Raw genomic sequence first — 54,694 nt, 5'->3', positions numbered from 1 at the left:
TAGTTATGGCAGATAGCAACACAGAGCTTATAATATGCAATATAGCATGATAATAGCTATCAAAGCACTGTATAAATGTTATCTCACTTGATCCTCTCAACAGCTCTTTGAACAGACAGAGAATAAATGACTTGGTCAGTCACACAAGTTAATAGAGAATTGTCAAATTGTTGGATGCAGTCTGCAGGAGAAGATCATTATTGACTGAGGGGGCTCAAGGAAGTCTCCCTTAATCAGGAGAAAGATATTTGAATTAGACATTAAGAGGTAGGCAAAAATTCAATAGACCAAAAACAGATATAGTGAACAATTTCATCAAAGTTACAAAAATGTGAGATACTAGAGTATGTTTGGAGGGCTGAGTTGTCCAATTTGGCAGAAGTATGGAATGCATGAAGGAAGTGATATAAAATAGTTTAGGAAAAGTTGATGGTGCAGTGGAGAGAGCACTGGCCATGAAGTCAAGAGGATCCGAATTCAAATCCAACCTCTGACATTTATTACTTCTGTGACCCTGGGCAAGTCAATTAACTCCAAATGCCTTGTCAAAAATAAAATGGGTTGGAAAGGTAGGATAGAGATCCTTAAATATTAACAACCATTTTGAAAATAATTCAGTAAGCCAGTGAAGATTTTTTTTAAGCAGAGGAGTAACAAAATCAAATCTATATATAAGAAAGATTATTCTCTAAGTATTATGAAGACAATATTTGGAATGGAAAAGGAGAGAGGATAAAGATGGGGAGATGTATAAGAAAATTCTTGCAATAATTTTAGATGGGTGAAAATGAGGGATCATACTACAATCTTTGTGTCTGGAACAGAGAGGAAGGAGACAGGTTTAAAAGAGATTGCTGAATAAAATCAACAGGACTTAGTAATCGATTGCATGCACATGAAAAATGGAACAAGAGAGCAAAGGGAAGATTGGATGAATGATGGCCCCACAGAAAAAAAGGAAAGCCAGAAAGAAGAGCTTTAGGAAGGAAAGAAAAGGTGGTCTGTTTGAACACATTGAATTTGAAGTGCAGGTGGTCCCAAAGTTCAGAGATCCCAAAGGCAGTGGAGACTAGTTCAGAGCTCTAGAGAAGATAGGACTGGAGACAGAAGTTTAGGAATCACTTGAAAGAGAGGTCGTGGGTTGAAGCTGAGAATGGGAGGGAGATTTCTGAGGAAGGGAGTGTAGTCAGTGAGTCAGCCAACAAGTCAGTCTTTTTAAAGTACATAATCACTATGTTAACCACTGGGGATAGGGAGGAGAAGATCAAGGACAGAATCCTTTGGGACTGTCCACTTTAAGGAATAAGGAAAAGAATAATGAGCCAAGTAAGGAAAGTGAAGGCTTGTTTGTACAAGTGGGTAAGTGTGACGAAATGTTTGCTAGTTCAAGATGGTCTACAGCTTCAGAAGCTGCAGAAAGAGAAATGTAAAATTATTGGCTTTAGCCATTAGGAAGTCCTTCTCATTTGTGTCTGTCAATAGTTATTTCAGTAATATTGGCAAAGGAATTGAGAGAGTCTGAAGGAAGTGGAGACATTGTGTGTATTTGGTTTTTTGTTTGTTTTGTCAGCTAGTTTATCAGCACAGGGGAGAAGAAAGAGGGAACGGGAGAGTACTAGAGGGGGTTAGGTTCAAGGAAGGCTTTGTTGGAATGTAAGGAACCTGAGTATGTTTATCTGAAGATAGATAAGAATGTCAGTGGTGAGCCAGCTTAATGATGCCTAAGAGAAATGGGCTGATTTCTTGAGTGAGGTCCCAGGAAGGACCAAGGTTCCATTTACAGAGATTAGTTCCAGGAAGCAGTAATGTTTTTTCTCTTGTGGTATGTCAGGAAAGTCTATAACGGCCTGGTAGGATGGGCAAAAGAATGATAATGTGGAGAGGGCCTAAGGATTGAAAGTAGGAAATTAAGGGAATTTATGTTGGAAGGTTTCAGCCTTCTCAATAAAGTAGGATCCTAGATTGTTTGCTATAAATATGGGGTTTGTGGATATGGTTAATGAAGAGAGAAGAAAAAGATGTGGAATAGTTGCTCTGGAAAATGAGATAAGGAGCTGATTTTTTTAAAGGGGGGGGAGGGGTAAAAGTCCTAAGATAGAATAATGGTGTGGATAGAGAGTTTAGTTTGACTACCTTTGACTCTCATTGGCTGTGTGATCCTGGCTAAATCAATCTCTCCCTGCTCTAGCAACTCTAAAGTTTGCCGAAGGTACTACCTCGCATTATTAATAAGAAGTTTCTCCACCTGGGAATTCCTAATATCAATAACATTTAAAGATAAATCCCTATCTCCTGAGCCCTCTGTCCCCCACCCCCATCCAGGAGGGTAAAGTACTGATGGCCTAGCAGCTCCTGGAATGGATTTTCCAGGAATGGAGAGGGGAGGGGTACTTTATGTAAAGTATTTGCCAAAGCCATAGAAGGGGCCAGAGGAAAGGGCAAGGGAAAGTTTCTGTCCTGGTCGGGGGAACTGGAAGCCTCTCTCTAGGGCTGCCTGATTCACACAGACGGAAGGCAGGTTTTGGACCACGGTGGAAAGCCAGAGACCTGGGGGACTGAGCAGGATGTTGTTTCCTGGCTGTGCTACAGGTCAAAAGCCAGGAAACTGCTGGGGGAGAAGGAGGGAGAAGGGAAGAAAGGCCAAGGGCTGAGAACCTGGTGCAGGCTTCCTGGGGCTGAAAGGCTTTAGGCCCCTGGGGGTAGAAAGTCCACACATGGTTCCTCTGTGGGTTTGGCTATGTGACACCATGTGCCCTGGTTTGTACATGTCTGTGCCCACTTGTATGCCCACCTGTGCACGGACTACAGTGGAGAGAGTGTTACAGGAGCTGAATTCAAATTCTGTCAGTTCCTAAGAGACTTTAAATAACTCCCTTGAGCTCTCTTTTACCATAATAACGAGAGAGTTGGCCTGGATACTGTCCAAGATTAGTTCCAAGTCCCATTAAGTCTCTAGGAAACCCCCATGTGTGTGTTCCTGTCTGGGATGTGGGGCATGCACATCTGGGGGGTGCAGAGACTGATGGGCGCATTAGGACGGGGGGAGGGGTCCCTCAGCACAGGAAGGGCAGGGAGTTCTCCCCTAGGAGGGGTTGGGCTGGATAGAAGTTGCTAAATGTGTGTGCGTGTGGGAAGGGGGAGTGGGGCTTGCCTGAGAGGGTGCCCATGAACACAGAAGGGGGATTGATCTGAGTAAGTATGAGTGAGTGTGTGTGTGTGTGTAGGAAGAGGCATTCTCTTCAGAGCCTACTTCTTTCTGTGGTTTTCGTCTCCATAGATACACTTCCTGTGGCAAAGAAAAGAGGTAGTGAGCGCCGTTTCAGGATGTGAGGGATTCGGAGCAGCCGCCCCGCGCCCGCCGCGCTCCCCCTCTCGGCTGTGCCAGCTCCCCTTCCAGGGACCCATGGTCTCTGCCCTCATCGGCGGGGCCCCGCGACAGGAGGGATGCCGGGAAAAGCCAAGCACCTGGGCGTCCCCAACGGGCGCATGGTGAGTGACCACATGGCCTTGGGGCCGGCCGCCTGCGGGAGAGGAGGCTGACACACCCAGGGAGGGACAGCGCCTGGGACAGGGGACCAAGCGCAGCCACTTGGCCGGGGGTCCGGGAGCAGCAGAAGCAGTGCCGGGCTCCTGCTCAGGGTCTGAGGAGCTAGTAGGTGACAGTGGCTGGCATCCCTTCTCAGAGAGCCCGGAACAACTCCTCCTTGTATTAGCTGGCACAGTCCAGGGTCACTGCTTAGCCCAGGAACCATCAACTCTGGCTGCCTGGGGATCTGGGGGGAGAGAGCCACCGCCCTTCTCTCTCTCTCTCTCTCTCTCTCTCTCTCTCTCTCTCTCTCTCTCTCTCTCTCTCTCTATTTTTTTCTCTCTCTGTCTCTCTGTCTCTCTCTCTCTGTCTCTGTCTGTCTGTCTGTCTGTCTGTCTCTCTCTCTCTCTCTGTCTCTCTCTCTCTCACCTCCTTTTCTCCCTCCCCCTTTCTCTTTCTCCTCCCCATCAGTGGGTACCTCCTGGGTAAATGGGCACAGGGCTATACCTTCCTCCCACCTCTTCAGTGAGAGCTCCCTCAGTATGATCATAGGTCAGGCATGCTTCCCTGTCCCCTGAAAACCCCTTAGAGTGTTACCTTGTTACCCTCACAATGTGCTATACCCTCACCTCAGATGCCACCCTGCCTAAATGCTCGAGATGCCATCTTGTTGCTCTGCTACCTGATGTTCATTCCTCTCCTCCCCCTTTGTTATCGGGAGCTGGCTGCCATGCGCACCAGGAACCCTGGTGCCCCCCGCCCACCTCACCATAGCACCAGGGGGAAAGCACCTCCTCCCTCTCTCCTCTCTGGGCTCCTACAAGGAAGGGCTGGGAGAGAACAGAAGTCTGAGAATCCCGGCAGGTCCCTGCCCTGAACTAACTCACTCACTGGGACAGTGGAGCCCCTCCCACACCTCCCACGGGGCCAGTGAGCTCCACTCAGTGACTTCTGTCTGTCCTGCTCCCTGATCCTCCAGGATTGAGGACGGGTGGGATGAACTCAGCAAATCTGCTAAGACTGCTTAGCCACGCTATCGCATGAAGTTTTGTGTCTGTATATCCAGCACCAAAGGCAGTATCTCACTTATAGGAAGTGCTTCATAAATGCTTGAGAGATTGCATTTTATTGAACAGGACTGATGAGCAATAGAGTTGAAGTCAAAAGATGGCTTTAAATCTGCTCTTGCTATTTATTAACTTTGGGTCATCTAAATTTCTCTGGACCTGTTTTTTTCTTTGTAGAATGGAGCAATTAGACTCAATGATCAACACACAGTTAGATATCAGAAGGAGTTAAGTCCCTTTTCTGCTACCTGTTGTAATCATTCCTTTCAGTTTACCCAGCTGGAAAATATAGAAATTGGAGTGTTGGGTTGGATTAATAATAATAATTGCAGACATTTCTATAGCACATTGAGGTTTGCAAAGGCCTTTACATAAGTTAGCTCATTTGAGTTCTTTCAGGTGATCTCTAAGCTTCTTCTAGCTCTGCTTGCCACAGTTTTCCAAATTCAGAGCTACCAAAAGTGAAGAGAACACCAGTCCTGGAGTCAAAGGGCCAACTGTCTCTGATGTTTAACTTAGGTCATGTCATCTGATTTCCTCAGTTCTCAATTTCTTGTTCTATTCTTTTCAGTCATCTGTGACTCTTCATGACCCCATTGGGAGTTTCCCTGGCAGAGATACTGGAGGAATTGGCCTTTTTCTTCTCCAACTCATGTTATAGATGAGGAAACTGAGGCATTTAGGATTAAGTGACTTGCCCAGGGTCGCACAGCTAGTAAGTGTCTTGACACCAGATTTGAACTCAGGAAGATAAATGAGCTTTCCTGCCTCCATGCCCTGAACCACCAAACTATCAGTTTGGAGCAGATAAACCCCTGGTCCTTCCAAGGACAGTGTCCTAAGGACAGGCCGCTTCGAAGGATGGGGTTTATAAGGCATCAGGAGGGGGAAGAAGTAGGGTGGCTCTGTAAGTCTGGGGCAGTGAAACTGGAGGACATGAGAGGAGGCAGAAGGGGCCACTTAAAGGCTGGCTGGGGTGGGGACTGGGTACGGCTCCTATTTCTAGTTTCACCAAGAGGTGGGTCATAGACACAATATCCTATTAGCAAGAACATTCACCATGGCCAGGTACCTATGCCTCCATCATATCTTCAGCTATTCTCTCTCCTCAATTTGGCCTCATCTCACTTCAGGCCTCAACTTTTCCATCTGCCAAATGGGGTTCAAAAGAATCAGCAAAGTGCAGAGACAGAAGTGGGAGGTCTGCTCCAACAGATCACTCAAGGAACTGACTTGAGACTAGAACTAGTTTCCTAGGCCAATTTCTTATTACCTGTCCTGGTTCCCTCTTAGGGAGGGAGAACACCTCAAATCTGACATTATTCAGTTAGAAACAGATCTGCCCATTGTGTTTCACACCCTCAGTCCCTTCTCCTTGACCCCATTGTTTGACCCCTAACTCAGTCCTGACCAACCAGGCTTCTCAGCTCTTGAGGACAGACCATACATGGAATTAAGGCATACCTTCCCCAGACTCTCCAGCTGGATTTAAATATTTTTCTCCTTGTAACTCCTCCTAAGAAATTTTTATGTGACTCTGGTATACAATTATATAAAATAGATATAGAAATCAAATATCTACTCATAATAAATTATAATTTTTCATTCTTCATATATTTAGTTTCAAGACCCCATGTGGAGTTGTGAACCACAATTTAAGAACCTGGGAGATAGAGAACACCGAAAGTCAGCTTTGTCTTGCCCTTGGTTCTGAATCCTTTCTGAGGAGCTGTAACCTTAACTGTAGCCGGAATCTCTGATCCCTATTGACCGAGTCTCCTCTTTCCTTATCTTTCCTCTCTCCTTATGCGCCTTCTCTGTGTGTGTGGAGAAACTTCTGAGTTAGATGTAGGATGGCTCCTGAATGACATGGTGGGGGTGGGGGTGGGGATGGAATGTGACAGAGTCCTGGAACAGCTAACTGAACACACCTCTCTCCCTCCCCAGACTTCTAACCAAACTTTTAAAGTTCACTTTTGAAGCCAAGCATCCCCCCCACCTTAAGAACCATCCAACACTCAGAAGAGAGAACACTTTGAGTTCAGAGACATTTGTTCCTGCAGAATGTCAGCACCTGGTGTAACAGGAGGGGATGGGAGCTGGCAGCTGGGGCAGTGCCTGGCGTATGGCTTGCTGGTGCAAGCAGAATGAAGTGAAGGAAGTCAGCAAGAACTCCAGTTGCCCACCCTTTGCTTGGAGTTTTAGGGGGAAAAAGAGAGGAGGGGTAGAATCATCCTTGTCCTGGTGGAGACTATGGGCCACCTGGGGAAGCTGTGTCTGCCTGGAAATGTTTAAGAACAAAGTAAACCAGTTTGTCATGTCAGGTCAAGGTGAACATTAGAGCCATAGTATAGCAGAGCTGGAGGGGGCCTTAGAACACAGAGCTAGAAGGGAGTGGCCTTAGAACTCAGTGGCCAAGAATATGCTGGAGCCAGTCCCTGAAGCTGGGGAGAGTCAGGGGTTAAATTTTCAGTGTGATCATTTGCAGCTCCTAAAGTGGCAAATGGCCAAATTAGAATCTGATTCATTGTTTTGTTGATTGTCTAGACTCAAGAAAGTGATGTACACAGTGATAATTTAATTTAAACCTTAATTTAATTAAATTAAACTTTAAAGTGTTCTCAAAGTCAGTACCCCCAGCAGCTGTTAAACATTTACTAGCACACTCCTTATTTTATGGGTGAAGGAGATGAGGAAGGGGGCAAGTGACTTGTCCAAAATCATACAGAGTTAAGTGACCGTGCTGAGGGACTCCAACACTGCCTCTCCTATCTAGTGTTATGTATGGGAGGGCAGGGAGCAGAACGGGAACTTCCTCTGTCCCTCCCTCTCTCCTTTCCGCAGTAGCTTCTGTGTGATCTTGGCGAGTCACGTATCTGCTCCATGCCTTAGTTTCCTCATTTATAACAGATAACCTCAAAGGACCTTCTACTTCAAAATTGATGATCCTAAGATTTTCTAATTCTCCTATCTCATGATCCCTGTCCTTGGCTCTTTCTGCTGCTGTTACATTTATCTTTCTGTCCCGGGCTAAGCCATCGTCCTTGCTCCATCCTTGTCCCTGCCCCTGCCCCTGCCCCTGCCCCTTTTGAATGTCTTCCTCTTCTTGGGCCTTGCAGCTTGAGATGTATAGGAGAAAGGCTGGTGAGTCAGTAGGATGCCCTTCCCCACCAAGAATCAGGGCAGGCCAGATGCTGGCATCCAGGGCTTGGCAGGGAGTCACTTAGGTTCTTAGCTTTAGCAATAGGCAATTAGGCCATTTAACAAGCATGAACTCAAGTGAAAGGAAACAATATTTCACTAAAGAAAAACTAGGCAATGGGCGTTTAGCCTCCTCAAAGTCCTTTAGTTTGGGAAGAGGATTAGAGAAGGGGCTGGGGACCTGGGAGGTCTGGGAGTGGCCCTCAGAGAGGGGCAGGCTGACCTCGTGCTGCGGATGGGGCTTTCCTCTATGGCAGGCGCTCTCTTGAAAGGAAGATCTCTCCCCACATTAGTTGCCTCTTCCTACACACACATAGACTGGAACTCCTTCTGGAAAGCTCGGATTAGCCCCCTTTCAAGTCACAGGTCTTCAAAACAACCATGTAGGCACAGCCCCAAGAAAAGCTCCCACATCCTAACCCGCCTCTCTGCTCCAGAGCAGCCCTGCCAAACCAGGTCCCGTTCTGCGCTCCCTGCACTGCCCTTCGTGCCCTGCACACCATGCCCTGCACACACCCACAGTTCTCACAGGCTGTACCTGTGCCGTGTGCACTCCATAGGTGGCTCGGGCCCCCTGCACAGCCCCAGGGCCCACACATATGGGGGGGTGCCCCAAAACATCGCCCCCACCCCCGTGCCCAATACAAACACACCTGCATGCTAGCACACCCCCCCCCAAGGAATACCTTGTACGCTCGCCCGCACCTGCATATACCGTATACTCTGCCCGAGCACAACCTTCACAGTGACTGCATAACTTGGACAATCTGTACACAACTCTCAAAAGGTGGTTATGTCCTACACAAGGTACACTCCCCCATTCTCTGCTGTGGACAGGCTATGCTTTATTTACTTTGTATATATCACATTTCTAACCCCAATCTCCAAACTTCCACTCCCTTAAAAAACTTAAAGGCAGTTTTGCCACTTCTTTAAAAAGCAGATCTGTTATTGTCTGTCCAGAAATGTGAACTCTAGTCCAACACTTATTCAAAATAAATGCCCAAGAGCACTGGGGGGGGGGGGGGGTGTGTTATGGTTTTCCAAGTGTCTTTTCAAAAGAGTCTTCCTGTTGCCATCCTTCTCTCTTTGTGTTCTCCAAGGACACTGCCTGCACCTATCCCTGCATCTGCCTACTGCAAAAGCTGCAATGGGTAGGGAGGGATGACCTTCCCCTCTTGCAAAGTGAGAAAACTAAGGTCCACACTTAAGATCATTCATTATAATAGTGATAATGTCCTTTGTAGTCAGCTGTATAGTTCCTGATGCCCAAGATTATGTTTCTGATGGGGTCACTCAGGAATGGTTGGGGGGAGCTCTGGAAAACCTTCCTAACATTCCACCCATTCTTAGTGATCATTCTGCACTCGCCATCCATGAATTTAGACTTTCTTTTTTTTTTTTATAGTATTTTATTTTTTAAACACATGCAAAGATAGTTTTCAACATTCACCTTTGCAAAGCCTTTCATTCCAAATTTTTCTTCCTCTCCCCACCAAGATAACAAGCAATCTGATATAGATTAAATTTATGCAATTCTGAATATATTTCCATATTCATCATGCTATACCAAAAAAAAAATCTGATCAAAAGGGGAAAAAACACAAGAAAGAAAAAAACCAAACAAACAAGCAAACAAACAACAGCAATAAACAAAGGTGAGAATATGATGCTTTGATTCATATTCAGTTTCCATAGTTCTCTCTCTGGATGCAATGACATTTTTCTTGAACCCATTTTTTTTCTTGTTCTTGTTATCATTTGTGATTTCAATCATGTTTGGCTCTTCATAAGCCCATCTGGGGTTTTCTTCCAAGAGATATGGGAATGGTTTGCTATTTCCTTCGCCAGCTCATTTTGTGGATGGGGAAATTGAGATAAACAGGGTTAAGTGATTTGTCCAGAATCTAGAAAGTGTCTGAGGTCAGATTTGAACTCAGGAAAAAAAGCCTTCCTGATTCCAGACTTAGCATTCTACCCATTGTGTTACCTAGCTGCCCCTTCTTTTTTCTTGCTATACTCTACTAGTCTGGGAATAAGAAGTTACATTAATTTACTAACATGTAAGCTAGTTCTCTCTCAAAGTTCTGGGGGCAAGGGTGCAGAGGGTACAGGCAGGACAACCTATTGCTTGGATTTGCTATGAGCAGGTTGTCATCTTTCACCTTTTACATAAGGAGTCAGCATGGTTCAGTGAAAAAATCTCTAGATTTGAAGTCAGAGGATTTTGTGGTCTGTTTCTGTTTGTGCTTGTGTTCTGTCTCTGTCACTTAAATTTACTGTATAACATTGGGCAACTTACTTCCTCTCTCTGGGCCTCCTTTTCTTCATGGGTAAAATGACCCTCACTTGACCTTGCCATCCTTGCAAGCCCTCATCCCATGTCCCCTCCTTTCATAGCCAAATTCCAACAGACTTGTGATGGATAGTGCTCTCCACATCCAGAGAGAGAACTATGGAGACTGAATGTGAATCGAAACATAGTATTTTCACCTTTTTTGTTGTTACTGTTGTTTGTTTATTTTCTTTTGATCCAACTTTTCCTGTGCAGCATGATGAATATGGAAATATATTTAGAAGAATTGCACATATTAAACCTATGCTGGCTTGTGTGCTGTCTAGGGGAGAGGAATGAGAGGAAGGGAGGGAGAAAAATTTGGAACACAAAGTTTTGCAAAGGTGAATGCTGAAAACTATCTTTGCATATATTTGAAAAATGAAATACTTTTGAAAAATAATTTTTTTTTAAAAAAAGGGGCAGCTAGGTGGCGCAGTGGGTGAAGCACAGCTCTGAAGCCAGGAGGATCTGAGTTCAAATTTGACCTCAGACACTTAACACTTCCTAGTTGTGTGACCCTGGGCAAGTGACTTAACCCCAATTATCTCAGCAAAAAAAAAAAAGAAAGAAAAGAAAAAGCTGCTGATAATCTCTTTTCAGTTTCCCTCCCATCACTGACTACTCCATCCTTTGCAAGCTGCCTTCCAATCTCGTCACTAAACTGAAATCATTCCCTCCAAAGTTGTCTTTTAACTCTTTATTGCCAAATCCAATGACATTTTTTTCATTGCTCATATTTCAAAGTTTCATTAAATGTTATGTTAATGTGTTCTCTCAATAAAATCAACATTCTGTCTCAAAAAAATGCTCATATTTCATGGCCCTTGTAGTGTTTAACACAGCTGGTCCCCATCTCCTGGACATACTCTTCTCTCTGGGTTTTTATGACAATAATCTCTCCTGGTTCACTTCCTATCAGTTTGACTACTGTCTCAGGCTCTCAGTGGGCTCATCATGAATGTCCTGAAAGTGTAGTTGTAGCTCAAAGTTTTGTCCTGGGACCTTTTCTCCCATTACAATCTCATCAGCTACATGGTGCCATAGTGCCTAGATTACTAGGCCTAGCATGAGGTAGACCTGGGGACAGATCTTATCTCAGATACTTAGAATCTATGTGACTCTGGCTATGTCACTTATCTTTCTTGACCTCAGTTTTCTCAGCTGTAAAATGAGGGTAATTCTATTGGATATCTCAAACTGGATGTCTGTGGTAGACATCTTACACTTAACATGTTTATAACAGAATTGGTTGGGTTTCCTCAAAAACCTATCCATTTTTTAAACTTCCCTGTCTTCATGATCAGTCAAGCTTATAACCTTAGAATCATGCTCCATTCTTCACCTTCCCTCATGCTACGTATCCAGTCAGCTGCCAAGTCTTGTTGGTTCTAACCTAACCACATCTTTCATAGCTCTCTTTTCCTCTCCACTTACTTGGACACTTCTCTACTTCATGCTTTCATTATCTCTTGTCCACATTATTGAAATAGCTTCATAATTGTCTCTCCCCTCTACAATTTATCCTCCATATAGCAATCAAAATTATATTCCTCAAGCATCATCAGTCTGTCCATGTCCCTCGCCTTGCTCAATTAGCTCCAGGGACTCTACTATCAAATGCAAGTTTCTTTTGCTTCATTTATAGCCTTTTCCAATCTGGCTCCAATTTGTCTCTCCAGGCTTATTACACAACACACTCTTTAGGCCTGTCCTTGTCTTTCATTTAACAGATTTCACCTTCCTTTTGTATGCCTTGCTACTGGATGTCCCCTATTTCTTAAATTTCTCTTGATTTTTACATCTTAGATCTCATAGCTTCATTCAAATGTAAGTCTCAGAGCCATCTCCTATATGAAACTTTCCCTGCTCCCCAGACTGTTAGTACCACTTAGAAATTGTATTTAATTTGTATATCTTTTAATGTGTATGTATATAAATGTGTACATGTTGTTTTCTATAACAGAATGAGAGCTTCTTAGAGGGCAGGGATCATTTAATTTTTATCTTTGTTTCCCCAGCACCTAGAACATAATAGGTACTCTCCCTCCTCTTCTCTGCCTCTTGGCTTCTAGTCTCAGCTAAAATCCCAGCTCCTACAGGAAGTCTTTTCCAATTCTTCTTAATTCTAGTGCCTACCCACTGTTGATTATTTTCAGTTTATCCTATATATGGCTTGTTGGTATGTAAGTGTTTGTTTGTTGTGCCTGTCATTAGAATGTGACCTTCTTGACTCAAGGAACTATATTTTACCTTTGTTTACTCAGTTTTTAGCATGGTATCTGGCACATAATAGATGCTTAAAAAATTATTGCCTAACTGTTTAAATAATGCTTATTACTGCTTAAAATGTGGGTATTGGATCTGATGATCTCTTAGATTGTTTCTATCATTGACATTCTGTGATTTCCTTTATGATTTTATGGATCTTCTCTGACCCTTTCAGCTTCCATCTTTCCAAAATGAGGATATTTCATCTTTTCAGTATGTCCTTATGCTACCCTGAATGTCAGTGGTATCTAAAACCAAACTTGTTACTTAGGAAACAGTTTCCTAAAGATAGCCTCCCAGTCACAGACCCAGAGTGACAGGCTCACAGTCTCAAAATGACAATCCCAGAATCACAGCCCACAGATGCAGTCACTGTCACTCTTTCCAACATATAGAGCCTTGGTCCCAAGTCCACAGAGATGGCCCCACAATTAAAGCCCTATCATAACTAGCAACAGCATACTTTAGGGGGAAGGCTGCAATTCCTTCAGAGTCCAGGATCATCACTTCTTTTTCTAAGTACATTGGGACTTAACTGTGTATTCTGATGATCAATGATATTTACTCTACCAATCTCTGCTCCTAAATTTTACATTCCAAGGATGCTAAAAGGGTTATAGGATCATAAATTGGAAGCTAAAGAGGGTATTGGAAGCAATCTTGTCCAACTCATTCATTTTATAAAGAAGGAAACTGAGGTCCAAAGAACTCAAATGAATCACCTAATTCCACAAGTAGTAAATAGAAGAGTTGGGCTTTGAACCCACATTCTCTAACTCCATTGCTTCAACCTCATAAGATTGAAGGGTACCAAGATAGAGTTGGCAATAGCATTTTTCTGGGTCAGGGAGTTTTTGAGCATCACTAGGGAATTTCTGGATATGTGTGATATAGTAAATAATGGAGGGCCATTATTGCCAATTACTAAGTTTAGATGCAATCAAGAGACAGTGGGGAAGCCTCTTTAGGTCATCACAGATAATTTCATTGTCACTACCAACTTGTTCTCTGTGGGGTCCAGGGTTCAGATAGGAGAGAAGTATCATTCTCTTCTCTTGAACATGGGGAAACTGAGGCCCAGCTGTGTATGGAGGTGGAGTGAGGGTGGGGGAAGGGTCCTGGAGCCACAAACTTCCAACCTCAATGCCTCCACTGACTCTTCCTTCCTCTTTCTCTCCATGCACATTTCTCCTCCCACTGGGCTGGGTAGAGTGAGGTCTTCTTAGCCTTCACTTCCCCTGCAACAGGAGGCTATCAAGGCATCTCCTGAGGTCTAGGAGACCTAGGGAAAGACATGTTGTTGGGAAAGCATCTCTAAGTGAAGATGACTTGGGAAATTCAAAGTCAGTGAAACATTGAGCTTTATAATTCATTATGTCCCTTTTACTATCTCTGGGCCTATTCCTCCTTCCTACCTACCTGTATTGTGGCCTTTCACTTTCCTTATCTCCACGTTATCCCAATTTCTATCCAATTCAATTTGACAACCATTAATTACCTGCATTGGCAGAGAGAGTTTCTCATCAGGGTTCTCTATAACAATGTAATCACAGCTTGTGATTTAAAAACAAAAACCAAACAAAAAAATGTCACCATTTAAAGTGCTTTAATATTTAAAATGTGCTTTCCTCACAATTTCTCTGGAAGACAGGTGGTGCCTACTATATCCATTTAAATATCACTTCATAGTATTTTTAATCACCATTTAACAAAGGAGAAAACTGAAACTCAGAAATTTATGTGGTTTGTTTAGGCTCACAAAGACAATAAGGATCAAAACTCAGATTCAAAGACTGGTTCTCTGATTCAATCTAGTGCTCTTTTGTCTACACATTAAGGTTGACATGGTAGGTAGGATGTGCTGTCCTTTCAGCTGGAGAGATCCAACAGGAAGATGGAATGTGAGGATTGGAGCTCAGGAGAGGGGCTGGAGATAGTGGGAAAGATCTAAAGGGTCCTCTGCAAATAAAAGTAACAGTTGACATTCAAAGGTCAGAGGAAAGACAAGAGGACAGAACATCAGGGGGAGACTCATGTTTAGAGATCAAAAAGAATGGAAGCCGGTGAAAAAGATACAGGAATGGTCAGAGAGACAGAAGGAGAGCCAAGAGAGGGCTCCCAAGAAGGTAGTAGGGGGCTATGGTGGTCACTCTTTCCCTGTCTGCCTCTCCATTCCTTTGTGGTGAGGAGCTGTTTCTATTGAATAAAAGTCTTGAGCCTTGTGAGCAGGGTGGAGGGACGAGGTTAAAGGGAGACCACAACAATTAGGTCTGGGATTAGGGAAGCCAGCTTTGGGTTTTTTCAACAGGATGTAAGTGTGGCTGAGAGACGTCTCCATGGGTGGGGAAGCTCCCCCAGCTATTCAGGCTGGCTTCCACTGGAGAGTTTAGGATTTGTGGAAGTTGAATGTGGCTGAAACCAGGAGAGAATATGATGCATGAGAGCAGTCAGTGTTGGTTGTTACAGACAGGTCAGAGGACAAGGCAAGCCTAGTCTGTCCCCATATCCATTTCCATCTCTCCCCATCCCAGCCCTCTTCTTCCATCAGTGACCAGACAGTCAGTGGTTGTGTACGCTGAGTACACTGGCTAAATTGACAGCCAGGTGATACAGCAGATAGAGCACTGGGCCTAGAGTTCAAACGTGCCCTCAGACACTTAATAACTATGTGACCTGGGCAAGGCATTTAACTCTGTCTGCTTCATTCTCCTCATCTGCAAATCGAGTTAGAGAAGGGAATGGCAAACCACTCCAGTATCTCTGCCAAGAAAACCCCACAAAGGGGGCACAAAGAGTTAGAGACACCTGAACAGCAACAAACGCTGACTAACTTGAACTTCTGGACGAGATCTACCCCCCTCTCCTAGTCTGCGCCCTTCTCCAGCCTCTCCTCATTTCTCTTTTGTAGGTCCTGGCTGTCTCTGATGGAGGTGAGTTGGACCGAGGGACCCAGCCTGGTTCCTGGTTAAAGGATCAAGAGGAGGGGCTCAGATGCCACGTTTGGCTTAGGGAGGAGAGAAGAGCCTATTTTGTGTCCGGCTTTCCTCTAAGAGCACTGAATCTCTCTCTCTGTGTGTGTGTGTGTGTGTGTGTGTGTGTGTGTGTGTGTGTGTGTGTGTAGAATTAGGGGCATGACTGAGGGATAAATTAAAGGTAGGGAATAAAAAAGGTTTATTGAATGGATGAATACATGATACTTAACAGATCCTACGGTTGATGCCTTTTTCTCCCCTCCTATCTATCCCCCCAGAGTTGAGCAATGTGGCGGGGCCAGAGGGAGCCGGGGAGGGCCGGGGAAGTACCCTCAGTGTTCACAGCCTGCCCAGTGGCCCCAGCAGTCCCTTCACTTCTGAGGAACAGCCTGTGGCCAGCTGGGCACTGTCTTTTGAGAGGCTGCTTCAGGATCCATTGGGTCTTGCCTACTTTACGGTGAGCTCGGGAGCTGGGGCAAGTGAAGAGGGGTAGGGGGCTATGGTGGCCATTCTTTCCCTGTCTGCCTCCCCATTCCTTTGTCTCAAATCCTGCCCCTGTTTCTAGGAGTTCTTGAAGAAGGAATTCAGTGCAGAAAATCTCTCCTTTTGGAAAGCTTGTGAGCAATTCCAGCAGATTCCAGCCAGTAACACCCAACAGGTTGGAAGCTGGGGGTTGGGAGAATAGGAGTGTTGAGCATGGAGAAGAGCAAGGGGAGAAACTTGAGGAAGGGAAGCATGGAGGGGCAAGACTGATAGGTTGCTCCTGGTAAAGCCTTGCCACCTCCTCTTTCCAAACTCCAGTTGGCGCAGGAAGCTCGGTGCATCTATGAGGAGTTCCTGTCCAGTCAGGCTCTGAGCCCTGTGAATATTGACCGGCAGGCCTGGCTTGGGGAGGAGGTGCTGGCCACCCCCAACCCTGACATGTTCCGGGTCCAACAGCTGCAGGTATAGGCCTAAGGAGATGGGTATGGGGGAAGGCTGATGGCTCTCTTCCATTCCCTCTCTCCCTCAGCTCTTCATCTTTCCCCTCCATTTTCCCCTTTCCTTCTTTTCCCCAATTAGCTTTGTGATCTGGAGCAAAAAAGCTTCCTTTTGGGGAACCTCTGTTTCCTTCTTCTATAACATAAGAGGGTTAGACCAGAGCAGGAAGTCTATACTTTTTTTGTGTGTTGTGGCAATCTGGTAAAACCTGTGGAAATCTTGAAATAATGTTTTTAAATCATTAAGGAAAGCCAAATTTCTTTTACAGCTTAGGGAAAATAAAGATGTAATGTTTTTCCCCATCTAATTTCACTCACCCTTGGAAATCTATTCATAGTCTTTGTAGGTGTCCATAAACCCCAGATTAAGAACGACTGAATTGGAGATCCAGAGCTGGTTCCTGTCAACGAAACGCAGCCTTTTCCCGAGAATCTTTGGGCTCCCTTGACCTCTTGGGAATCTATGGATCTCCAGATTGAGAATCCCTGAACTCAATGATCTCTAAGTTGCCTTGAAGCTAGATCCTATGCTGCTGTCCTCCCCCTCATCCCTTTCTTGTTCTCCTCCCTTCATACTGCTCCTCTTTGTTCTTTCCCTCCTTCCCTCAGATCTTCAACCTGATGAAGTTTGACAGCTATGCCCGCTTTGTCAAGTCCCCCATGTACCGGGAGTGTCTCTTGGCAGAAGCAGAAGGGAGACCCCTTTGTGAGCCAGGCACCTCGGACCCTGGCAGCCCTAACACCACGTTCCGGAAGGTACCATGTGGGAAGAGAGGGTCTGAGTGGTGAGAATGAATCCCCATTGCCATCCAAGTATACCCCTGATTTTGATTCACACACACACACACACACACACACACACACACACACCTAAAAACATTTAAATATGTATGTATGGAAGAGGCCTTAGCCTACACCCAGTTCAAACTGCTTTTTAGGCAGCTTATTTCCTTCCCGAGGCACAGAAATGCACCAATCTCCATCCCCAGTTCGGAGTGTTAGGATGCCAGCCTAGAAAAAAGGCAATGTTGGACCCACCTAGTCCCTACAACCCTCTGAACAGGATCTGGGGAGTTGGGGCTGGGTTGTAGGGGCAGGGTCCTGAACAACGGGCTCTCCCGTAGAAGCCAAAGCTAAAGCCTGGAAAGTCATTGCCCTTGGGAGTGGAGGATCTGGGCCAGCTGCCGAATACTGAGGCTTTTGGGGGCCGGGGGCCCAGGAAGTCCTTCCGAAGAGGTGAGCACCTAGGCAGGTGGGACAGTGGGGGCGGGGGGAGAGGTGGGTCAGGGTGGGATGGTGGAGTGGTGGTTTTAAGGGTCTCTTCTAGCTCCAGCATCCTCAGTTTCTATGAACTGAAAATCTGTGCTAGACCTGGAGTCAGCAAGACTCAAGTGTTCAAAACTGGTCTCAAGCACTTATAATCTGTGTGATTCTAGGCCAGTCACTTAATCTCTGTTGCCTCAGTTTCCTCATCTGTAAAAGAGAATAATAATAGCCCCTACTTCCCAGGATTGTTGTGAGGATCAAATGAGATAATATTTGTAAAGTATTTGTAAACCTTAGGGTCCTAGAGAAATGCTAGCTGCTGCAACTTCTAATCCCTTCACAAACAGAGATCTCTGCCTTGTTGAGCTCCAGTGGGTGGTTTTGGGAACTTCTGTCACCCCTCTGTGATCCAAAACAAAGCAGTCCTCAGAGGACAGACATAGGCCCATCCATCATAGACTCCAGAGCAGGGTTGGACCCTCCAGAATCCTGGACTATCAGCTAGACCACCCAGGACACCTGTGGATTGGGACAACGCCTTCTCATGATACAGATAGCAACCCATCCTGCAGGACTCTTGTCCATGTTCTCCCATAAGTTCTCCATGGAGGGACCACTCAATATTTTAAAGAAATCAAGGGAAGCCTCTACATGGCGAGAGTCCAGGTGTTGAATGGCTTCTCAGTACCTTTCTCACTCTGAGTGCTACAGGACCCCAGGGTAACTCTTGAGGGGCAGCCAGATGGCCCAATGGCTGGAGCACCTAGCTGGAGTCAGGAGGACCTGAGTTCAAATTCAGTCTCAGAAACTCAGCTGTTCGACCTTGGACAAAGTCATTTAACCCCAATTGCCTTAAAAAAAAAAGTCACCTGTGAGGAATTCCAAGGTCTGGTTCCAAGACAGAGAGATATTTGTGTGTCTTCATGCATGTGTTTTGTAGATGTATATATATACACCAATGTGTATATATATGCTTGCATATATATGTATTTTTTATAATATACCTATATATATATATATATGCATAGATAGACATACACATACATAGATATGCTTATATGTGTGCTTGTGTATACATGCATATATTTTCTTGAGTAATTCTGACTTATTTTGGCCTCCCTTCTCTGAACAGAACTGGAAAAGAAGCTATAGGAAGTTGCTACATGTGAGAGGGCAGCCTGGGAAAAGGGGGTGTTGAGATGAGCTAAAAGTCCCTTACTTAAAAACCATTTCTCTCTCCCCTCAGAGTTAGGTACCACCAATGGGAACCCAGCCCTTCGTCGAGAGTCCCAGGGCTCTCTCAACAGTTCCGCCAGCCTTGATCTCGGTTTCCTTGCATTTGTCAGTAGCAAATCTGAGGTGAGGGTCTTTCTGCTCCCACTCCCCCCAAAGCCTGCAGCTTTCTCTCCCAAATTCCCTGCCCTGGCTCTCTTTCCTGGTCAGTTATAAGCCTAGTGATTTCTCCTCTTCCTTTCCCTAAGTAAACAGATCCTCTTATCTCTATAGTATATTCCCATGCACTTTCCCCAATTCCCTCATGTCTCTCTCTATATCTGCGCATGTGTATGTTTGTCATCTGCCCAGACTCAGAGTCACCGGAAGAGCTTGGGAGGCCCTGAGGGTGAAGGGGAGAGTCGGGTTGGCCGTTACTGCTGCGTGTATCTGCCAGATGGCACAGCGTCCCTGGCCCTGGTGCGCCCTGGCTTAACCATCCGCTCCATGCTGGCCAGCATCTGTGAGAAACGAGGCCTGTCCCTGCCCGACATCAAGGTTTACCTGGTGGGCAACGAACAGGTAGGCACTGAGCCTTATGTACACTGGCACTCCCCCACAGCACAATCCCAACCGTAACCCTGACTTTAACCTTAACCTGATCCCTCTTCATGCCCCTGCCATTGGTCTTGTCTGTGGCAGAGATAAAGAATCCCAGCCTGAAAATCAGGATCCTTGAGGTCTGGAGCTGCCTCTTTCTTACTGTGTGTCTGATCCCAGACACATTCCCTTCCCTCCCTCAGCCTTAGTTTGTTCACCTATAGAATGGAAAGACTAGACAAGATAATGTCTTTGGGGGTCTTCCAGATCCACAATACCATGCCTTGTCTTCCAGGAGTTTAAAATCTGTCGTGGGTCCCAGACTGGACAATAACAAAATAATTAGCTGACTACAAGGTCAGCCAGGCTGAGCCAGTGCATAGTGGGAAGATGAGTGAGGTCATCAGGTGATGGAAAGACTAAAGGAGCAACCTTGAATGTGGAAGAGATGAAGGATTAGTGAAAATAATCTTTGTCCCTGTCTCTCTGGCCATTCCTGACTTTACTGCTATTTTTTGCCTTGTTCCAGACACTAACTTTGTCCTTCCACATCCCAGGTCCAAGGGCCTCTAGACTGACTGTCCTGGAAGGTATCAGAAGGTTCACAATATCAGAACCTGACACCAGGATTTCTGTTTTCCCAAGCCCTCAGGCCTTTTAGCAGTTATTCCTGGAATTTGGGGTGTGTGGTGGGGAGGGCACTTCCTTTGGGTTATCCAGGGCCTGGGTTGGAGCCTCCAGTGTTGTTACTGAGCCCTTGGGGCTGTGTCCACAGAAGGCCTTGGTCCTAGATCAGGACTGCACGGTGTTGGCTGACCAGGAAGTGAAGCTGGAGAACAGGATCAGCTTTGAGTGAGTGCCCTTCCCTTCTCCCCTGCAAGTGGAGTCCAAGGGCCGCCACCTCTTCCCCTTGCGCTGCTAGACAAGTCTAGGGGCAATTTATCTCTGATAGATCCTTGGGATTGGAGGGGTCAGGAGGAGGGTAGGGTAAGGATTATATGTTGGATGGGGATGGGGAGGAGAGACTGAGCCAGAGCTGGAGAAACGGATCCAGAAAGAGTGGGGAAGGAAGCAGAGGGACAGAGACAGCGAGACCCTCTCTTATTCTCCCAAACAGTAGAACATCTGAATTCAAGGCCTGGCTATTGACTGATTAGCTGTGATCTGGGACTAGGACCCTTTCTGGGTCCTAGTTTCATCCTTTGTCCTCCAAGGCCCCTTCCAGCTGTAACATTCTATATTCTAGGCTAGAGATCATACCTCTGGGCAAAGTGGTCAGAATCACAAGCAAATCTTCCAAGCGCCTGAAAGAAGCCCTGTTCCCCATCCTGGGAAAACACGGCCTGAGCCTGCAGCAGATATCAGTACATCTGGTGAGTTAACTCCCTGCCCTACACACATACCTGTGCTTGCACTGGCTTAGCCCTCACGTAGGGCATTACACCCTATCCTTCATTGGTCCCAGGACCAAGGAGGGAAAAGTAAGGACTCTGTGGCCAAGATAGACAAGGGCTTCAGGGGAGATGGGAATGGAAGATGTGGGGAGAAGCTGAGAGAGAGAAAGTGAGCAGGACACTGAGTGAAGAAATCTGGACAGAAGAGTGAGGAGATTCATTTCAATAGGCATATACTTATTTCATGCCCCTATGTGCCTGGCACTAGGAGTAAAAAGACAAAAACCTCAAAACTCTCCCTGCCCTTAAGAAACCTACATTAGAAAGGGAGTGGGGCTCACACCTGGTGCTGAGATAAGTACTATGAAAGCTTCACAAAGTAAAGGTCAAGCAGAGAGGCAGTAAACTGTGTTGAACAGAACACCAGCTTCAGAGGCAGGATAGCCTAATTGAAGGCCCATCCCCGACATATTGGCTGCATGTCACTGGACACATCATTTAAACTCACAGGGAATTTCTTTTAAGTTATAAATTACAAAACATTCTCAGGCCTGTGTTGACAGAGAGAGTTTCCTCTAGAAATTAAGGAAGGGAGAAGGGAACAAGTATTTATTAAGCACCTACTATATGCCAGGCACTATTCGAAGTGCTTTACAGATATTGTCTCATTTGGTTCTTATAACATCCTCCCCTTCCCCTTCCTCCCTTCTCCTCCCTCCCTCCCTTCTCCCCCCTCCCCCTCCCCCCGCCCAGGTAAATCACAGTTCTAGGTTAAAACGAAAAACAAAAGCTATTTCTAACAAGGGTTGGGGTGGGGAGGGTACTAGTACTTGTGGGCTCCCCTCCAGGAGGTAGCACTTAAGCTGAGCCCCAAAGGGAGCTATGATTTCTCCCAACCCCTGACCCTATGCCCCTACAGTCAGGTGAGAAGCGGACTCTAGATCTGGAGAAGCTTGTGAGCTCTGTATCCGCCCAGAGACTCGTCTTGGACACTCTTCCAGGTACAGGGGCCCACAGGCTCTGAGCCCCCGAAATAATCTGCCCAAACCCCGTGCTGGTTCCAGAGGGAAGGCAGAAGAAATGGGAGACATAAGTGGGGTGCTAACAGAATTCCATTTAAATCTATTCAATTCAGTAACCACAAAATTACATTGTTAAGGCCTGTTTCATTCAAGGCATTGCTACAGGACCAGTCACATAAGGTCAATGCCAAGTTTGGGGTACTGAAGAAAAGAAAGGGCTTCATTGCTAGAGGCAGCTTGGTGTAATGGGAAGAACGATGAAATTGGATCTGGGTTCAAGTCTTGGCTTTGACATTTAATCACCGTGTAATGGTTACTCTGCCTGTTTCCTCATCTGTAAATTGAACTAGATAACTTTAAGATCCTTTCTAGCACTAAAACTCAATTCTATATGAGTTGAAGTACTTGAGGAAGGCTTCATTGAAGGTCAGGGGAAGAAGGGCAAATTAAGTGGTTTGGTGGTGGGTGGAAAGATTGCTAAATGGGTTGGACTTAGATGGTGGAAGGCCTTGAATGCCAAGTTACAAAGTTAGCCTTTACAGAAAATGGGCATCAGGGGGGATCTCAGAATCCAGCCGAAAACCTAGTTTAACTTATACCTGATGAGGAATCCTCTATGCAACATTCCAAGCAAATCTATCCACCCTTGACTTAAAGACCTCCAGTCATGATAAACTCACTATCTCTTGGAGCTTTCTGGCTTCTCTCCTGGAAAAGCACTTTATTTTTAGGCTTTATTTTTAATGAAATTTTTTTCCTATCTCTCTCTCTACAATTTCTTCCCATTATTTCTATTTCTACATTCTGGAGCCAATTAAAGCAATTCCAAGCCCTATTTCCCTGTGATGTCTCTTCAAGTACTTAAAGGAAGTGACTGTGTGTCTAAAGGCAGTTAGGTTGTGCAGTGGGTAGGGTCCCAAGCCTGGCGTCAGGAAGATTGATTTTTCTTCCTGAGTTGAAATCTGACTTCAGATACTTGCTAACTGTGAGACGCTGGGCAAGTCAGTTCATCCTATTTGCCTCAGTTTACTCATATGTAAAATGATCTAGAGAAGAAAATGATATACTATTCCAGTATCTCTGTCAAAAAAAACCTCAGAATGGGGTCACAGAGAGTTGGATGCAACTAAACAGACTATCCCCAGGAAAGCTTCTATTCTAGATGCTCAGTATCCTCTGTCTTTTCATCTGAACCCTCTATAGCAGGTTCTCTAAGTCTCGTGTTCACCTAAGAGTCATCATGATAGAAGTAGTGGTAGCAGTCACAATGCTAGGTCAGTTCATGGCGTAGAAGGCAGAGAAAGACAAAGTCATTGGGCCAGCAGGATTGAGCTTTGGAGAACACTCACAGAGAGGAGCCAGCAGGAACAAAAAGATATCACAAAGGAAAAAGGGAAAGCACAATCAAAAGGGGAGAAGAGGGATCAAGGAAGCACAGTATTCTGGAAGTCAAAGGCATTGAGTTTCTAACAGGAGGGACTGTTCCACAGTATCACATGCCACAGAGAAGTCAAGGAGATTGAAGATTGAGAAAAGACTAGTGGGTTGGCAAGACCTCAAAGAGTAGTTTTAGTGGAATGCTGTGAATGGAAACTAGTTTAGAAATGCCTAAAGAGGAAGCAGATCAGACAGTCAATCAATCAATAAGTATTTATTAAGTGCCTACTATGTGCTAGGCATTGTATTAAGCATAGTGCTGAGCAAGGGAAAACTGTAGTTGAGATGTCTCATTAGAGGTATTTGACCATGAAAGGAAGAAAAAAAATAGAATGGTACCTAGATGATCTAGCAGGACGGAAGAGGGACTTTCTGTAGACCAAGGGAAAGCAGGTAGTAAACAAAGAGATGGAAGAGTTTGAAGAATAAAGGGATGGGATGAGTAGGGGCATGAGACCTTAGAAGACAAGAGGAATGAAGTCTGGTATACACATAGAGAAATTAACCTTGGAGAAGAAGCAAAAGACTATTTTTCTTTTGAAATGTAGGAAAGGATAAAAAGAAGGATAAAGAGTATTATGTGGAGGTGAAGAAGAGAGGTGAGGGAGTTAGATCTGAAATACTTCCCCTAAGACACACACACATATGGGTGCACACGCACACACACACGAACAACACATACCAGCACATGTATACATGCAATGAACATGCATGTGTGTATTAACATATATATACACACAAACATGTGCGTGCAGTCACATATACACACATATAGACCACATCCTAAATAACAATGATTCCCATTTCCCAAAAACTTTAAGATTTACAAGGTACATTTTTCACAATAGTTCTATTAGTAAAGAGTACAAGTTAATATGACTCTGATTTTATACCCAAGGAAGCTATCTCAGAGAGATTAAGCAATTTGTTCCATGTCAGACAGTTAGTAAATGTCAGTCAGGATTTCATGATTAAGCATTTTAAAAATTAAATAATTCTTGTTGATATTTTTTGTTTTTAACCTTTTAAAAATGTCTCCCAGTACCTTTCCCCTTTCCCATCCTCTTCTTTGGAGTCATCCTTATCTTTGTAATTTTGCAACATTCATTTTTTACTTTTTTGGTGTGTGGTTTCTCTTTCCATTTATATTCTTGTAGCTATTGTGCATGTTGTCTTCTGGGCTCTGCTCACTTAACTCTTCACACATCAGTTCATGTCAACCTATCCAAGCTTCTCTGTATTTATCACATTCATCATGTCTTACAGCATAATCATATTCCATGACATCCATGTGCCATACCTTGTTCAGCCATGCCCTAATCCATGAGCATCTACTTCATTTTCAGTTCCTTCACAGCATCATGCATCCTGCTATAAATATTTTGGTCTCTATGGAGACTTTCTTCTTATTGGGACCTTCTGACTCCAACCTCTTTCTATGGTACCAGGCTGTATCTCAAAGCAGCCCTTGTTTTGGCCCTTCTATGGCACTTGCTAGCGCAGTTAGGTGGTGCTGTGTTTAGAGTGTCAGGCCTGAAGTCAGGAAGACCTGATCTCAGAAATGTAGTAATTGTGTGACCCTGTGCAAGTCATTTAACTGTATTTGCTTCAATTTCCTCATCTGAGGATTTTTTTTTATAAAATGAGCTGAAGAAGGAAATACCAAACTATTCCAGTATCTACAAAGCAATGCCCCCAAATAAAAAGTCTCATGAAGAGTCAGACATGACTGAAAAAAAAGGGCCACTCATCCGGCTCTTACTCAGATGTGGCCTCCCATCTCTAGGGCTATTTTGAACTATCATTAAATCTTTTGTCATTACTTATTAGCTGTTAAGTCTTGAATTGTTATTTAACTCAAATTGATATTTAACTCTTAATTTACATGATACATTACTTAACTCTCTTGGTTTTTTTTTTTAAATGAGTGAACAGCAAACAAAAATATGATCTATAATATTCTAGCTTTTCTAGTAGACTATAATCCCCTTGAGGTTAAGGTTTAAGTTTTGTTCATTTCTGAATCTCTCACAACAAAGTCTGGCACAGGGGCCTTTATTTAATGATCCTTTCTTTAATGAAACTTGATTCCCAAATGCCCATTATTCATCCTGTGCCTGCCCTATGCAAGGTCTTATGTTGGAAGCTAGACAAAGTCATAAACTCTACCATTAAGAGAGCACTATAAGGTTTGACAAGCATATTATTTGATTTTATCTTCACAACAATCCTGAGACGTAGGTGTTATTATCATCCTCAGAAAAGTAAGGCAGAAAGAAGTTACAAGTGACTTGCCCAAAGTCACATAGTTGTTATCTGAGGCTAGATTTGAATTAATTTCTCCCTGACTTCAAGTCCATTGCTTTATCCACTATGCCACCCCACTGGATTTAATTTGATGAATTTTAAGAGAGGACACTCAGGACTTAAGATCTGGTTTTGACTCCTAACTGTAATTTATTCATTCTCTCTCTTTCTCTCTCTAACTTTTTCTATCACTAACCTCTCTGGACCTTAGTTTCTCCATCTGTAAAATACATGCATTGAACTAGTACTTTTGAAGGTCTTTCCCAGCTCTAAGTCTTCTATGTAGGTTAAGTCAAAAGCAATGTATTGGCTAGAGAGCCAATCTTGGAATTAGGAAAATTTGAGTTCCCATCTCACAATACTGGCTGTGTGCTCCTGAATAAATCACTTCAGGATTCGTATCCCTGGAAACTCTCTCTATAAAATAAATTGCAGAGCAGGTACCAATTTGTACTGGTAGGTGGTTTCCCCACTGGGAGTTCCCTACATCAATGAAATTATAGCTGCAGTTCAAAACATTTTAAAGGGGGATGGGAGCAGAAAATAGGAGTCAAGGTCATCTGCTCCATGGCTGGGGCAAGAAGGGTTGGAATTGGGGGAGAGAAGGGTGAGGTGAAAAAAACCTCTTAGGAGACTGGGAACAGCTGAGCTCCCACCAGTTGTACTGCCACCAGAATAGGGGAGAATATTAGTGTCATCCCTGACTTTTTTCTTGGGATTCATGGGGAGGTAGGACTGGACAGGGGAAAGTATGGTGGATCCAAACAAAACCACTTGTCTTTTATAGGCGTGAAGATCACAAGAACTGAGTCTACCTCTCCTAGTCAAAGCCAGGTAAAGCTGCGGCAGGCCCATTTCTTCTCCCTCTCTAGGAAGCTGACCTTCCCCAGAAGGCACTAACACAGTGTTTTGCAGGGCGGCCCTCTCCAGACTGAGGGAAAGACGTCCCAGCCTTCCTCCCTGCTCACTAACTCGCTGGCCCAGGGGCCCCGGAGCACTGGGAAGCGTCACACGTGCGACATCGAAGGTACTAGGCCACCCTTGCTTCTGGGGAGTAAAAGGGGAGGGATCTGGGACTGAGGGGATGCGGGGGAGGACACCCGGGGAGCAGTGCAGACAGAGCTGAGCTTGGCTGTGGAGAGTGAGCCAGGGTTGCCCGACCAGGAGGAAAAGGCTAAGAACAGCAGGAGGCTGGGGGATGAGGGAGTGCAGCGTTGGGATGACTCAGTTGAGTCTCTTTCTTTGCCCCCACCAGGTTTAGTGGAGCTGCTTAATAGGGTCCAGAGCAGCAGAGCTGATGACCAACGGGGGCTTCTCCGCAAAGAGGACCTGGTGCTCCCAGACTTCCTGCAGCTGCCAGCCCAACAGCCAAGCCTGCCTGAGGAGCAACCCCATGGGGAGGCTTCACAAAGCCCCCCAATACAGACTGAGCCCCCTCCTCCTGCCCAGGGGGACCCAGCAGAGTCCTCAGCCTCTCCTGCCCTCTGACCCCTAGCCAGCCTTCACTCTCCTTCCCCAGGCAGGGCCTGGGCTGCTTCTTTCCACCTTTGCTACTGCATGGGGCCAGGCCCAGGGCTGTGCCCCTGGCTGGCTGTGCATGCCATCGTGGGCACGCTGTCTGGGGCACAGCATGAGCTCCCGCATCTGTGTGCGCATGCATCCCGTGTGTATGATGCCCCATCTTCACCAGCCTCCAAGAGACAAGATAGGACAAACTAGAACCAGGGAGCCATCAAAGTCTCCCACTTCCTCACCTATTTGCACACTTATCTTCCCTCCCAGGTCATCCTTTTGACTTAGGATAGGCACTGGCTGATACCTGGAACAATAATACCTATTTAGTTATTTGGTTGGGAGGGAGGGTCCACGGAGAGGTACAGGAAGTTGTGCACCCTCCATTCTGCCCCCACCACCTCTCTCCTTCCCAGCAGGCTGGCCTGGAGGAGTGGGTTGTCAGCACAGACTTGCCCCTCAACCCAGGGGACTTTGAGGGGCTGGGGTGGAAGTCCACCGCCCTACTTATATATACTGTAAATATGTAGTTTGTGATTGCTTCCGGCAGGTAGGTGTGGACCTAGATATAAAATATTGCTATTATAATAATTATTCTTCTTCTGCCGTGGTGTGTGGTGTTGTGTTTCTGACACGGGACCTCCATCCTTGTTGAATAGTAGGCCCCTATATGATGGGGGAAGTGGGGAGCTCTCAAAAATGTTTCAGGATAATGGTGCAGTCTCGTGGGCAGCTAGGTGGCCATAGAGAGCATAGAGGGTTGGGACTGGCGTCAGGACAACTCCTCTTCCTGACTTCCCATCCTGCCTCAGACTCTTCCTAGCGCTGTGACCATGGGCAAGTCACTTCACTCTGCTTGCTTAGTTTTCTCATCTGTAAAATGAGCTGGAGAAGGAAATGGCAAACCAGGCCAGTGTCTTTGCCAAGAAAACTCCAAATGGGATTATGAAGAGTCGGACATGACTGAAACAGTTCTACAAAAATATCATAGAGCACACGATGCTTAGGGAAGAAGCACAGAATTCCAGCTGCTTGCCTTCCCACGAAGCTCATGCCACGCGGCTGAAGCTTACCTGCATCTGATCTTTGCTTCACAAACAAAACGATCCCTGAAGACGACAAGGTTGTGGTCAGTCTGATTGTCGGCTGGCAACTGACCGCTTGCCTTCTTTCTTAACCACCTCCACTAGCATGGCCTTCCCACACCGCACTGTTGTGATGGGAGCGATGCGGCACGTTCCCATGTATTTCACCTACTCCCTTTTTCTACGCAGAGTTCTAGGGCTAACATCTCAGGCCTCTTCACAGCAACTTGATTTAGCGGCAGAACCGGCCCCAACCCATTTACTCCTGAACTTAGATCACTGGCATTTGAACCAGGAAGTATTACTGCCAAGTACCGAGATGTGACTGACGTTTCTGTGCAAAATATGTCATTCTGATAGCTCAGAATGCGACCCTTTCTCTATGTCGGGCATAACTCAAATTGTGACATTGACTTGACTATCCTGTGTGTGAATCTTCATGACCTTTATGTGTATAATTAGTTCCTTAATTCATTAATTGAATTTTTCTTAACTTATTGTAAGTAAGGCTTAGTATTGAGGAAAACCAGATGTTGCAATGTTCTTATGGAAACATAATCAAAGGAAAATGGCATCAACACACATAGCTGAAACATGGGAAGTTTGCTGGCAGAAGAGATCATTTCCACCAAAGGGACACAAGGGAGGACTTCCTGGAGGTGGGAGCAGATCTGTGACTTAATGGATGGAGAGGATTTAGACAGATGGAGATGGGAGGAGGTTATTGCAGGTGGAAGGAACAGCAGAAACATAAGCAAGTAGTGGGAGGCAGAGTGATATCCTGGAAAGAGAAATGGATCTAGAAACACAGGACCTGGATTCAAATTCTGACTATATGACTTGGGGCATGCCTTTGACTCTGAGTTTCAGTTTTCTTAACTGTAATATAAGGAAAATGAATTAGGTGATCTCTAAAATGCCTTTCAGCCCTAAATTCTATGATTACTCATGTAACTTTTAGAGTTGTAACTCTTGTATCTTGTAGTTCTTTCCTTCAGCTCAGAGTGGGAGAGACTCTGCTCTGTTTGGGGAGGTACTAATGCTGGCAGGGTATGTCTCCAAGCTGGCCAATTTGACAGTTAGGTTTTGGGTTTCCAGAGATACCTCTCCTCCCCTCCCCAACCCACGCATGTCATACTCCACAGCAAGAAAAGGTAATTACTTGTCAGGCTCCAGTCCTGGAAAGGGACACACAGCTCTCAAAACAGGGTTAAGTAGATCCTCCTCCTTTCTTAACCCTAATCCCAAACTTTGTTTTCTGTTCTAGAATTCAGCTTGGAAGAGTCTTGTTTTTCTCTACTGCCTAGACAGAGGTGGCTTACAATGGGGGCCCTTCCTTAGAATCAGAGGATCTGAGAGTTGGAAAGAGACCCAGAAGTCACCTGGTCCAACCTGAGCAAAATGATTACATCATCCCTGACTAATCACCTAGTTTTGCTTGAAGACCTTTTGTGCCAGGGAACTTACTACCTTCTGAAACAACCAGTTCTAATCTTGGACAGCTCTAGTAGTTAACACTTTTTCCTTACATTAAATCTAAATCTGTGTCTTTTCAACTTCCACCCACTGTTCTTGATTTCTTCCCTCTGGGGCCTTAGCAGAACAGATTTAATCCTCCGTCTACATGTCAGTCCTTCAAATATTAGAACGTACCTATGATATCCCCCTAAGTTAAATCTTTTTTTCTTCAGGCTAAGCATCCCTATTTCTTTCGATTGATCCTTCTATAATATATTGTCCAATTAACTCTTTACTTTGTCCATATATTTTCTAGAATGTGATATTCAAAATTGAATACTCCAGGTGTGATCGGGTCAAGACAGAAAATCAAGATCTTGACCAGTCTATATACCTTGATTCTTTTCAATTCAATTCAGTCCAATTCTGTTCTATATCTAATACCTGTATAGCACTTAGCACACTTCCTGGCATATAGTGGGTGCTTAATAAATACTTGTTTCCTTCCTCCTTTCATTTTATTTTCTTATCAGTGCTGCTGCTTTTGACTCAATGGGTTTATAATCTACTCAAATCCATAAATTTTTTCATAACTATTTCTATAACTTGTGTCCCTGATCCTGTATTTGTATAATTGATTTTTTGAGCTAATATGACTTCATATAATATGTATGAAATTTAATCTTATTGAATTGACATATAATTCCAGTCTGTCAATATATTTTTGAATCACAATTTTATCAACCAATGTGTTCACTACTTATTCTTTCCTGCCTGATGTCACTGGAAAATCTGATAAACATGGCATTTATTCTTTCATCTAAGTCACAGCTAAAAAACCATCCTTTGATAGCAAGAAATCTTACAAATCTGGTTTCATCATACTTAATATGTCCTAAAATTTGGCCAAGAAAAGATGTAACATCATAACTACAAGTTTTCATTATCCTGGGATGTGGTTCTTCTGGGACTAGTAAATTGACCTTGTTGAGAGCAATTAGCTCTCTAAGCATTCATTCATTTATCTTGATTCAATACCCTACAAATAATATTTTCTATAATTCTGTGCCAATCTGTTGTAGGTACCTTGGGAGGACTTAAAAAAGGAGAAATTTTGACAATGATGTTTCAAGTAATAGTTTTTTTTTAATTTGGCAAGTTTTAATTCATACAAGAAAAGGTGCTTCACTTTAGACAACCATGTGAAGGCTATAAGGATGAGAACAAGGTGTCCCAAAGTCTTAGCTATTTTTTCTTACAAGTCTATTTATTTTATTCATAATCCATTTTAAGTGTTTTTAAAATTTGAATTCTAAATTTTCTCCCTCCCATCCCTTTCCCATTCATTGAAAAGGTAAGCAATACATATGAATATATGAAAAGTCATGAAGAACAAGTTTCCACAATTTGGAAGGAGAAGGAGGATACAACATCAGGAAAGAAGGAAAAGAAGAAAGAAAAGAGGAGGAGGAAGATTCTTTTTCATGAGTTCAAATCTGGCCTCAGACACTTCCTGACTGTGTGATCCTGGGGAAGCCATTTAACTACATTTAAGGAAACCCCACTTTTCTCATCTGTAAAATGAACTGGAGAAGATAATGGCAAACTATTCCAGTATTTTTGCCAAGAAAACTTTAAATAGGGTTGTGACAAGATGGACACAAAACAACTGAACAATAATAACATTTGTGTATAGTTGAAGTTCTCTATCACTACTGAGGCCTGCTTCTGTACCAACTTTGTGATCTACTTCTGGAATGCATTATTCATATCCTCCTCCTGGCCGGTTAGTCTGTAATATTGATCTACTATAATATTGCTTCTATTTCTTCCTCCATTAATCCTCACCCCAGTACTTGCTACAATTTTGCCTTTTCTTTTATACTCCAGTTTTCTAGATTTTCAAACAGGAGTATAATGAATGTGCATGGTACACTCAATAGGATAGATCACATAGCAGTAAAAAAAAAAAAAAATCAGATTTCTTGAGCCTTTCCATTGTAAGATGTTTTTTAGTCCCAGGCAAAGTTGACTCCTGTTGAGGGATACCTCATTTGTCCCCTGAAAGAGGCTCTACTCTACTCCAGCCCTTAATTTTCCCCTTCTATTTCAGATCCTTAATACATTCACACTAATCAACTCCATATCAGGGGCCTGTCCTTGTTCTTGGCCTCTGAAAGAGAAAGGAAATATCTTATTTCCATGCTAACGCCTCATTCAGTTACAGTTGCCCTAGTTAGGTTATAGTTTCAGAGATTTCTTGGGACTTCCTATATTGGTGACTAAAGAAAAAGTTTCACCCCAGATATTCTGGCTCAGGCTATGAGATGAGAATATTGTCAAAAACGTAATGGCAACATGCAGAGGTTTGGTGGCTGGTGATAATCTCATAACTGATGGAACCAGATAGTTATGAGGAGAAAGGTCAAGGTGTGTGGCCAGGGATGCTGATTCCAGCACTAAAGTGGCACAAAGAAAGTTATGGTGACTGAAGCAAATCAATAAAAGCCCCAAACACAATCAAATCCGGGATGGATGGCAGGAGTCACAGTCCAGGGCTCAAGAATCAAGAGTGGATCCTGGGGAAAGCAACAGGGCATTGACTTAGGATTCCCATTTATTGCACTAGCTAATATTCAGGTGAAAGCAAATGTATTTTTCCAAAAAAAATATGAATTTAAAATCTTTTTTAAAATTTAAATTTTTTTATTATGAACTCTTATCATCAACAAATACATTCAAACAAAGACCAGCAAAAAAGATTGTATACAAACCCATGAATTTCTGCTATATACAGTTTTTTAAAAGTAAAAATTAAATTTAATACAATAGTAGCAACATTCTTCTGTTTATTTCTGTCTTCCTGCTAAAAATATTTTTCTGCTTTTAAATGTTTTGATTTCTGTTTAAATCTCTGCCACTTCTTACTAACTCACACCATTATACTGTTCCTTTAAAAGTAATGAATATAGTCAGACAAAATAAACCAATACATTGGCTATGTCTGAAAATTTATGCCTTATTCCTTATCCTTCTGCTGAGAAACAGGGAACATACTTTTTACCATTAGTCTTTTGGTGACCATACTGCTATGATCAGAATTCTGAAGACTTTCAAAGTTTTTTCTTTACATTGTTGTAATTATTACATAAATTATACTTCTGGTTCTGCTTATTTGCTCCGAATCAGTTGTTTTGTTTTCCCAAGTTTCACTGAATTCTTTATATTTATCCTTTCTTATGGTATATTGATATATGACCAATTGTACTATTTCCCAGTTGATCAGTACCCTTGTTTCTCATTCTTAGCCATAATAAAACTGCTGCTATAAAAATCCTTTCTCTCCCTTTTTGATTTCTTTGAGAAATTCTAATAGTATTGCTTAGTGATTTTTAGTGCTATTTAGTGACTTTGAAAATATAATTACAAATTGTTTTTCTGAATGGTTGGACCAATTAAAAGTTCCACCAGCAGGGTATTACTGTTCCTGTTCTCCAGATAAATCCTGGTCTCAATCATCATTGGGAGGAGTCCCAATAGTTACTTCTTGGAAGGAAAGATTGTAGAAAAAGTGGAAGGAAGGAAGGAAGGGAGGAAGGAAGGGAGGAAGGAAAGAAAGGAGGAAGGAAAAAAGGAAGGAAGGAAGGAAGAAAGGAAGGAAGGAAGGAAGGAAGGAAGGAAGGAAGGAAGGAAGGAAGGAAGGAAGGAAGGAAGGGAAGGGAAGGGAAGGAAGGAAGGGGAAAGGAAGGGAAAAGAAGGGAAAGGAAGGAAGGGGAAAGGAAGGGGAAAGGAAGGGGAAAGGAAGGGAAAAGAAGGGAAAGGAAGGGGAAAGGAAGGGGAAAGGAAGGGAAAGGAAGGGGAAAGGGAAGGGGAAAGAGAAGGGGAAAGGAAGGGGAAAGGAAAAAGGAAAGAGGAAAGGAAGGAAGAATTTATTAAGAGCATACTATGTATTAAATAGTTTACAAATATTATCTCACTGAGTCCTTACAACCACCCTAAGAAGTAGGTGTTATCATTATCTCCACTTTACAGATGATGGAACTGAGGCAGACAAAGCTATTGACAAACCCAAACAGCTTGTGTTTGAAATCATATTTGAATTAGTTTTCCTGACTCCAACAGACCTCTAATATTATTTTTTCATATTTTATCAGCTTTATCAACTTTCTGAGTATGAGGCGAAACTCCAAAATTATTTCTTTTCTTAATTTCAATGCATAAAATCAGTACATATTTTCAATTATTTCTTCTGTCCTTATCAGTCTTTGTACATTCATTCTCATTTACTTTTCATCTTAAATGGCCATAGTTTATTCCAATCTTCCTGGTTCTGTTATTTTATCTTCACAGAAAAGGTATAGACACCACACATATTTTATACACACACACACATATCCATATATATGTTTATATTAGTCATCTAGACAAATGATTTAAAGCACCTTTTCATATGACTAGAAATGGTTTAAATTTCTTCATCTGAAAATTGTCTGTTCATATCCTTTGACCATTCATCAATTGAAGAATGGCTTGAATTCTTATAAATTTGATTCAATTTTAGAAATGAGGCCTTTATCCAAACCTTGAATGTAAAAATGTTTTCTCAGTTTGTTGTTTCCCTTCTAATCTTATATGCATTAGTTGTTCTTTTGCAAAAACTTTTTAACTTTAATATAATCAAAATTATCTATTTTGTGATCAATAATGATCTCTATTTCTTTTTTGCTCACAAATTCCTTCCTCCTCCACACATATGAGAGGCAAACTATTCTACGTTCTTCTAATTTGCTTATATCACTCTTTATGTCTAGATTATGAACCCATTTCAACCTTATCTTGGTATATACTGTGTTATGTGTGGGTCAATGGTAGTCTAGTTCTCATGCTGATCAAAGGATAATAGTTTAAGTTTGAGAAAAGATGATCCTAGTGGCCATCTAGTCCAATGACCTTATTTTACAGTCAATAAAACTGAGGCTAAGGGAAGGTTAAATGACTTATCTAAGATCACATAGATATAAGTGGAAGAATCAGGATTCCTGTGAGGATCACCATCTTTCCCTGCTTCCCTATGCATCTAATCTCTTCGTGCTCATGGGAGAAGAACCACCTTCTTGTTCTAAACCAGGAGGTTGGGACTAAGGTAGAAAGGGTGACTTTATCAGTCTTTTCTTGTTCTTTCAGTGACTTCTTATTGTTCTCTTTAGCTCCCACCTCTAAGTGATACCCTTAAAATCAGAAAAGTGACTTTTTGTATTTACACCTATCATGTCCAGTTACTAAGGCACAGATTTCCCTCTCAGAACCAATCTAGGGGATTTTATTCAAGGCTTTTTCTTTTACTATTTTTTTTAACTTTACACCAATTTTTAGCCTCCAACTTGAGGGATCCAGCCTTTGGCCTTCATCAGACCCAAGGTTTCTTGGTTCCTTAGGTGACTCATTAAGGTCCTCCCATGCTCTAAGTCTGTGTGTTTAAAGTATCTCATTCCCTCCTTCTTGGAGGGAAAAGGCCTCCCAAGCACTCTTTGACCTTGTGAAATTCTGTGATCTGCCACCCCTTTGCTATGCAGAATGACATCCCCCTTCTTCTGCTACAGCCACTATAAAGGGATGCCAGGCTCAGGCCTCTGTTCCTTTTCCTTGCCACACCTTAGCTATCTTAGGTGAAAGGAAGTATATTTATTTACAACGGTAAAAACAATATTGATTCATAAATAGAACATGATGGAAAGATACTTCATAATGCGGTAGAAAGAACTGTGGACTAGAAGTCAGAAGATACGACCTTGAATCACAGTTTTGCCACTTTCTATCTATGATTATGGGTAAATCAATTGCTTTCTTTATGCCCCAGTTTTCCCCTTCTGTAAAATGAGGGGTTTGGATTAAATGATCACTAAGGGTCCTTCCAGCTCTAACAATGAATCATGAATCTGAAAGCGGGTTTGAATATTTTTTTTTACTCAGGCTAAGTGGGTGGTTCTCATAGAGAAGCATAAATTTAAATCCAGAAGGAAGCTTAAGGGTTGCCTAGTCCGATACCTCCATTTTACAAATGAGGAAACTGAGGACCCAGAGCAGTCATAAGACTAGATGTGACCTTAAAGGTCAAGTGATCCAACCCCTTCATTTTATAGATCAAGAAACCAAGGACCAGAGAAATCAAATGACATGTCCACAGTCTTGTAATAAGGCTCAAGATTTGACCTCAAACTCAGCACTCTTTCCATTGCACCTAATTGATGTCACACACACACACACACACACACACACACACACACAGGAGGTGACAGAACTGAGATTCCAGTCCAAGCTTTCTGACTCCAAATCTAAAGCTATTTCCACAGCTCTACCCTATTTCCCCCCGCAAATTCCCCTGGCCAAGTAGTGCCCACCCAGCAGGATTTCTCTATCAGCTTGGAATCCATGTCTCATATTCATTTTTTTAAATTGCCTTTCAAACAGAATGTCGACCTTGGCCCTGGAATATCCCCAGATAATTTGGGTTCTGTTCACCTGGGCTAAGCTCCTTTCCTAGTTTAGAATGACAAACTCCCCATCAGCCAATTAGGAAGTCTGCTGATTGTTGGCAGACTTCTGGCAATCCACCCACATTCCTAGGTAATTATTAACCAACTGCTTCTTCCTCCTACAATCATAGATTTAGAACTGAAAGAAACCTTAGAGATCACTGAATCCACCCTCCCCCCAATATTTTACAGAAGAGGAACTGAACCTGAAGGAGGGGAAGTAATTTGGCCAAAGTCCTAGAAGCTATAAGAAGCACGGCTGAGATTTGGACCAAGGTCCTTGGCCTCCTAAAACAACAAACTTTCCACTACACCATGCTGCTCCAGCTCCTACTGAGAGATTGAGGATAAAAGCTCAAGCAAAATACCCTAGAATCAGAGAATTTTTACTTAGGCAGCAGCTAGGTGATGCAATGGATAGGGCTCAGGGCCTGAAGTCAAAAAGACCTCAGTTCAAATATAGCCTCAGATACTTCTGTGTGCCTCAGTTTCCTCATCTGTAAAAGGAACTGGAGAAGGGAATGGTAAACCATTCCAACATTTTTGCCCAAATGGAAGCAGGAAGAATCAGATATACCGAACAACAACACACTTGGAAGGACCTTGGAGACCATTCCTCAGGAAACTGAAGCTCATATTGGTTAAAGGGTTGGCCCAATGTCACATAGCTAGTAAGTCAAAGAACTGAGATTTGAATCCAAGTGTTCTGATTTCAAACCCAGCACTCCTACTATATCCTGGTACTTCAACATGTAATATCGTCAGTGTGCTCAGGGTTTAAAAAAACAAGAATAACTATCACTCACAGAAAGATGCTTCCTTTGATTATATGGCCCCACCTGCTGTTCTTGGGCAGTAAGCACTGATGACCGGGAATCTCCTGTAGAGAAATCTATTTACATTTGGTCCATGTCTGTCTTTATAACAAACTTAATTTTCAATGAACAAAAATCTATTTTTTCTTTTCTATTTTAGTTTAATGTAGAAATTACTCCTACTTTATGAGAGGTTTCTTGTAAAAAGTAGAACAGTTAAATAAAGCTAAAAATTTATTTAATATGTTAATAAATATATTAAATCATTTATTTAATGTTAATAAATATATTAAATTATTTATTTAATATATTCATAAAACTAGTATAGTGATCTGGTCTGAAAAAAGCCTTTTACAACTGTCGCCCCACTCCTATCTCTTTATTTCAAAAAAAATAAAGAATGGAAATTTATTTCCTATCTTTCCTATTCCTACCTCACAGACATAAATAAATTAATTAAAAGGAGGAAAATAAGCAAATTTCTTGTAATAAATACCTATTGCCAAGCAAGACAAATACACATAAATAAACACACACACACACACATACACATACATGTTGCTATTTGTCCTTTCTCAAAGGACCAATGACATCAGGAAGGTGATGTCATGATTTGCAAGTGAACTGGATTTAAGCAAAGGAGGACTGTGCAAAGTCATCAATCTCACTCTCTCCCAGAGAGTCATCTGGGCCCAGTGACAAGACATAGATCAAGATAACTAATACATGCATATGTGTATGTATGTATATGTACATATGTATGTAGATATGTATGTATATGTATGTGTGTGTATATCTCTTATTCCTAAATTCATCACTGTTCTGTTATACATACATATATATATGTATATGTATATGTGTGTATGTTTCATTTCCCATCCCAAATCCATCATTTCTCTGTTAACATATGTAATAGTGACTACTATGGTCCCTACTTCCTGAAGGTCAAGTCACCTCTATCCCAGGATTCTCTAATACTCTTCACAGATTTTTTTTTGGGGGGGAGTCCTAGTTTTTCTGGCATAGGCTCAAACCCTATATTCCAGTTCCAGTTTAACTATATAACAAGTAATTTTTTTCTTTTCTTTTTTGCAAGGCAATTGGGGTTAAGTGACTTGCCCAGACTCACACAGCTAGGAAGTGCTGTGTCTGAGGCTGGATTTGAATTCAGATACTTATGAGTTCAGGTTAAGTGCTCTATCCATTGCCCAAAAGTCATTTTTACAAAGAAATACAGGGGTCCTCAAACTACAGCCCACGGGCCAGATGTGGCAGCTGAGGACGTTTCTCCCCCTCACCCAGGCTATGAAGTTTCTTTATTTAAAGGCCCACAAAGCAAAGATTTTGTTTTTACTATAGTCCAGCCCTCCAACAGTCTGAGGGACAGTGAACTAGCCCCCTATTTAAAAAGTTTGAAGATCTCTGTACAGAAGAACAAATGCACAAATGTCCCTTCCAACATGTGGGAACAGAATCCCCACTTACACCACCTCAGTCTCTAAGAGGGGAAAGGGATTAAGTTCATAGCTTAACTCAATTCCTATATAGCATAATCACATCAAGTTCCAAGTCCAAAGAAAGACCCCTTTGGCTTGTGTTCTGGTGGTCTGGTTTCCTTGAGCATCCCTATTGAACTGGCAGCCACTTAAAGCCTGGAACTCTGCTTCCAAAGTAACCCTGGCTCAAGCTCTGTCACTTGGGGATTCAACTGCCTGTGCCTAAAATTCAAAGAAGGCAAAGAAAATAGACCAAAACCCCAAGCATGGTTCTTGAGGTCATGGGAGCTAAAAGAAAAAAAAAAGAGGAAGGGAGGAGGGTAGCCCTTCCCCCTACCCAGTGAAGTTCATGGCACCTGCACTGAGCATGAATGAGACTTTCACTCTCTGACACAGCTGGAAAGAGAAAAGGTCTGTCCCAGTCTGATAGCTTCAAAGACACAGCCTGCTCCAGGTCTGCAGTCAGTCGAAAAAGCTTCTCCCACCTACCTGCTAAGGGGACAAAGCATCCTCTCAGAAGCGGGTCCTGGGCATTTCCCACTGGGTTCCTGGCGAGCCTGGAGAGAGTGGAGACACCAGTCTGAAGTTCCCTAGACATCTCTCCAGGCCAGACTGGAAAATGGAGAGAAAGAGCCTTAAAGCTGAAACTCTCTATCTGGGGTCTGACACTAAAAAATTAAAGGGCTTTGAAACAAACCGTGTGGTTGTTCTTAGAATTAGCTACTTAGCTTTTTTGTAAAGCAGGGGCATTGTCAAAGATTCTTTCATGACTTGGAGGGGGCCGAGGTGCCTTTTGGAGGATTTTCTCACTCTTGAGGTGTGATAATATTACTCCTTGGTCAACTAAGGTGCAATCCCCACTGGCAGGAGAATTGTTTATAGGGCTTTAGGGTAAAGATTTATTCAAAAGAAGAAAACAAAACAGATCCTTGATGGATCGACCATTAATCCCAAAATGGATATTTAGTTATTTATAATCCCAAATGTACTTTGTTCTTCTGGCAAAGGCCAGAAATGAATTTTTGAAATTTGTGGAAATGAATCTTTCTCCACCCATGTCTCCCCACTATTTGTCAGATGCTGAGCAGTCCTGTGGTCATCCTGATGGCTAAAGAAGTACACTGAGTCCCAGAGGATGTGGGGCGTAATGCCAAAAGCTTTACAGCTTTCAGACAACCAGCAAGCAGGAAATCTGGTCTGGAGCCCTTGTGCTGGTGGTAATGCTGGCTATCTTAGCATAGGAATGTAAGGGGAGTGTGTTTGTGTCCATTATACAGTTAGACTTTTGTGGCTTATAATGTCCCCATCCACCAGAAAATTGCATTGTCTTCCCTTCCCTTCTGTATTTCCATGGAATCTAATATAAAGTGTGACATAATGGAGGCACTCAGGCAAGAATGGCTGGAATGTAGAGAATTCTTTTCTCTTTTAATAGAATCCCTGTAAAATTCCCCAAAGGCATAGTTTTCTGTCCTCTCTGAGGTGTTTAGAGTTTATAGTATAGAGTATAGAGTTTATAACTGTAATTCTTTTCACCCCAAAAATGTTGTGCTTCCTAAATCTGCCTTTCCTTGAAGAGTCTATCTTCAGGCCACTATTACTCATGAACAGAGTGACTGGGAAGGGAAGTGCAACCACTCTGATCTTTGACACGTACTAGGTCGTCCTCTGGCTGACAAATCGAGTAGAGAAGAGTATGACATTCCTTCTGGTTTTGCTCCTTTCCCCTGAGCCTTCACTCTGAGTGCTGACTATTGGCTGGTACATGGGCCACTCATCATCGATGGGAATGGAAGGAGAAGACAGCTATACGCTCCCTCCTTCCATATCAGGAATTTAGCACTTCCTAGAACATTCTACCATTGATCATCTCCATTAGAAACATTTTTCCTTTATTGAACTGAAACTTTCCTTCCTCTAAATACTATCCACTGACCCCAGCTCTATTCTCTGGAGCTAAAAAAGAACAAGCCTCATCTTTCTTCCCAGTAACAAACTTTCAAATACTTAAAGGCTGCCATCATATTCCCACTGTCTTCCTTCTCCTTGCTAAACATACCCAGATTCATTAGCCAACTCTTGTTCAGCACACTCTCTAATCCTCTCACCATTTTAACTGTCCTCCTTTGGATGTCCTCCAAGTTGTCAATGTAGTTAAAATGCAGGGCCAAAAATGAACTTGATATTTCTGTACTCTGAGGTCTGATCAGAAGAATGGTAACTGGCAACAGGACTTTCATCGTTCTTATTCTGGACCTTCTTGATGCAGTCTAGGGTTGCCTGAGATTTGTTGCCTGTCATATTCTAGCTACTGTTTGCTTGGTGACTGACTGATGTGTTAACTGCCTCATACTGAGCTTCTAAAATATGTACAGGAGCAGAAACAAATATGGTGAAAGAAGAAACCTCATTAAAGCCAATATAAGACTTCCAACAGAGGGGCCCCCACAAAAACCTGAATGCTACTTACTTTCTTTTTGATATGCAGATATCACAATAAAATTATTTCTCCATTGTCTGTTGGGGTATAATGAATATAGAACACATGTGTTCCACTTACTCCATAATTCTCACATGTTCCTGGAATCAGTGTGGTACTTATAAATGGCGAAAGCCCCATCCAGTGACTATTAATAGATTGGGCAGCACCCATAAATCAAATAGCAACACACTTAATTGAGATGGAGTACTAAAATGAATAAAGCAGTAGAATAATTTTCATCCCCTCCTTTATACAAATGAGTACAAATCTCCCACTGACAAACATGCTGGTTAGAAAGTGTTAGGGCCTGCCTCCACAAGCATATTCCCAGAAAATTCATAATTCAAGGTGTGAGAATGTTGCGGCTTCCATGGTAACCACCTCACATCATAGCTATAAGATTTCTCCTACCTGAGTCCTTAAGGTTCCATTTCCCAGAAACCTCCATCTCTTGAAGCTATTTAGCATGGTTCAAGAACCATTGTTATGGGAGCTTTGTCCTGAATCCCGAGGAAGTTGGGTGGCTCAATGGATGGAGCATAAGATCTGGGATGAGTAAGATCTGAGCTCATATCCAGCCTCAGACCTATACCAGCTGCATCACCCTGGCTTAGCTAGTCACTTCTTTCTGCTTCAATCAGTTAAGCGGCTGGCACTCTGCTAAGTGCTGGGGATACAAAGAAAGGCAAAAGGCAGTCCTTGTAGTATACTAGATGAGACAGCAAACTATTAGGGCAGAAACAAGCTATCTATGGACAAAACAAGAAATAATTTAGAGGGGATGTTCTAGAATTAAGAAGAACTGGGAAAGAGTTCCTTACATGGGGTTTTAGGTGGGGCTGGAAGGAAGCCAGGAAAGCTAGGTGACAAGAGGTGAGAAGAGAGGGCATTCTAGCATGGGGGAACATAGAAAATGCCCAGAGTTGAGAGATAGAGTGGCTAAGAGATCGGTGTCATCAGCATGAAGGCTGGGAGAATGTGAGGTTTAAAATAAGAAAGGTTGCAGGAGGTGATCGGGTTATAAAGGGCTTTGAATGCCAAACAGAGCATTTTGCATTTGATTCTGGAGTTTTCTGAGTAGGAACCTGATCAGACCAGTGCTTTAAGAAAATCACTTTGGCAGCTGAGTGGAGGAGGGATTGGAGTAGGGAAAGGGTTGAGACAGATAGATTCATCAGCAAGCTATTGCAACAGTCCAGACCTGAGGTGATGAAGGTCTGTAATCAAATGGAGGCAGTGTCGGGGGAGAGAAGGTGGGGTGTATTCAAGAGATGTTGCAAAGGTAAAACCAACAGATTATTATGGGGGTAGGGCTGGAGGTGAGACAAGGAGGAATCCAGGATGACTCCTAGGAAGTGAACCTGAGGCACTGGGAGGATGGTGCTCCCCTTCATTGTAAAAAGAAATTTGTATGGGAGGAAGGTTTAAAGGTAAAGATGATGAGTTCAGTTGTACACAGCAACAAGAAGATTATGTGATGATCAATTCTGATGGACTTGGCTCTTTTCAACAATGAGGTGATTCAGACAATTCCAACAGATTTGTGATGGAGAGAGCCATCTGTAATCCAAGAGAGGACTATAAAGATTCAATGTGCATCCCAATATAGTATTTCCACCTTTTTTGTTGTTTGCTTCCTTTTTTCTTTCTCATTTTTTCCTTTTGATCTGATTTTTCTCATGCAGTATGATAAATGTAGAAATATATTTAGAAGAATTGCACATGTTTGATCTATACTGGATAATTTATTGTCTGGGGATGGGGGAACAGAAGGAGAAAAAATGAAAACGCAAGGTTTTACAAAGGCTAATGTTGAAAACGATCTTTACATGTATTTTGAAAATAAAAAAGCTATTATTAACAACATAACAAAAGATAATGAGTTCAGTTTGGGGCATGTGAAACTTAAAATCTGCACTGGCCATCCAGTTCAAAATGCTTAAAGATATTTGGAGATGTGAGTACGGAGGATAAGGCACTCTTAATATTGTGAAGTGCTTTGCAAACTTTAAATCATGACATACATGCCATTTAAGACTTAGAAATTCAGTGTTTTGCTATCATACTCAGCATCTACAACTGTCATCCACTGAAGCTATCCTGTGCTGTACTCATTGCTGCTGGTCTCCCTTGCCACCATCTGCTGAAGCTCCAATCTCTATATTGCTCTCCATCTCCAAAATTTCCATTCTCTAGAACTCAGCCATAAGTCAGGGAATATTTTATCCTTCTCTTTCTATTCTATGTCTAGCATAATCCCTGGCATTTAGTAGGCACTTAATAAATATTTGTTTAATAATATCTGTAGACTTTGGAGAGTTTTGGAAGATTATCATTATTATTAAACTATCAATGAAATACATAGAATAAAATATATTAACTATGAATGGCTTGCAAACAAATGTTATGTTATTTATATGGCACGTATGACAGAGGATATGGGAACACCTGAATACATTTAAATTAAGCCAGCTTTTTGTCCTGTGTTACATGGTGTGAAGATGGTGCAAAGGTGTAGAAAGATAGCATAAAGGCTAACGGTAGGAGACTGCCATTTGGGAAAGTTCCCAGTTTGGATTCACAAAATCTTCTGTGTGAAAGAGGAAACATGACAACCAAAAATACTGAGGATATTCTCTCCAACTGCAGAATGAAGTGGGTAAATGCAGAAATGCCCTACAAATATCATGTTTCTTTCCCTCCCACCCCCACCTTTAGGATGAAGCCAACTAAAAGAAGAGAGGAAAGAAACAAGCATTAATTAAGCACCTATTATGTGCAATTCACGTGCATATCAGGACATCACTTTCTTGATATCCTTTGTTCTATTTGAAAAATGAAGGAACAACAGACATTGCACTGAGTGCTTTAAAAATATTATCTCATTTGACTGTTATAATGACCGCAAGACTAGGTGCTTTTATTATCTACGTTGGACAGTTGAAGAAACTGTGGCATAAAAAGGTTAAGTTGGACACATTAAGACCTGCCCAGGGTCACACAGCCAATAAACATACGAGTAGGATTTGAACTCAAGCCTTCCTGACTCCACAGCTGTCTCCACTAAAGCACTTAGATTAGACAATTAATATTTTTGAAACCTGATAAATAGTAAATTTTAATTTACAAATACGTTTTTCCCTCTCTGTTGCTTTAGGGATGAAAGAAAGGCCAGTGGGAGGAGTGGGGAACTTAGAAGTAGAGAATATAATCTGTAAAGAGAAAGTTTCAGTTTAATGTCAGGAACTTCTGAGAAGCCTCATGACTTGGATCAGATTGTCCCCTGCCATCCACTCTAGTAGCATGATGGTGGGCAAGTCACTTTAATTCTTGGTGATCTAACTTAGGGTGCATCCTTATTAGTAAAAGAACGCTTATTTATAAATTATATGCATGTACTACTGATATTGTGCAGCCCTTAGGAATAACCCCAAGACTACCTGGTCTTGGAAATAATGTAATTAGGAATGATATATTTCCTCTCTTAGGCTATCTTGCCTTAAATTACTTCTTACCATCAGGATGCTGAGTCCAAAAGATTGGTGGCTGTCAAATAACAGCCTTTGGTCAGTGATAATGGGCTTTCTGAGATTAATGAGCAACAATAATGAAATAACTTAAAGTTAACACAGTCGCAGAACAAAAGTAGATGTCTGTCACTTGACAGTGATATTTTGGACCTAAAACACACTTCTGGAAGATTCCCCCACCCCCAGCTCTGCCCAGAGAATTATGGATATTGCACCTATGTACAAAGTCAGAGTCAGACTGCTCCTCAATTCTATCTCCAAGCCGTAAAATTAGCTTATCAGTGACGTGAAGAACCTGGTTTCTCTTACTTTTCCTTACAAATTTACTTTCTTGCTCCTGGCTCTTTGCTAACCTCTTTTGAAATTTAGTCCTCGTAAATTTAAATACATTATATTTCCGATAGCCTTGGGGTTATTCCCAAGGGCTGCATCACACATCACTACTCTACTAATATGTCATATTATGAAACTGATACAAAAAATAGTTATTAAAAAGCTAACAATAAAATAATTTTAAAATATTTTACTTTATCAGTGCCACAAAGCCCTTTGTGCTTAACAAAAAATTTAATTTAAAATTTTTTATATTAAAAAAAATAAAATAAAATTTTTTATATTAGTTGCATATTTTCTTTGTTCTGTGTAGTTAACTGCTTGTGGCATCATGTATTTATTTCTCAAAATTTATGTTTTGCATTGCCTGCTTTAAAATTCATGATATGGATTTTCTTTGAAAAGTCTTTTTTCCCCCATAAAAAACATGCCAAAATAAAGTCCTAAGCAACAAAAAACTTTATATTCACTGTTTTATTCCTTGACACAAACTTTTACAAAAAGAGCAATATTTTAACAGCAATATAACAGTGTATAGTGAATACACTGAGTCTGATGTCAGAAAAACCCTAATTCAAATCTGAAAGATGCTTTACTAGTGGTGTGAACCTAGATGAACCTTTTAACTTCAGTTTGCATCAGTTTCCTCATTTGTAAAATGAGGATAATAACACCTCTCTCCCAGAGTTGTAAGAATCAGTTGCATAATATTTGTAAGCATTTGGTGCAATGCCTACTACCTAATAGGTGCTATGTAAATGTTAGCTGATATTATTTTCTGTTTTTCTTGGACTGTGTTTTATTGGGGAAGGATAGCAGGCTGGCAGGAGTACTAGATGGATCAGTACAGAGTGCCAGGCTGGAATCAGGAAGACTCATCTTCCTGAGTTCAAATCTGACCTCAGAGTTTTATTAGGCATGTGACAAGTCATTTAAGCCTGATTACCTCAGTTTCCTCATCTGTAAAATGAGTTGGTGAAGGAAATGGCAAGCCACTCCAGTATCTTTGCCAAAGAAAATTCTAAATGGGGTCACAAAGAATTGGACTTAGTGAAATGAATGAATGACAATACATTTATTAAATGATTATCATGTGTCACAGAGTTTATTAAGTACTAGGAATAAAAATACTAAAAGTAATACAGTATCTATCATCAAGGAGCTTATATTCTAATATGAGAAAGCAATATATGTAGGGGAGTCATGGGCAGGAAGGAGGATTTTGGCCTAAAAAGTCATAAGGATACTGAAAATAGCAAAAAAAAAAAATGTCCTTTCCAGAAGTGGTATTGTTTTGATGTTAGGAGAATATATTCTGTGTCTACTGTTTGTTCATTTTCTTTCAGAATTTGACTCAGCAGATCAAAACACAGCCTTGGAGACTCTTCTGCAACAAAACATCTCCTTGTAAACCTTAAAATCATGTCAGAAGAGCTATCCCATTAAGGATGTTCATAATTACTCTTTTCGCTATAAGCCAACCACATATAGTGATTTAGCACTTAAGGACATTGGAAATTAATTCCCTAGCTGTTTCTGGCTCAACACCAAAGGACATGGGCACATTGCAGTGACAAAGAGATTCCCTCAATGGCTATTAAGTTAACTCTCTTAAAAGAAGAAATAGCATTCCGTTCACTTTTTTTCTTCAAGGCTCTCATGTGGCAAGTAATGTGTTCTTTCACTACACTCCCGGTGAGACAGTAGGGAAATATATCGTGTTCTTTCTCCCTATCCCACCATCACTCCCACATAGACCATGAAATCAACTAGGTGTTTGTGACTAGGACACTGACTGTCTTTTCCGCTTGGTATTTTCTTTCCTGAATCAGTGACCAAATATCATGGAGATGTATTTGTTTGGGTTTAGAGATAAACTTTCAAATTTAAAAGACTCAGAAAGCTTGAATCCATTTATTGGTCCTGATAGTAATGGAAAGTTCTAAGACAACCACTAATACTAAAAGGATCTCAACTTGATAAATTCCCACCCTGACATCTTAGAGAAAAAGTATTTAAGGCTTAGATTTTGGCTTATGCAATGTTCATCTCAAATCAGATATGGAACAGATATTTAATTTTTGTGTACAAGGGAAATAGTAACAGATACAAAAGACTCAACTGCACATTGACAGAAGAACTTCTAAAACAGTAGCTAAATATACCTACTACTTCACAATCTGTTGGGTTTACCAGAAGACAAACTTTGAGCTAGACAGTGCAGAGTTGAGGTGAAGATCAGCAGTCCTGCACATTGTTTCTTATTTGGTTTGAATATCAGACCTTGAACAGATTGCAGTGGCAGTAGGTATATTTAGTTACTGTTTTAGAAATTCTTCTGTCAACGTGCAGTTAAGTCTTTTTTATCTGTTAGTATTTTTCTTGTACATAGAAAAGAAATATCTGTCCCATATCTGATTTGAGATGAACATTGCAAAAGCCAAAATCTAAGTCTTAAACATTTTTTCTCTGTCAGAGTGGGAATTTATCAAATTGAAGAGTGTGAGAAAAAGAATCTTACCATTTAACTTAGTGGTCAGTATCCCACAGGACTGAAGACTATAAAGACCACATGCATGGGAGAGGGGAGGAATACCTACTCCCAGAAGGATTCTGGGAAAATGGCGGAGTAGGCTGATAATTTTCAAGCTCTCCCGATTTCCTCCACAAATAGAACAAATTTGTGCCTCGGGGCTAACATAGTTTGGCGAAAAATCAACAAGACTTGAGGCAAAACAGGGGTTCTCCTAATATAACCGCATTTAAGATTTGAAGAAAGACCTTGGGCTGGGGATTAACTGTTTGAAGTGCAGACACCTCTGGGCTAGCTCCACAGAAATGTCAAATAGGGACTCCTTGGGCTAGCTAGGTGCAGCTGGAACCTCAGCAGGAACCACAGCGACTTTCATCTCCTAGGGGGTGGAGGGTCGAGTCCGGGAAGACTGAGTGAACTTCACCTAACTGGGAAAGCCATCCAGCTGTACTGCAGAGCTACAGCCCTGGGTGAGAAAGAGCCAGCACATTGGGAGTGAAGAAGCAAGGAAGCAGGGACAGTGCTGACTGCAGGCAATTGCAGGAGGGCGGAACTCTTGGTTTGGGTTCCTGGTCAGAGTGAAGAGCTGAAGGGAAAATTGAGACATCAACTCACCATCTCACGATTAGAGGTGTTTACCATAAAAAAAAAAAATGAACCTGTAAATAAGAAAGAGCCCCACCACTGAAACATATTATGAGAATAGGGAAGACCAGGGAAATGTTATCTTCAGAGGAGGACACTTTATTTAAAAAAAAAGCTTCTACCCCAAAGAATGACATGAAATGGCTCTCTACCCAGAGAGAATTTATGGAAGAACTCAAAAAAGAATTTAAAAATCAGAGAGGGGCAGCTAGGTGGTGCAATGGATAGAGCATCAGTCCTGAAGTCAGGAGGACCTGAGTTCAAATTTGACCTCAGACACTTAACACTTCCTAGCTGTGTGATTCTGGGCAAGTCACGTAACACAGTTGCCTCAGCAAAAAAAATCAAACAAACAAAAAACAAAAACTCAAATGAGAGACATTGAGGAAAAACTAATAATAACAATAATCATCAAAATAAAAACCCAAGAAGATTATGAAAAAAATAACCAACTAGAAAAGAAGATAGAGTCTCAAAAACAAAAATAACTCTTTGAAAATTAGAATTGGGCAAGAGGAAGCCAGTGAAGCTATGAGAAACCAAGAAAAAGCAAAACAGATTATAAAGAATGAGAAAATAGAACAGAATGTGAAACATCTTATTTAAAAAATGACTGATCAGGAGAACAGATCAATAGGAGGAAAATATAAGAATAATTGGACTGCCAGAAAGTTGTGACCAAAAAGAGAACCTTGACACAATAATGCAGGAAGTAATCCAAGAAAATTATCCTGGGATGATAGAATATGAGGGGAAAGTAGTAATAGAAAAAATCCACCAATCACCACCTCAAAGAGATCCTTTGTAGAAAACACACAAGAATATTATTGCCAAATTTTGAAACTCCCAGATCAAAGAGAAAATTTTGCAAGAAACAAGAAAAACAAAACAATTCAGATATGATGGAGCTACAATTAGAATTGCACAAGACTTCTCAGCAGCTACAATAAAAGATCACAAGTCCTGAGATATATCTACCAAAAATCAAAAGATCTAGACATGCAGCCAAAAACATCATATCAAGCAATATTATCTATAATTTTGAATGAGAAAAATGGACATTCAGTTAGTTTGCAGATTTTCATGATTTTCTATCAACCAAATCTGAACTTAGCAGAAAATTTAACAGAGCCAATATCAAAGGTCAATTTTAAGGAACTCAACCTGGACAAACTTTTTAAACATGGACAAATTGTGGTTTTTTTTAACATGGGAAATGTATAATGTTTAAGATTCACTTCAACAATAGGGTAGCTCAAAAGAAAGACTATCAGAATTAAGGTAAAAATAATAATTGTGTTATAAAAATTAGGTGCAGAGGAAGAATAGACACAAAAGAATTAGAAGGGGGAGGAGGACTTGCAGTTCTGAAAACCTATTCACATCAGGAATTAATTCAATAGGCAACATGACATGAATTTGTTTTGTGTTCCTTTTCTGTTTTTCTTCCTGTTTTTTCAAATAGAATAGAATTTGGAACACAAAAATAAAAAATTAGTAAATAAATTCTTATCTAAAAAAATACCTACTCCTGCTTCCCTGGGTTCAGCAAAGGTTTTAATGTTAGACATGCAAGAATCATTGATGGATACAACCACAGAGAGAAATTCATCCAATGATTTTATGACTAGAAGTATTAAGCAATACATAAAACAAGGAGATGAATGTTCATCAAAGTATTAGTTCCTGTTATGGAGGAAATCCAGTTCATAATTCAAATAAAAGAGAAATTCTATCCAGATAGTGAGATCCTCCACATGCCCTTCTTTGTGGCTATTATGCTATTTTAAAAAATAACATTTTCCCCAATTACATGTAAATTTTTTTTAACCTTTGTTGTTTCTAACTCGCCACTAACGAAGAGGAAATTAGAGCAATAATTAGGAGTTACTTTGCCCGACTTTATGCCAATAAATTCGACAACTTAAATGAAATAGAAGAATACCTCCAAAAATATAGCTTGCCCAAACTAACAGAGGAAGAAGTAAATATCCTAAACACTCCCATCTCAGAAAAAGAAATAGAACAAACTATCAATCAGCTCCCTAAGAAAAAATCCCCAGGACCAGATGGATTTACATGTGAATTCTAGCAAACATTTAAAGAACAATTAACTCCAGTGCTAAATAAATTATTTGAAAAAATAGGGATTGAAGGAGTCCTACCAAACTCCTTTTACGACACAGACATGGTACTGATACCTAAACCAGGTAGCCCGAAAACAGAGAAAGAAAATTATAGACCAATCTCCCTAATGAATATTGATGCTAAAATCTTAAATAAAATATTAGCAAAAAGATTACAGAAAATCATCCCCAGGATAATACACTCTGACCAAGTAGGATTTATACCAGGAATGCAGGGCTGGTTCAATATTAGGAAAACTATTAGCATAATTGACTATATCAATAACCAAACAAACAAAAACCATATGATCATCTCAATAAATGCAGAAAAAGCATTTGATAAAATCCAATATTCATTCCTAATAAAAACACTTGAGAGCATAGGAATAAAAGGACTTTTCCTTAAAATAGTCAGGAGCATATATTTAAAATCTTCAGTAAGCATCATATGCAATGGGGAAAAACTGGAACCTTTCCCAGTAAGATCTGGAGTGATGCAAGGTTGCCTACTATCACCATTATTATTCAATATTGTATTAGAAACACTAGCCTCTGCAATAAGAGTTGAGAAAGAGATTAAAGGAATTAGAATAGGCAATGAGGAAACCAAACTATCACTCTTTGCAGATGATATGATGGCATACCTAGAGAACCCCAGAGATTCTACTAAAAAGCTATTAGAAATAATTCATAATTTTAGCAAAATAGCAGGATACAAAATAAATCCCCATAAATCCTCAGCATTTTTATATACCACCAACAAAATCCAAGAGCAAGAGATACAAAGAGAAATTCCATTCAAAATAACTGTTGATAGCATAAAATATTTGGGAATCTACCTACCAAAGGAAAGTCAGGAATTATATGAGCAAAATTACAAAAAAGTTTCCACACAAATAAAGTCAGACTTAAATAATTGGAAAAATATTAAGTGCTCTTGGATAGGCCGAGCGAATATAATAAAGATGACAATACTCCCTAAACTAATCTATTTATTTAGTGCTAGACCAATCAGACTTCCAAGAAAATATTTTAATGATCTAGAAAAAATAACAACAAAATTCATATGGAACAATAAAAAGTCGAGAATCTCAAGGGAATTAATGAAAAAAAAATCAAATGAAGGTGGTCTAGCTGTACCTGATCTAAAATTATATTATAAAGCAGCAGTCACCAAAACCATTTGGTATTGGCTAAGAAATAGATTAGTTGATCAGTGGAAAAGGTTAGGTTCACAAGACAGAATAGTCAACTATAGTAATCTAGTGTTTGACAAACCCAAAGATCCTAACTTTTGGGATAAGAATTCATTATTTGATAAAAACTGCTGGGATAACTGGAAATTAGTATGGCAGAAATTAGGCATGGACCCACGCTTAACACCATATACCAAGATAAGGTCAAAATGGGTCCATGACCTAGGCATAAAGAACGAGATTATAAATAAATTAGAGGAACATAGGATATTTTATCTCTCAGACTTGTGGAGGAGAAAGAAATTTGTGACCAAAGATGAACTAGAAACCATTACTGATCACAAAATAGAAAATTTTGATTATATCAAATTAAAAAGCCTTTGTACAAACAGAACTAATGCAAACAAGATTAGAAGGGAAGCAACAAACTGGGAAAACATCTTTACAGTTAAAGGTTCTGATAAAGGCCTCATTTCCAAAATATATAGAGAACTGACCCTAATTTATAAGAAATCAAGCCATTCTCCAATTGATAAATGGTCAAAGGATATGAACAGACAATTCTCAGACAAAGAAATTAAAACTATTTCTAGCCATATGAAAATATGCCCCAAATCATTATTAATCAGAGAAATGCAAATTAAGACAACTCTGAGATACCACTACACACCTGTCAGATTGGCTAAGATGACAGGAAAAAATAATGATGAATGTTGGAAGGGATGCGGGAAAATTGGGACACTGATGCATTGTTGGTGGAGTTGTGAACGAATCCAACCATTCTGGAGAGCAATCTGAATTATGCCCCAAAAGTTATCAAATTGTGCATATCCTTTGATCCAGCAGTGTTTCTATTGGGCTTATATCCCAAAGAGAAACTAAAGAAGGGAAAGTGACCTGTATGTGCCCAAATGTTTGTGGCAGCCCTGTTTGTAGTAGCTAGAAACTGGAAATTGAATAGATGCCCATCAATTGGAGAATGGCTGGGTAAATTGTGGTATATGAACATTATGGAATATTATTGTTCTGTAAGGAATGACCAGCAGGATGAATACAGAGAGGCTTGGAGAGACTTACATGAACTGATGCTAAGTGAAATGAGCAGAACCAGGAGATCATTATACACTTCGACAATGATATTGTATGAGGATGTATTCTGATGGAAGTGGATTTCTTTGACAAAGAGACCTAACTGAGTTTCAATGGATAAATGATGGACAGAAGCAGCTACACCCAAAGAAAGAACACTGGGAAATGAATATGAACTATTTGCATTTTTTTTATTTTCTTCCAGGGTTATTTTTACCTTCTGAATCCAATTTTCCCTGTGCAACAAGAGAACTGTTCGGTTCTGCAAACATATATTGTATCTAGGATATACTGCAACATATCTAACATATATAGGACTGCTTGCCATCTAGGGGAGGGGGTGGAGGGAGGGAGGGGAAAAATCGAAACAGAAGCAAGTGCAAGGGATAATGTTGTAAAAAATTGCCCTGGCATGGATTCTGTCAATATAAAGTTATTACTAAATAAAATAAAATTTAAAAAAAATTTGTTGTTTCTTTTAAAGTTTTGAATTCCAAATTTTATCTTTCCCTCTTTCTTTTGCCCCTTCCCAAAGATGGTAAGCAATCTGCTTAATGCAGAAAGAAAGAAAGGGAGGGAAGGAGGAAGAGAAGGAAAGAAGGAAGGAAGGAAGGAAGGAAGGAAGGAAGAGAGAAAGAAAGAGGAAAGAAAGAAAGAGAGAAAGAAAGAAAGAAAGAAAGAAAAAAAGAAAGAAAGAAAGAAAGAAAGAAAGAGAGAAAGAAAGAAAGAAAGAGAGGAAGAGAGGAAGAGAGGGAAGGAGGGAGGGAGGGAGGGAAGGAGGAACAAAGTGAAGAAAGTGAAAAATCGTATTCTTCAAACTGTATTCAATCACAATTCTCTGGAGACAGACAGCATTTTTCATCATGAGTCTTTTGGGATTGTCTTAGATTACAGTATTATTAAGAATAGCTAAGTAATTCACAGTTGTTCATGTAATATTGCTGTTATCATATAGAATGTTCTGCTGGTTCTGCTCATTTCACTTTGCATCAGTTCACATTAAGTCTTTCCAGATTTTTTCTGAAATCATCCTCTTGTTATTTCTTATTATAATATCCCAATACAATCATACACCACAATTGTTCAGTTATTCCCCAATTGATGAATATTTCTTCAATTTTTAATTTTTAGCCACCACAAAATGAGCTGCTATAAATATTTTTGTATGAAAACATTCTCTCCCTGCCCCCTTTTTAAATCTCTTGGAGATAAAGACCCAACATGATACTGCTAGATCAAAGGGTACGCATAGTTTGATAGTCCTTTGCACAGAGTTCCAAATTGCTCTCTAGAACAGATGAGTCAGTTCACAGCTCCACCAACAATTCATTCATGTGCCAGTTTTCCCACATTCCCTTACAACATTTATTATTTTCCTTTTTTTGTCATATTAGCCAATCTAGTAAATGTGAAGTGGTTAGGATACCATGCTATTTGCTTAAGACCAGGGTTTCTTCTATGAAGATAATCAAAGGAGATTGGACTACAAATCCACACATAAGAAGCTGACTGGATAAAGAATTCCTGGTGCAAGACAGACATATAGTTGGATAGACAATGTCACTGAGTCAGCCCATTGGTAGGTAATGAATAGGACCTGTAACTGAAGAGTGGATTCAGTTGGTTTTGAGACACTACATAGATCCTTCAATGATATGTTTAACACTACTGTGCTGATGCTTTACTCCTATGAATCATGGAATATCACAATCTCCAAAGAATCAAAATTATAAGTGACCTAATTGTAGGTAACTCACAATGGGCATAATAGGGCTGTATAGCACATTACCAATTATTCCCTTCACACAAGAAATGGCACAAAAGACATAATCATGGAATTAGGAGATCAGAAAAATCCATATAACAAATATCAAAAATGAAGTAAATAGTCAACCCAAGTGCTATATACTCAAAGAGGCAAAACACTTTAGCAAAGACTGGAGAAAAATATGAAGGGGACAAATTGTAAAGACCTTTGAATGGGAAACAGAGGAGTTCATATTTGATTTTAGAGGTCACAGGAATCTGAGAGGGCAGATCTAGTATTATAGGAGACTGAGGCAGCCATCCTAACTCCTCAGGCACTGAGATAATAAAAATGACTAATCCAAAGCAAGCAAAGAGGATAGTTAAAAGGCTTTACTCAGTCTGTTAACATGTAATATCCAAGACAGGACAAAGCTAGATGACGCAAGGGTCTTGCATAGGGTTGCTATCAGTGGACAGGTCCCTCATTCCTTCCCTCTCTTTCCCCTCAGGGAAATTCCCCTG

The 54,694-nt window shown here is 41.5% G+C and overlaps 1 protein-coding gene across 1 annotated transcript; it reads left to right on the top strand.

Annotated features, from left to right (window-relative positions):
* Positions 1–3,243: 3,243 nt before the first annotated feature.
* RGS14 (regulator of G protein signaling 14) lies at positions 3,244–32,981 on the top strand. Its single transcript, XM_051979056.1, has 15 exons — positions 3,244–3,489; positions 15,309–15,330; positions 15,651–15,829; positions 15,938–16,030; positions 16,174–16,317; positions 16,962–17,108; positions 17,477–17,588; positions 18,865–18,977; positions 19,203–19,412; positions 20,206–20,282; positions 20,677–20,803; positions 21,744–21,825; positions 26,378–26,424; positions 26,506–26,617; positions 26,846–32,981. The coding sequence occupies exons 1-15, from the start codon at positions 3,445–3,447 to the stop codon at positions 27,076–27,078; spliced, it is 1,743 nt and encodes a 580-aa protein (XP_051835016.1). The 5' UTR covers positions 3,244–3,444; the 3' UTR covers positions 27,079–32,981.
* The last annotated feature ends 21,713 nt before the right edge of the window (positions 32,982–54,694 follow it).

The sequence above is a fragment of the Antechinus flavipes genome, chromosome 2 (genome assembly GCF_016432865.1).
Source record: "Antechinus flavipes isolate AdamAnt ecotype Samford, QLD, Australia chromosome 2, AdamAnt_v2, whole genome shotgun sequence".
In the NCBI taxonomy this organism is placed as follows: Eukaryota; Metazoa; Chordata; class Mammalia; order Dasyuromorphia; family Dasyuridae; genus Antechinus; species Antechinus flavipes.
This window is presented reverse-complemented; position numbering and strand designations above follow the sequence as displayed.

Coding starts and splice junctions, on each gene's coding strand:
- RGS14 (XM_051979056.1), top strand. CDS start 3,445: ATGCCGGGAAAAGCCAAGCACCTGGGCGTCCCCAACGGGCGCATG. Junction 19,413..20,205: donor ACCTGGTGGGCAACGAACAG/GTAGGCACTGAG, acceptor CTGTGTCCACAG/AAGGCCTTGGTCCTAGATCA. Junction 20,283..20,676: donor GAGAACAGGATCAGCTTTGA/GTGAGTGCCCTT, acceptor TCTATATTCTAG/GCTAGAGATCATACCTCTGG.